Consider the following 72,089-nt stretch of genomic DNA (forward strand, 5'->3'; position numbering starts at 1 on the left):
ATATCACCCTGATTCCCAAACCAGATAAAGACACCTCAAAGAAAGAAAACTACAGACCAATATCCCTAATGAATTTAGATGCAAAAATACTCAATAAAATTCTGGCAAATCGGATACAAAAAACATACCAAAAAGATTGTGCAGCATGATCAAGTAGGATTCATCCCTGGGATGCAAGGCTGGTTCAATATATGGAAATCAATAAATGTTATTCACCACATCAATAGACTTAAAGATAAGAAGCCTATGATCATCTCGATAGATGCAGAAAAAGCATTCAACAAAGTACAGTATCCCTTTATGTACAAAACACTAGAAAAACTAGGGATAACAGGAACTTACCTCAACATTGTAAAAGCTATATACGCTAAGCCTCAGGCTAGCATCATTCTAAATGGAGAAAAACTGAAGGCATTCCCTCTAAAATCTGGAACAAGACAGGGATTCCCTCTCTCACCACTTCTATTCAATATAGTACTCGAAATACTGGCCAGAGCAATTAGACAGACAAAACAAATTAAAGGCATTAAGATAGGAAAAGAAGAACTTAAATTATCACTATTTGCAGATGATATGATCCTATACCTAGAAGACACAAAAGGGTCTACAAAGAAACTACTAGAGCTAATAAATGAATTCAGCAAAGTGGCAGGATATAAAATCAACACACATAAATGAAAGGCATTCCTGTATATCAGCGACAAATCTTCTGAACTGGAAATGAGGAAAACCACCCCATTCACAATATCCTCAAAAAAAAAATAATAAAATACTTGGGAATCAACCTAACAAAAGAGGTGAAAGATTTATACAATGAAAACTACAGAACCCTAAAGAGAGAAATAGAAGAAGATCCTAGAAGATGGAAAAATATACCCTGTTCATGGATAGGCAGAACTAACATCATCAAAATGGCGATGTTACCAAAAGTTCTCTATAGGTTCAATGCAATGCCTATCAAAGCCCCAATGGCATTTCTTGTAGAAATAGATAAAGCAATCATGAAATTCATATGGAAAAATAAAAGACCCAGAATAGCAAAAGCAATTCCAAGCAGGAAGTGTGAATCAGGAGGTATAGCGGTACCAGATTTCAAACTGTACTACAGAGCAATAGTAACAAAAACAGCATGGTACTGCTACCAAATCAGTCGGGTGGACCAATGGTACAGAACAGAGGACACAGAAACCAATCCACAAAATTACAACTATCTTATATTCGATAAAGGGGCTAAAAGCATGCAATGGAGGAAAGATAGCATCTTCAACAAATGGTGCTGGGAAAACTGGAAATCCATATGCAACAAAATGAAACTGAATCCCTTTCTCTCACCCTGCACAAAAGTTAACTCAAAATGCATCAAGGAGCTTTATATCAAATCAGAGAGTTTGCATCTGATAGAAGAAAAAGTTGGCTCTGATCTACATGTTGTGGGGTCGGGCTCCAAATTCCTTAATAGGACACCCATAGCACAAGAGTTAAAAACAAGAATCAACAAATGGGACTTACTTAAACTAAAAAGTTTTTTCTCAGCAAGAGAAACAATAAGAGAGGTAAATAGGGAGCCTACATCCAGGGAACAAATCTTTACTCCTCACACTTCAGATAGAGCCCTAATATCCAGAGTATACAAAGAACTGAAAAAAATTAGACAATAAGATAACAAATAACCCAATCAACAAATGGGCCAAGGACCTGAACAGACACTTCTCAGAGGAGGATATAAAATCAATCAACCAGTACATGAAAAAATGCTCACCATCTCTAGCAGTCAGAGAAATGCAAATCAATACCACCCTAAGATACCATCTCACTCCAGTAAGATTGCAGCCTTTATGAAGTCAAACAACAACAAGTGCTGGCGATGATGTGGGGAAAAGGGTTCACTTGTACATTGCTGGTGGGATTGCAAATTGGTGCAGCCAATTTGGAAAGCAGTATGGATATTCCTGGGAAAGCTGGGAATGGAACCACCATTTGACCCAGCTCTTGCCCTTCTGGACTATTCCCTGAAGAACTTAAAAGAGCGTACTATCGGGATACTGCTGCATCGATGTTCATAGCAGCACAATTCCAAATGGCTAGACTGTGGAACCAACTTAGATGCCCTTCAATAGATGAATGGATTAAGAAAATGTAGCATTTATACACAATGGAGTATTACTCTGCACTAAAAAATGACAAATTCATGGAATTTGCAGGAAAATGGATGGCATTACAGCAGATTATGCTAAGTGAAGCTAGCCAATCCCTAAAAAAAAAATTGCCAAATGTCTTCTTTGATATAAGGAGAGCAACTAAAAACAGAGCAGGGAGGAAGAGCATGAGAAAAAGATTAACACTAAACAGGGATGAGAGGTGGGAGGGAAAGGGAGAGAGAAGGGAAATTGCATGGAAATGGAAGGATACCCTCATTGTTATACAAAATTACATATAAGAGGAAATGAGGGGAAATGGAAAAAAATCAAGGGAGAGAAATGAATTACAGTAGATGGGGTAGAGAGAGAAGATGGGAGGGGAGTGGTGGGGAGGGGGGATAGTGGAGGATAGGAAATATAGTAGAATACAACAGTCAGTCCTGGGTGGAGCCTGAACTCTGGCAGGAGTACTCTGCCAGTGGGTGGAGTCAATCCTGGGTCAAGCCAGAGCTTCAGCGCCAGTCTGCTGGTGTCTGAATGGACCTGGGCCACTCTGGGCCTAGGCTCCCGCACAGTGGTCTGCTGGTGAGCAGAGGCAGTCCTGGCCCCAGTCTCAGCCTCAACAGTGGTCGGCTGCTGGTAGGATGGACCCATACCTCAACTCAGCCCCTGGACTTCCTGCGCCCAAGCACAAATTCCACTGGAGGCTTTGCTCTACTCAGGACTTCCTGTGTCCACCAGTGGACACATGCAGAAATTCATCCCCAGCCCAGATGAGCCCTGACAGCAAGCTGGTGAGCACGGTTCAAGGTACACCTGTTTCTATTCCACCGCCAGCTGACCCCAACCAGAACTCAATCCAGACTCAGGACTGCCTCTGTCCACAGGGAGACACCCTCCAGTGTTCAAGCACAGCCCAGATCTGACTTGCAGACCTGCACCTGAGCCTGGGCCAGGGTAGACCTGATTTATTCCTGCCTCTGGCAGACCTCTGCCTGAGCTTACACTCTGCCCAATACCACCTCTACCTATGAGAAAACCCTCCCCACCCCCTCTCCACCACCCCCTGTCAGAAGCTCAGGAAGGGCTCAGGTTATCTACACCCACCCCCAGATCCCTGCCAAAGCTCTTGCCCAGGCCAGGACCACCTCTGCTCACCAGTAGACACCTGCTGGAGCAAGGGATCAGCCCAGTTCATACTAGTACACCTGTGAGAGTCCAGATCCAGCATAGATCCTTGTCCATCCTGCCACCGGCTGACCCCTGCCAGCGCTCAGGCTCCGCCCTGTCTCACCATGCAGAAGTACAAGGGTGCCTGGGCACTTGTTAACCTGAAGTTCATCCCACCTCCATCAGATCCCTGCTGGAGCTTAAGTTCGTCTCAGGACAGCCTGGATGACCCTTGTGGGAGCCCTGGCAAGGGTAGACCCGGATCCATCCTGTGACTCACAGACCCCCTTGGGCCTCAAACTCTGCCCAGGAGCTTTCTTTGTAGAAAATGTTCCAAGGCCTCTTTAGAATTTACTGCACTTCAATTTATTTATGTCTTGTTAGAATTTAGTCAGAATATTCAAGAAGGGAGAGGCCCCCTTAACTAAGTCAAGGCTATGGCAGTGTGGCCTGGAAACCCACTGCATAGCTCTCTAGAACCACTTCTTCTGCATCCCTCCAATGTTAGACCTGGTGATTGACAGGTCCCCATCCCCCACCCCTGGCAACCCTCCTAATACTCTCTGTGTCTATGAGTTGGACCATCTTTGGGACCTGATGTGGGTGGAGTCCCGCAGTGTTCTTTGTGGAACTGCCTATTTACAATAGCATCAGAAATCACAAAATAATCAGGAAGAAACTTAACTAAGCAAATAAAAGTCTGCACATTCAAAACTACAAAATATTCATTGGATGATTTTAAAAAGATACAAATGCCAAAGCATCTTATGGTCATAAGTTAGGAGATTTAATGCTGTTGAAATATTCCCACTAACACAGCCATCTATGAATTGTATGCAATTCCTATTAAAGTCCCAATTGCACTATGGTTTATAGAAAGAGAACTTAATGATTCTAAAATTCATAAAAAAAAAAACCTCAAAAGAACTCAAACAGCCAAAAAGAGAAAACAAATAAACTCAAACCTTGGACAGGAACAGGAGTAGAGGGATCACATTTTCTGATCACAAAGCTACAGCAATTGAAATGCCATGGTACTGGCATAAAACAGACCTAGAGATGCACAGAAAAGCACAGAGAGCCCAGTAGTAAATCCATGTCCATATAGATAGATGATCTTCAACATGGGGGCTAAGAATACACAAGGTATTGGAAAACTGGGCACCCACATGCCAAAGATTGAAAGAAGATGCTTATCTTATGACATATGAAAATCACTTCAAAATGGGTGAAAGACTCAACTGTGAGACCTATGGCTTTAAACTTCTTAGAAAAAAAAAAACAGGAGGAAAAAAAAAACCTTCATTGGGCAGTCATGATAATTAAATCTTTTCATTTTGATACAACATCAATAGCACGGACAACAAAAACAAGAATAGATAGTGGACACCATCAACCAATAATGCACAAGGGGACAAACAAAGAAATGTAGGGCAGAAAACAACCTGAAGATGGGAGGAACCCCTTGCAAACTCTTAATTTCCAAAATATAAAAGAATGTCCTAGAGTCTAATAGCAATAAAAGTTAATAATCCAATGAAACCATGGGCTAAGGAATGGAAAGGACAACTCTACAAAGAGATCTTTCTTTTTATGAGCCTAAGAAGCCCCCAGGAAAGGCATGGGTGTGAGCAGAGAAATGGTGCTCAGTTCCTTTCCCAGGGACCTGGGGTCTGATCCCCAGTTGGTGGACACCTTGACTACAATGATCGATTTCATGGTAAAATTTAACAACTTACCACAATGACTACAAACATATTATTTAAATTGAAATTCTTGTGCTAAGGTAAGCATGCACTTTAAATTTTGGTATATGTTCTGAAACTTCTCTGTAGAAGGCTTATGGCAATTTTGCATTACAATTATGAGAGCATGGGCTGGGGATGTGGCTCAAGTGGTAGCACTCTTGCCTGGCATGCGTGCGGCCCGGGTTCGATCCTCAGCACCACATACAAATAAAGATGTTGTGTCCGCCAAAAACTAAATAATAAATATTAAAAATTCTCTCTCTCTCTCTCCCTCCTCTCTCTCTCTCTCTCTCTCTAAAAAAAAAAAACAATTATGAGAGCATATCAATTCCACTTTCCAACACTGTCAATATTAGGTTTTCTAATTCTCTTTTTTTCTGTGTATTTGATAAGCACACACACACAGAAACTTTATATTTTCTTTGGATTCCTATCCTGACATGGAATGTCATCTCAACTGTTTGGTATGTCATCTTTTATAAATGCCCTGTATTTGGCATTTCCCATTTTTATTGGGCTGTTTCATTTTATTGACTTGTATGAGCTCGGTATATGATTAACCTCTGGTGAGCTGTGTAGGCACCCACAGGAACATCACCAAAATTCTGTTTTCAAGCAACTTTGAACAGTTTTGCTTCATGCAGAGAGCCCTTTGCCAACTTGGGAATTCTGGTTCTACTTCTAAATTTCCACTGTGAAGTCAAATTTTTTTCAGATATGATATTCTGGTGAATTTGGTTAATATTGGTGAGAAGTCAGAGAAGATATTTTCAATATTTTCCAATCATGTTTTATTTTTACATGGATAACATTTGGCCACCCAAATCATGCTTAAGTATTATAAGTCTCTTGAATTGTTGAATTGAGAATAAAGTAAAAAAAATAGAGAATGAAGCTCTTCTGAAAGTAAATGCAAATTATATCAGGTATATGAATAAACTATTTTTAATTATTCATTTTTTGGTTTTGGCTATTTGTTTCTTGTTGAGCCCCTTGGGAGTTTCCCATGGGTGTGATGGACACTCACCTAATCTGGGCCACAAAAGCCATGCTGGTCAGCAAGGATGATCTATCTGGGCCAAGCCTGTGCTCTGGTGAGTGTCTGCAGGTGGTGGGATGGATCCAGAGATACCCTGTGCACAGGCTCCTGTGCATGTCAGTAAAGCAGATCTCGGAGGAGCAAGAGCTCCAGTGGGGGTCTCCATGTGGCAGGATGGCCCTGGGCTTACCCTGGGCTCTGGCTCCTCCTGCACAGGTGAGCAAGGCAGATCTGCACTGTGTATGAACTCTGGAAGACGTCTGCCTGAGGGCAGAGGGGATCCTGGGCAGTTGCTAAGCTCCAGTCAGGATATCCTGGTGGCCGGATAAATCAGGCCTAACATATTCCGGGGCTCACCTTCAAGTCTGCAAGGCAGATCTGGGCAGAGCCTGAGCTCAGGCTGTGGTCCGCGGGTGGAGGGAAGAAACAGGGCTTACCCTGTGCTCTGACTCCCACTCATGTCATGGAAGCTGATCTTGGCCAGGACTGAGACCCGGTTGGCATCAGGCTGCAGCCAAAGGAGTCCTGGATCATACCTGAGTTCCAGCAGAAGCTCCAATGGGCAGAGGCAATCCTGGGTCAAGCCTGAGTTCTACCTTGGTGGGCGGGTGGGCGCTGAGCCTTGTGCTCTGGTGGGGGTCTCACAGAGGCTTTATGGACTCCAGAATACCCTGTGTCCTGGCTCCCTTGTGTGTCGGCACTGCAGACCTAGGTGGAACCTGAGATCTATTGGGGGTCAGCCTTTGGAGGGATGGACTCTGGCTTACCCTGGACACCATCTCCTGTGCAGGTCGGTAATGGGGATCTGGGCAGGGCTGGCAGAATTCTGCTGGGCCTACCTTTGCCAAAGCTTATGCGCAGCTCATCGAGGCAGATCTGGGCCGTGGATGAGCTCCAGAGGGTGTCTGTATGTGGGCAGAGGTGGTCCTGGGCTGAACTCGAGCTCTGGAACGGATTGGCCAGTGTTGGAATGGAATGGGCCTCTGCCGAGCTCTTGAGCAGGTCATCCAGGGGACCTGGGCAGAGCTGGAACTCTGGCGGGGTTCCAGTGGCAGGATGGAACCGGGCCTACTCTTGCCTGGGCTTCTGCGTTGGTCATGTAGGAGGATCTGGGCCATGTATGAGCTCCAGAGGGTGTCTGCCTATGAGTGGAAATGGTCCTGGGACTGGCCAGAGCTCTGGTGGGGTTCTGGTGGTGGCATAATTGTCCCAGGCTTTCCTTGGTCCAGACTCCTAAGCATGTCAGCGAGGCTGTGCTGGGCTGGGGCTGAACTCTGACAGGTGTCTATCGGTGGGTGGAGCCACCAGTCCTGGGTGGAGCCTGAACTCTGGTGCCAGTCTGCTGGTGACTAGATGGATTCAGGCTACCCTGAGCTCATTCTCTGGCTCCTGCCTAGGTTGGCAAGTCGGATTTGGGCAGAGCTAGAGCTCCAGTGGGGTTCTGTTGGTGGCGAGATGGAACCAGGCTTACCCTTGTGCAGTCTCCTGCCACAAATAACTCAAACACAGATCAGCATGAACAAGGAAGAAGAAGCAGAAGAAGCCCCTTTATTGAATACAGCAGTCTTTTTATAGTATTGTGAACAAAGAATGCAACATTGCAACAGCAATGACTCAGGTCTTTAAGCTAGCTAAACATTATATACAGAAGTAATTTACTAATCAGAATTGACCTGCTTCTCATGACTTAATCTATTCTTGGGCTGGAGCATTCTGAGCTCTGTTATTTGTTAAGAACAGATAAAAATTTTCTCAGAGCCCTTCTAGCCCACTTGGCAGAACATCCCGTTTGCAAGCAAGCTCCACCAAGGACAGCAGTGCCTCTTGTTTGCAAGCATGCATGCAGTCACGTCTAATTCTCTACAGTCTCCCACGCAGGTTGGTGAGGTGGATCTGGGCAGAACCTGAAGTTCTGATCATTTCCTTTGCTGAGAACATGCTTTTTAGTTTGAATCCATACCATTTATTTATTCTTGATTTTACTTCTTGGAATGTAGGAGTCTTGTTAAGGAAGTCAGATATTAGGGTGACATGGTGAAGATTTGGGCCTACTTTTTCTTCTATTAGGCACAGGGTCTCTGTTCTAGTGCTTATGCTTTGATCTATTTTTAGCTGAGTTTCATGCTATGTCTTTGGGAAACTACCTCTCCCTGGATTTTGATGTTGTTCTGAGGACACCTAGCTTCTCCTCCAGGTGAGAGTCCTGTAGATAAGCACCCATGATCCTCGCAGCTCTTGCTCGAGACCCCTCGAGAAGAAATCAAACCTCAGACTCCTTCCTCGGGCCAACCCAGTGTGCGCCCTCCTGCTTGATTCTGAGCTTCTCTTCCCAGCTTGATCACCCCAGCCTTCCTGCTTTTCCTCAATGCACCAGGCTAAGGGCTTTCTTCTTCTTAAAACCCCTTTATTTTGAACCAATTTTGGATGTGGAAAGAAATTACATGAAGAGTACAGAGAGCCTGCACACCTTCCCCTGCCTCCATGAGGCTGCTTCCTAAAGGGAGGTGAACAAAGGCCACCTGGAGGAGGTGGCCCTTCAGCTGGGAGCCGAGTAATGAGAAGGAGCCAACTACTATATGTAGAGACCCACGGAGGGAGCAGGAAGTGCAAAGGACTTGTGGCTTCTTCCTTGTCTTGGTGTGACTGGCAGAGGACTGGTGACATGGAGACTGTTCAGCAGGAGCAGCACAGCAGGCTCCTCATCAAAGATCAGAGCCAGCATCCAAACCCAGGAAAATATTTGAGAAAATCAAATTATTGGCAAAATATTTCACATGAAAAGCTAGATTTATGACTTTGAAAATCTGTTGGAAGGAAAAAGCAGTGTTGACCAGTCTCGCTGGCCCAGGTGGGTGCCTGTGTCTTGTACAGAGGGGCACAGCTCCCAGGCCACCTGACACTATTAGCCCTGCATCCAGCCTGCTGATTACCTCAGCTATGCCTGAGAAACCTGCTGCCCAGTGACTCTGAGTTCCTACTTCCAGGATGAGCTCCTTGGGGTGGTTGGAAATCACACCACAGAGGCCAGTGGAGTGTAAGGGAAAGGCCAGACTCCTGCCAGACTGCCTGGGCTCAAGTCCAGGCCCCATTTCACCCAGCTGTGTAACTCTGCAGGTTGCTAACCCTCTCTGAGCCTCAGTTTCTGCATCAAATGGAGTGAGTAATAGTACCTGTGGTTGTTGGGAGAATTCCTTGGGTTGGTACCTGCACAGGGCTGTGGCAGAGTGTGCCGTGTGAATGGGGTGGATAGGGCTGGAGTGGAAGCCAATTTGGAGCATTTCAGTCCCTGGGCATCCACAGCAGGAGGCTCACTGCTGGGCATGGGTGTGTAAAAATGACAAAAGACACCTGTATTCACAACTTGAGTACCCCACAAACAGACAGCCCCCTCCCACATTCTCACCAGTGGAGCTTCGTGAGGCAAGGAGTGGGTAGTTCTGGTGATGGCTCCATGGATGTGATTTGACAGACACAATTTTGAGCACGAAGTGCCATCACAGACAGCCACAGGGTAATGCTGTTTATATGAAGCACAAAAGTCTAGAAACGAACATTTGGCAACATAAGGAGACATTACTATGTAACAAAAATTAACAGAAGTCCCATGGAGTCAGCAGGGAGCACATTTATGAGGAAGGTTTCCCAGGTCAGTGGTTGGAACCTGTGTTACCAGTGTGTCCTGCACAACTCCTGTAAATCTTAGGTATTGTGTAATAGATTTTAAAATGTTTTGTTTGAATAAAAATTTGCATAGCTAAAAACTAGGCCTGTAGGTCACTGGGCTGGATGCTCTAGAATTTCCTTGCTGGACCTGAGCCTCTAGGATGTCCTGGTTGTCCTCAGTGGCCATCAGGGTAACCCTAGGTTCAGGTTAGCCAGGTGATACTGTAATAAGGGGATCAGTCAGAAGAGGCTCAAGTCCTTCCTGGGTCCTGGTGGTTTCAGACAAGAGCTGTGTCCCCTTGAGTGTTAGTTTCCTCCACTGTGAAATGGGGAGAACTTAGTCACTGATTCCCCAGGGCTGGCATGAGGGCTGGCATGGTGCATGGAGTGAGTTCAGCTTTGATTCAGGGTATGTGTCATACATCAAAGGCTGCTGAGAACAGCACAGTGAGGGCCCGAGTAGAGGACAAGAAGAGGTGGAGTTACAAGGACATGGTCCTCCAGGAGAGGCCCTGGAACCAGGCAGGGTGGACTTAGCATGATGTCTGAGGAAGCCAGCACCTCAAACCCAGGGCCTTGGGGCTTGGGAAGCTGAGGCAGAGCTGCTCTTCAGCTGGGGTGTGTGTCTTAGTTCCCTGTTTGCTGGCTCTTGTAACATCATCAGAAAGCTGGTGTCTTTAGACAACAGAAACTGATTTTCACATATTCTGGAGGATGGAAGTCCAGAATCATGGTGTTGGTGGATTGGCTCCCCCTGAGTCCCAGGGAGAGGCCTGGAATAGGCTCTGGTACTGCCAGCAGCACTTGCAGTCCCTCTGGGTCTCTCCATCTTCACTTGGGGCTCTCTTGTATCTCTGTGTGTCTCTGGCATCCTGAACCTTCTCTTATGAGGACATATTCATTGGCATTAGGATGACTCATCTCAAGACCCTTAACATCATCACATTGGGAAACATATTTCCAAATCAGGAACTATGGTTGGGACTTGGAAACAGCTCCTTTAGGGACAACAGGGGCTTGAATGTATTCCCAGCGTTCATGGGTCAGAAACTTGGTTCCCAGTGTGACTATGTAAAGGGAAGGGATCTTTGGGGTTAGGTGGCCACAGGCATTCTTCCCTGAGGAATGAATTCATGTGGTCTCACTGGGGTGGGCTCCTGATGAAAGGAAGAGTTTGGCCTGGTGCCCCTGCCCCCATGCATGGGAGTACACTCTTGTCCTTCCACCTTCCCCATGAGGGACAGAGCATGTATGTCCTTGCCATTTGCCAGCATCTTCATTGTGGACTTCCAGCTTCCAGAACCATAGGAAATAAATCTCTCTCTTTTTTATAAGTCACCCACCCTCAGGTATTATGCTACAGCAGCACACACCAGATAGGACAGGGACATGCTCCCCCCCCCACTGCATGAGGCAAATCAAATTAATGCCCCTTGTGAATCACAGATGTCTGAGTCCAGGCCACAACTCATGCAGGTCCTGGGATTCTGCCTCTATCTCCCAGTCTGCTGTCCTCAGTGCTGTCCTCATCCTTAGGCACTGGGAAGGACAGACAGGCACTAGTGAGAGAGAGGTGGGGTAGGCAGCAGGGAGTGATGGGGCCTGTGGCAAGCTTCATGGTGCAGATGCTAGCTAAAGAGCAGTGACCAGGGCTATCAAGCTGTGGCTGCTGGTCAGGGCACTAATCCAGCTGGCTCAAAGATTATTTTATTTTTATAGAAAAGCCAGAAATATGAATATTTTGCGACCAATTTCAGTTTTAGAAAAACCACTGAGTAGGTAAAAACAAAAACAAAAAACAAACAACAACAACAACAACAAAACAACTATGTGACTCAGATGGAGTCCCCAGAGACTGCTTTTTAAACTTCTGGAGAAAAGTGGGGATGGTGGCCGACTGTGTTCCTGGTGTAATTCCAATGCACTCAGAGCCCAAGGAAAATGCAGTCTTCTGTTTAACAATGACAAAAAAGGTGCCTTTAAAAGGAGAGAATATAAATCCTTTCCCTTCCTTCTGGGTCTCTCTCATCTGCCATAGAATTTCTATTTGCTCTTTAATGGTATTTTGAAAAAGAAAAAAATAAAACCTGAAATCATAGCATACATTTTACCTTTCATTTTAAGTGTGAAATATCAGCTTTCAATGCAAATATCAGAGCAGTTAACTCTCATGCAGACACCTCAGATTTACACCATTCCTGCTCTGAAGCTCATGCCTTTGCAGGTATTTTATTACCACTGGAGCAACAGAAGTGCTGCCCTGAACCCATTCACCAATTTTATTTGACTTCTTGAAAGGTTCACATCATACCAGCACCTTCTCTACAGCTGTCCAATGAGTTGGGAAGGAGTGGGAGCAAAGGGCTCTGGGTTTCCCTGCCTCTGTTCTCCTCATATGTGACCATGTTCAGCAAAAGTGGTTGGCTGATGCAGGAAGAAACACGGGTGGTAAAGGATGTGATGAGGTCCTTGGTTGTTGCAGCTTTGTAGAACATCTTTGCCTTTCCTCTGCATGTGGAGCAAGCTTTGGTTTGAATGGACAGCAGAGCTTCTCAGAGCAGTGGGTTTCCCACATGCTCATTGTAGATGCAGCACATTTCCTTATACTCACTTTGAGACCACCCATCAAGCATGTGGCACACTGCTCTTCTGCTGGTGGGCATGCTCCATTGTCCTACCAGATGTCTCTCCCAAGGGAGCATGTTCAAAGGTCAAAGTCTTCAGAATTCAAAGTGACAAGCCTAGGAGCAGAGTTTAGGCCCAGCACTGTCCCTTCAGGGCAGGAAGACCTGTGGGAATGCTCAGTTTGCAGGCATGGAGCTGGTGCTGTTACTGCCCCTGAGATCACTCATAGCATCACAGGAGTCTTTCAGTGGGGGTTGGCTTGCTTTGGATCCTGTATTCTGAATATCCAACTTGTCTTTCAAATATGGTGTGTCAAACTGCAAAGGCACCACTTTCCCACAGGGTAGCTGCTAAAATGTTTTTTGGCCCCAGAAATTCTCATTTCTCTTTGCAGCCCTGGTGGTGTTGAGAACAGCACTGGCTGGAAAAACAGGCCTGGACTTAGTATGAACAGGAGCAGCTGGAGACTGTGGACTTTGTGTTGTTCCATACCTTGAACCACCTTGTTCTTCTTGTCAAAATAGCACTTGGTGATGCTTTGGGAGCCCCTTCCAAAGTTTCAGCTAAGGGTGATGTTAGAGTCTGTAAACAAGTCAGGATGGCGCCTGGCATTTTGCCAGAGGGAGTGGTTTGTGAAGTAACGACAGCGAGCCATTAAGTGTGGAGATTCCTTATTGGTTGACTGATGTATCTAGTTTATACTAATTAAGATAAGCTGTGTGGAATGTATAAATACCTCTGTTGTCCTACAACAATCAGCTCCCACTCCTGCTGTATCAATCTACACAAGTTGTTCGTCACCCCCCGGTTATTTTGCTGCAGCCGGACTGCGGCAGGTGAACTCCATCTCCAGGGTAATGGGGATGGACCATGACTGCAGTTGAGCCAAATTGAAGAGACAATTCCCTGATCATAATGATTGACTCAGGGATGGGTACATGACCAAGGCTGAGCCAATCAGAAGAGGCCATTCATTGGCCATAGTGATAGGTTCAAAGATGGGCAGATGACCATGGCTGAGCCAATCAGAAGAAGTCATAGGGATTGGCCTAGGGATTGGGCACATGACCCTCAGATCCAATGAGAAGCCCTGAGAGTAGTTTTCCCTGAGATTTGGGGGAACAGAAAGTCTTCCCTTGACTTCCAGTTAGATTTCAAGGAAGCAAAATGTGAGGCCTGGAGTTTCTGGTTCCACCCTGACATGGAAGTTGAGAATAAAGTCAGCTTCATGGATGATACTGATGAGTGATAGGTGATGATGCATCTTAAAAATCACTTTATTCTTCACTAAAATCCACTTTCTGGTGTATATCTCTATCAGGACACAGAGCAGCTCCATTCCCACACCCCTGTTCTGTGCTATGACTTTTTATTGCCAGAGCCTCCCCAGGCCTGCTCTCCTGCAACAGCTGATCCATTCTCCACCCATGCAGCTTTGATTTTTCAAGAGCAATACATAAGGGGAATATACATTAGGCAGATTTTTGAGATCACAACTCTTCTGCTCAGCACAATGTATTTGAGATGTATCTTTGTCATCATAGGTGTCCATCATTCGCTCCACTTTATTGCCAGATAACCCACTCCATGGATGTACACAGTTTCTTTTGCATGCATCCAGAGAAGGACATTTATGAACATGCACCTTGTTTAAATGCTGAATTCAGCCAGACCTGCAGCTTGGCCAACTTGTAAACTCACCAACAATATAACTGCCCTTCAATTCCAGCTTTGTGTAGATTTGCGTAGTTTGAGTGTTCTGCCTGTTGAAGGAATCATTTTTTATTTCAGTAATGAAGTGATGAAGGAAGTCTCCTCTAAATTAGTGAGAGATCCAAAGCCAAGGGGCTGCCCGAGTGTCATTCCTGTACTTGCAGTTGCACAGTAATGTGCCACATGGCTGGGTTGTCTCACAGAGTGGCCTTGGCAGATGGTAGGATTTGACAACCCACTTGACACACAGGGAAATTGATTCTCAGGGGGGATGAAGTGACTAATCTTGAGGCATAAACTGGCAGCCTGGCTGCAGCCCAGGTGTCTCCCTGCCTCCCCTGAGCTCAGCTGCCTCCCCATCAGATGGCAGCAGAGCTGGCAGTATTACTTATGGAATTTCCCTCTCTTATTTAAACAATCTCCCAGGTGTCCAATTTATAATAAATATAAATGGAAGTTAGTAAGGGCAATCAAAATTTCCTGCTGTTTAACAGCTGACAGTGCCTATAGGAGCTCAAAATTACTGTCACTAAGAGGTCCATATAATCCATTTAATAATGCACATTCTACACCTGGGGCACCCCATAAATCCTTCACGTTGGCTCAACAGTTCTTCACTGTTGTTTTCTGTCTTTATTTTCTCCTTGCTAACAATGCAGTTTATATTGATAAGAAAGTGTGCAGGGAGTTTAGTCTTTTTAGTTGGGACCTGATGATGAGTGCCAACATGTGACCAGACCCTGAGATGCCATGCAGTGGGTTCTCACTGGTGGCTGTTACTACTCCACCTATGGCCTAGCATCACCTAAGAGGACTTCTTGCTCATATCCCATGTGAGTATGCATGTCTGGAAGGCAAGGTCCTCTTTGTGGGTTCAGAGACCCAGACTGATTCCAGCTGGTGGCTCTGCCATACTCTAGGGCCTCTGTGTCTGCCATTTGTCCCTAGTGGAATGTCACAGCTATTGATTCTGGCTTTCAGGTGATGTGTGACACTTGGGCTCATAGTTCGTTGGCCAGAAGTAATCCCATGGCCACACCTGGTAATAGGAGAGGCTGGAAAGGTCCCTGGCTGAGGAGCTGTGGGCAGAGCTCTTTGGTGTGGGGGGTTCTGAATTTATAAATTCTTATAGGTGGCCATCTCCCCCACCAACATGGCACCTCACTCTCCTTGTTCTACACTCAGCTTCCAGTATTCTGTACAAGACTGTCTGTGCCTTGGGGTTTGTGCAGACCCCACCTACTCACCTTCAGCCAAACCTGGAGATGGTGTTGCAGGAAGGTGTTCAAAGACAGATGAGAGCCTTCCATTGCATCATGGCCTCAAACTCCCTCCTCAAAACATTCAGTTTTCTGTGATTACTTTTACAACAACATGTACTACTCTCCTACCTAATCATTTGAGTTAAAAATGTAGCTATAAGTTAAAAGTATACATGAGGATTAGCTGATTTACCTGCCTTTTAAAATTTATTTTTATTTTTTGGATAATATTTATCTATAATTAATATAATCCTTGACCACAATAGCTCAGCCAAGCAGGATTTTTTTTCTCATGCTGCGACTAGCTCTTCTGACTTCCTGCATTGTGTTCTTAGGAAGTAAGAGGAGCTATGGCTGCTTTACCTCCATCTCTCTCAGGATGGAGAACTGGCATTCACACTTGGACACCTCAAGTGTCCTTAGGGAATAATTTATCTATTTTTTTTGAAAGGCTACCTGGGATAAATATTAACTATCTTGCCTTTTGCTTAGGATGTGGGCATTGGGAGGGGTTCCTCCTAGAGAGGGGGTCTCATCTACAGGATGTAGCCTGTGCTCTTGCTGTCAGCACCAAGTCCCACTCCTCACCTCATTATTTTCCCATAGTGAATCAGGAGCCTCTCTGGAGCCCAGTGGCAGAGCAGACTCTGGACTCTGCAGCACACCCCATGTTCCAGCTCAAGGTGGCCTCTGCTGCCTGCCCCTCAACATGAACCTTGCTTCCTCTCTTGCACATATTTGTTGAAATACTGAAGGGGATTATCCCTCCGAGCTTTTGTTCCTGGTCACTCCCTTGTTGTGTCTCTGTGGTTTCAGGGGACTCCTGTGGTCAAGTCTTTCTTTATAGAGGAGACAAGGAGCTATGTCTTTGGGTGGAAAGAGTAACATCTGCTCCTTCTAGGAAACTCAAAGATACTTGATGGGGAGCCTATGGCAGGAAGTTAAGGGGCACCACAACTCCCTGCCATAGGGAGTGAAGGCCTTACCTCCAGAGGGGTGCTTGTGGGTTTTGGCTTGGGTAATAGGACACGTGATTCTAAAGTTGAATTGGAAGACAGAAGACAGGCTAGCCCAGCTGACGGGAGTGTGGTAAAGAACAACAATCCCTCTGTTGGCCTGGAAGGGCTGCTAGGGCTGCTGTCCTGTAGGTCACTGACTTGAGGACTTCCACAACAGTGATTTGTTTCTCAGAGTTTGGATGCTGGAAGTCCAAGATTGAGGTATTGGCAGGCTGGTCCTTTTGTAGTACCCACTTGGTTTGGGTGCTGCACCTCCTGGGTCCTCACAGGGCTGTGGGTAGTAACTTCTGGATTTGGGGGAGGGAATCCCTCTTGGTCCCCAGCACTTATGTGGTCACTGTGTCTTCAATGCTTCCCTCATCCCTGGTGTGTCCATATGCACGTTTACCTGCAGAGCAAGGGAGCTTGATGGTCAGCCAGCAGGTGGGCCCATGGGCATTAGGAATCAAGACATGATCAGAGCCCCAGGAATCAGCTCAGGGGTAAGGTACAGCCACAGACATAGTTGGGGGACATTGGCTAGCCATGTGGGAAAACAACCTCATGATCAAGGTGAGGCATGCCCCAGAAATGACTGAGGAGAGCCGTGGACATGCATGTTGGTGATCTGGAGAGGGTCGTAACTGGGCACCTGATGCAAAGTGTTCAAGTTCCCTGAGCCACGGCCCAGCTGTGGAATCCAGCCATAGGATACTCAGCGACTGCCAGGCCCCACCTCATCTCACCTACCAGGAGAAACCCCTGTGGGCTGCAGACTAAATATAAAGCTGTGGGAGACCTCCAACCACACAGGCAGAGGCCATGTGTCCTGTGGGTGTGGGGTGGATGGTCCTGGCCCAGAGCAGTGGTGGCCATCACACTAGGACACAGACCTGTTCATGGTTCTGTTTTAAACTGTGCCTTTTCCTGTGGTTTCCGATGGAGCACCTGGGCTGTGGCCTGGCTCCTCTGCCTCTTGGTACCACCAGGAGCCAGTGTGTGGGGTGGTCTGTTGTCAGGCAGGATGTCACTTGTCCATCAGGCCAGGCCACACCCAGAAGCCCTCACCTGCCTGACTGTGTGGTCTGGCTACTGCCCTCTGCCTTCTGGTCCTTCTTGCTACAACCTGGCCAGGCATCAGCCCAACTGGATCACTGTACTCTGTGATGAGGCTGTCCTGGCCCCCAGGGACTGTTGAGAACACTTCCTAGAAGAGTTTCTCCTGGAGCCAGGAAAAGCTCTGTTTTCTGCTTCATCTCAGGACTGTGTCCAGCCAATGACCCACATGTGGCCCTTCATAGCCACACTCGTACCTCCTTGCTGTCCTTGCTGGACTCATCCAATGCAGGATCTGCAGGCCAAGGGGCCTCTGGCAGCAGAGCACAGTGGCTACCTGTAGCCAGGCCATTTGGGTAGAATCCCACCTCTGGTAGCTGTGTGAATGTGGGCAAATCACTTAACCTTTCTGTGCCTCTGTCTCCTAATTTATGAATGGGAATGATAATCAAATCCTCACAACTGAAAGACTGTTGAGATTGAAAGCATTAATCCCTGTAAAGTACTCGTAACAGTGCTTGGCCTGTAATAAGGATTATGCATATAATGACTATAATCATGATAATGATTTCAGTGCCTATCAAATGCTCAGACCAATACTGGGTTGATGATGATGATGGTTCTATTCTTGCTTTCCCTTCACCCTAACTTTTCTATATGTTGCTTAGTTTTGGTTGAGGTAGCTCACAGTCATCTCTAGCCCTCAGTGGACCTCCTGCTCCATGGTCCAAGACCTGTGGACAGGACAGGCTACCCCTGCCCTGATGTTCATTTCTGTGAGTATACACAAAGTGTTTACTATGTGCCCAGTAGGGTCCTTGAACTTTTAGAGAGGCGGTCTTCCTGCTTTTGTTCATTTGTATCATCTGAGGACCATAGGGACACTCAGGACCCACAGAGAACACTTGGGTAGACACTGGCCTTGAGTCTAAAGCATAGCTCATCCTGCAGTGGGGGGTGTGTTGAATAGGGAGGCAGCTGTGAAGTGTCCTCTGGGGCTTTCCTCTGTGGGAAAGCCTGTGGGAGTCCATCCTGTTGTGCAGTCACTGATTCAAGTTGTCCTCCTGTCCATGTCTGCTGAACTCAAATACAAGCAAACAAAGCCACTCCTCTCCCTTATGTAGCCCCCAATGGAGCTTCTGCAGCCTCTGCTGTGTCTGCAGCTCCATTGATGCACACCCAGGGGTCTTCCAGGATGCCAGATGCCATGTGCAGCCTCTGATGGGCCTGGAACTCTGGGTTCCTGCTTCTGGTCTCAGAAGTCTGGTCCTGCAGGTTGCACCTCAGATGCCTCTTAGCACCCTTATGTCTTCTCTAGAGTCTGCAGGATTCCTGCCCTGAAATCACAGTTCATTAGTCATCTGACTTAAGCCTTCCATGCCCCAGTTTCCTCTTCTGTTGGCTACCATGAGTGTATTGTTAAGTTTTGGCTCTTAGCTCTAAACTTACCTCTGATGTGTGATGCTGGGACCAGGACTCTGAACCACCTTTCCTGTGGCAGCTGTTCCTGTGTAAGCTTTGCCAGTAGAGGATAAAGGGTACTGTGAGCTGAGATCAGGGATGTGTTCATCCCATTTTCTTCCTGATTACTTCCTGTCTAGTCCTGTCTGCTTCAATACTAGCTATTTCCTCTCTCCTCCTCTTCCTGTTTCTGTTGAGCCCCAGCTGACTTCACAGGCCACCCAGCCTGGGATCCAAGAAGGCTGATCTTGGGACGAAGGTAGTCATCACCCTTCCTGCCAGTAGCAGGCACTGGTGCCCCATGCTGATCTGTCATGTGGCCCTGAATTTTCTCTGTTCAGTTTGTGTTCCATCTGGATGGAAAAGGCAGAAACTTATTTGACTTTTTCTATCTTATTTTTTTAAACTGGCAGCATTTAAATTCAGTGGTTGAGTATTTGACGTTTTTCTCTTCTTTCTTCTGTAATGATTGTTTCCAATGCTGAGATGTGAAAGGACCTGGCCTTGGGTGATATGAGGGTTACCACATTGGGCAGGGACACAAATGCAGGGTGGCCTGCAGCTGGCCTCCTTAATCCAAGGTCCATTTTGCTGCACCACTGCTCCTCCTGATACTCTGGTATTTTAATGGTGTTTCCAGGTCGCAGTGTTTTCCCACACACGCTTCTGCCTTGAAGGTCTGGTCACTGGCTCTTTTGCCATCAGCTGTGCTGAGATCCTCTGAGTCAGATGTACCTATATTCCTGAACTTCCTGGAGAACCAGGCTGACAGTTGGCACCTTGGACAGGGGACACAGTCACCTGTGATTGTAGAACAATTAAAACTTCTGGCTATTGCAGGGTTCCTAAACTTGGCCTTGGATACTGAGCTCCAGCTCCTTTACTGTAGATCCATCAGGTGAGGAAGAACTTGGGTAGTAGACAGAACTGGAAAAGCTTTGGAGGTGGAAAGAACTAGTGTGAATCCTGACATTGACCATATTCAGATTGGTGAACTTCTCTGTGACTCAGTTTTATCATTTTTGAAAATAGTTTTGAGACTTCTCATCTCAGAATTATTATGCTGCTCCCCATCATGGCAGGTATGTGGACTCATGTGTGCTGGCACCTCAATGGCCTGTTTCTCCTTTAATTAATATTTTCTATTTACATATGAAAATTGCAGCACCTTGCTTAGCAAAAATGGCTGCCAGTCTAGCAACCCAGTGACATGACATTGCAGAAGAAACTGAATGGCATGAGAATATGAGGGGCAAAGGCTATGTTAGTGGAAATGGTGTCAGTTAACAACTCTGAGAGGAAGGCAGAGAGACTCGGAGGGAACACAGGAGATTTATTCTCTTGAGCTTGGAACTAATGTAATCGTAATTGGTGGACATTTATTCTATGAGCATTTGTTTAATTTCCTCTACTAGGAGGGACCAGAGATTCAGCAGTAAGCTGGACACCAGCATCACTGCTATGGAAATCTGGGACCAAGGTGGAGCACTGTGGGGGCAGACATCATAGAGCAAACAGGGAGGGGAAAGGGAGACATGTGGTGGCTCTTCTGGCCTCCTCCCTCCAGTCCTTCTACCAGAGCCTCCCTTTTGCTGGACATGTCCTACTGAGTGGGGAGTTGGGTAGTCAGTTCCCTGCGAAGTACAGAAGCTCAGAGGAGGGCTAGAGACCCCGCCTCCTGGATGAGGAAGGAGCCTGCTCTGCTCTGTGTGGGGAGGAGCTTCCCAGCAAGGACCGATGATGGGAGAAGGGTGAGATGACAGCGCTGAGTGGGCTGTGGAGAAGGGGAACCTGGGGTTGGAGATTGTGTGGGTGTTCTAATCCAGGTCTTCACCCCAGCATTTCCTGTACCACCTGCTAAGGCTTTCTTTCAGACCTGGGACTCCTGACCCTGAGCCACTGAGGGTTGCAGCTGTACCTGGACTCCATACGTGGCAATGGATTGCCAACAGCTAGTCAGGGCCACCCTTGGACAGATCAGTGGTCTTTAAAGACCTGCCCTCTGATCCCTGAAGGGTGCCTCTAGGCTTGGTTCTCTGGGTCCAAGTTGTGTGAATTGGAGAAAGAATATTAGCTATAGCTACTATTCCTCCAGGCAGGTTCCAGTGGCCTCAGGACTGTGAGTTCATTTCCACGTGGGGTTGGTGATACCAGTGAAAGGGACTGAGTTCGAAATCCAAGGGTTATAGCAGGTCCATGCTGTGCTATCTTGGGTTGAGGCCAGTGGTTCCCCCTGTCCTGACTCAGGGGAATGTCCTGTTTGCTCACAGTGTCAAAAGTCCACTCACTGGGGGTCACCCTGTCCCTTCCCACCCAGTGTGTTTTCTGAGGCTCCCTGGTGCCATCTGTCACTGCTGTTCTGAGTCATCCCTGTCTACCTGCAGAGCCTCTGCCTGGGAACTCACATGCTCTCTGGACCTGATCCCCACTCTGCATCCAGCTACCCTAGGGCAGCAATGAGAGTCCTTTCTGGTTGGGCTTCATTTCCTTCCTTCCTCCTGTCTTCTGCCCCCCCCCTCCTTCCATCAGTGTGGACAGCTCCTGGGGGGTCAGCTGGTGGTCTCACTTCACTCTGTGAATGGGCCATTGGGTGTACCTCCAATAGGAAGGAGGATGTGCTTCGAGATGACTCTTGGGGATTAGGGGTTCATCAGGGTCTCAGGCTGGGGGTTGAGCCTGTCACAGAACAGGTTCAGGACTTATCAATGGCCACAAATTAAAGTATCATGTTCTGCTGCAGCCTGGCTTGAGGACAAAACAAAGCCCCTACAGCCATCATTGATGGCTTTCCATAGAAGCTTTCAGATGCAATTTGTGTTGCCTTTAGCTTGAGTTATAGGGGAATAGGAGCGTAAACCCCAGCCTGTTATTGCAGGTGAAATGTAGGTTTTGACAACAGTAAAGGGAGAAGGTAAAGTCTTAAAATTCTTGTGAGCCAATTTTCAAAATGTGTCAAACTCCTATGTAGAAGATAAAGAAAGAAGCCAGTCCCTGAGGAAAACAGAGCATGGTGAGGTTTGCAATTATTTTAATTTCTTTCTCATATATGTGAGTAAATCAGAGTTTAAGTATGGCCTTGGATTTTCCTTAAGTTTTTTTAATGTTTTATTTTTGTAGATGGACACAATATCTTTATTTTTATGTGGTGATGAGGATTGAACCCAGTGCCTCACACATGCGAGGCAAGTGCTCTACCACAGAGCCACAACCCCAGCCCCCACTTTAGTTTTTGAGAAGGTAAAATTGGAACCTCAAATTCAGCTCTGGTGGGCTGAAGATGATGTTGTTACACATTGAAAGGAGAAACACATATGATTAATAGCAAAAATCTTTCCCTTTTTAGTTTCATAGATACCCTAATATAAATACATATGCATTTAAATACATACACGTATACATTACTTAAAAATTTCCCCAAGATCATATGTGATTGTCTTAGTCTCTTTTCTGTTACTATAGTAGAGTACCTGAGACTCAGTGATTCATAAAGGATGGATGTTATTTTGGTCTATGGTTTTGAGAGCATAGCATGGTGCTGACACCTGGTCATCTTCTGGTGTGGGCCTCCTGCTGCTGTAATTCATGGCAGACTATGGAAGGGCAAGCAGGTGCACCCAGAGGAGGAAATGACACTCAGCTCCCCCTTCCCTTAGAGAAGGTAGGAATCATTTGTGAGGCTTCCCCCAAACCTAAGAACTCCCACAAGGCTCCACTGCCCAACACTGCCTTGTGGGCAAGGTAAGGTTCCCCATAGGAACTTCTGGGGGACACACTCAAGCTGCCATGATGACCAGTTATAACTTGCTTTTTATATTTCATGACACCTTGTGGACATCCCTCACGAGTATTTAGTGTTTTTATATTTAAGCACTTCCTGTGCCCTTGCTATCTGCACACTCCTGTTACAGTATCAGGCCTCTTCTTTGTCAGGCTTTAATCTGGGTACAGTGATGTATGGTGATAATAGTGGGTACATATTTATGGGTCATTTATGTAGGACAGTACTCTTCTCAGCACTTCATATGTATTAACTCATAGATCCTTACTGCAGCCAGGAAGGTAAGAACTGCATTTATATTCTACTTTATGTGAGGACATCTGATTCACAGAGAGATAAATTCCCTTCGACAGGTTACTCAGTCAAGACATGGCTGAGCTGCAGTTCATGTCCCAGCATGGGCTCCGGCACACACTGTAGTTTGCTCACAGCAGCAAATGACCTTGTAGAGAAAACTTTACACACTCCATCCCACCCCAATATTCAGAAGGAGAGATTTCTAGTAGTGACAATGTCAAGCCAAAGCTTTGCACTCCTTTCAATGATTCTGGATGTATTTCAGCATCTGAGTTGTGTCACCCATGGAAGGGAAAGAAGCATGAGCCACCAAGTCCTTAAGCTGGGTGGGCCCCGTGTGGGTGGTGGGTGCTGTCTGTGCTATGCAGGTAATGGGCCAGGAAGATGACCCCATGCTTGAGTGTGGGGCTCTCTCTGTGAGATTGAGATCCGGAGGAGTAAAGTTTGCCTTTTGGGGAGGCAGCTGTGTGCCTCAGGGCCATGAGTTCAGTATTCATCTGGGCTCCTTCCCACTCCACCCAGTTTGGGGGATAGTCCCAGTGAACACATTTTGTAGAATTATAGGACTGTCCCTGTGGCCGGCGGTTGGTTCACTGGGTGGCGGTCAGAGACTCCATTGGGTTATCACCTCACACATCAGAACAGGGTCTCATTCTGTCTGCTGTCCTCCTCACAGTGGTTGAGGGTCGAGTCACCATGAATGGCCTGCAGAGGTTCTCCACACTGCCCGCCTTCCTCCCCTCCAGCTTGCACATCGCCAATGCTGAGGTATCCTTCTTCCTTGAGGAGGCCAAGCAGGACTTCACAAGCAACTTCAGCCTGCAGGCTGGTGGAGTCTTTCTTCATCCACAGAGCCTGGAGCAACCTTCAGTCAGCACCAGCTACAGCCTGTTCTCCATGGAGCTCCTGCTGAAGCCCACGCCCTTCAGTAACTTGGAGAAGTTTCCCTTCAACTGGAAGCTGAAGTCCCACATCCTCCACAGCTCCATCCACTCCAACAGACCCAAAGTGCAGTTCTAGCTATCTGTATGCCCCTGTAACAGATAGTCATCAGCCTGTGCTGGGATGACAGTGACCCTGTTGAGAATCTGCATCAAGATGTTTACCTTTCCTGAGGCCAGGGAGGTGGTGGCCAGCTGCCAGATGCAGGGGTTCCCCAGGGATGTGCATGTCTGAGCTGAAGCTGCTGCCTGAGTGGTTCAGCTCCAACCTGGACCTGGAGACCAAGGAGTTCCTGGCCCTGCTGAGAGGCACAGCCATGGAGCTATTCTTCAGCTTCTACTTGGCCAATGAGGTGGTCCAGCAGACCTCACAGAGGAGGAGGGCATTTGGGAGGACAAGATCCACTTGGACCAAGACAGCCCTACGCAGGCACCCTCCACGCGAGATCACATCAGCAACATGGTGGTCTACCTGACCCAAGACAACCTGTGGTGGTCCCTGTTGAGCCTGGATGGGAACATTGTCCTCTCTGTCCTACTGAACCTCATTCATGAAGGGGATACAACCACCTTTATGGTCTCTCTGACCAGCGGCAACATGGAAGACCAGTTCACTCTCTGGTAAGAGGCTTTGCCAGGTGGGATGGAAAGGCAGTCAGTTATTAGAAAATCCAAGTTACGGCTGATAGATGGTGTTGTTCGTTGACTGAAGCTTGTCAAAGATAAACACAGACAGGATTAAAGTGGCCAGGACATCTTTTATCCACAGGGAGGGAGCTGAGGCCCTCACACATTTCAAAGGTGGGCTGGGAATTGGAAAGGGAGCATGATGGAGGAGAGCACGGTACTTGAGAGACAGAGAGGTGACCCAGCACCAAGGGTTGGTGGCATGGACCCATTGCCATGTCATGCACTAGCTGTGACCTAAGTTAATGATCTGTCCTCCCTTGGAGTCTAAAAGACAGAGATTGTCCTTTCTGGTGGTTCTATTTTGAGAGATCCTTATGCCTTGCCCTGAGTTGTCAGTGGCAGCTACGTACTGTTGCAGGCCCTCGTTAGAAAATGCTCCAAGAAGGAGGGTTCATGGGCCAGTCACCATGTGTGCTTGACTAAACAAGCAGCAGACCCTCCCAGCCAGGCCAAGCCTGCCAGCAACACTCCAGGGGCCTGTGGTGTTCGCTACTAATGTGTGTGTGTGCTGACCTATCCCAGGGTGAGAACTCTGCAGTTCTCTGTATGTGGTAACTGAGACCCTCAGGAACAGGAGGAGAGAGCCAGGAGACAGGCCAGGCAGAGAGCTTCTGGAAGGGGCTGGCTGGGTGGTTGCACTGTGGCCACACCAATCCTGGGGACCTTCTCGATCTATCAGTGCAGAGTGAAAGCAGCCACGGTGAGTGAGTGTGACTGGTCTCAATACACCTTAATTTACAAATGCATTAGGAGGGCTGAACCCAGCTGAGCTCTCCTCAGTCCCCACAGTGTCCCTGGAGAGCTCTAATTGAGTTTCCAACTCCACCAGCATGGAGAGGGTGATGCTCTTTCTTTTACAGGTGTGAAGATCTGGAATCTGGGCACCATTGGCTCTGGTTGGATGTGGTGCACCATCTAGCTCACACAGTTCTTTCCCCTCCCTTGTGTCCCACATTGCACTGCCTGCCTGGGTTTTGTGGTTGTTTGGATCTGGAAGCCCTGACACAGGTTAGAATAAAGGCATGCTGCACTAGAAGAAGGGCTAGGTGCTGGCCCACAAGGACAGCACCTCCAGTCACTTACTGTGTTTGGGAGGGGAGTCAGAGGGAATGGCACATATAGGCCCAGACCTCAGCCCCATCCCCTCCTGGCTTAGGCCTGGGTTGGCTGATTCAAACAAAGCCCCCAACAAGCCTGGCCCTCACTGTGTTTAGTGCGCATCCTCAGGTGGCCAGGCCTTAGTGCTGTAACTGTGTTCTTTAAGCTGCTGTGTGTCCTGTGCCCAGTCCTGGGTTGGGCCTCTGCTGCATCTCTCTGCATGATCACAGCCACCAGCAAGGTGTCACTCCTACTCATTCAGTAGATGTGGAAATGGAGGCTGGGAGGTTGAGTTCCTGACCAAGGTCACATGCCAGGAGGGGTCTGGGCCTATGTGTGCCATTTGAGAGGCCTTATTTTACACTCTTTGTGTGCTCATCTGGAAGGGGTCTGTGATGCACCAGGAAAGCACCTTGATGGTTTATTTTGTTTTATGTAACAGCCAGGGAAAAGCCTCACTGAGATGCTTGAAATAAATGAAGCATCAGGGCTCTCTTCAGAGCTGGCCATGGTGGGAAGTTGCCACCATCTCTGTGTTTGGCAGAGAATCCAAGGCAGCAGAGGAGTGGGGACAGAAGAGGAAAGCAGCCTTGTGTTCCCAAATGGAGGCTCAGGGCTGGGAGGTGGAGGCATTTCAGGGGAAGTGGCAGCTTCTGTGATGGGTTTGGGGAGCACCTATGGCTTCCCCTGTCTGGGGGAGTTGGGAGGAGATGCACAAATCCAGGAGGGGCTGGGGGCTATGTCCATGTTCTGGCCACCTTGTCTGATTTCCAGAGGGGCCAAGGTTGAGTCTTGGATGGAGCACTGCACGGTGATCAGTCATTCCATTGCCATGTGGCACATGGCTGTTGTCCCTGCTGTATGCCTCCTCTCAGAATGTTTCCAGGCCCAGGAAGGTGTTGATCTTCCAACCTAGGTGACTGTCTGAACCATGTCCTTTGTAATGGGATATGACACACTGCATTGGGCTCCAGCAAGGCCAAGATCCAAGCTTGGCTGTGCACAAGATTTACTGAGGTCTCCTCTAAATGCTGTGGATATCAGGCAGGGGACAGCGGGGGCCATGCTCATGCCTCCTGTTACGTTTTCAAAAAAGTGCTGCACAGGGCCAGGGTGAAGATTAGTGACCTTGGTTGTTCTCCAGCAATGAGGTAGTGTTGGGAAACAGTGGTATCTAGGTCTCACCAGGCCTTGAAAAGCCAAAAGCCTATTGGCAGAGTCCTGTGGATAGAGCATGGAAGAAAATAGAGCTGGGAGAAGCATGAAGCTGGAGATGGGGGTCTGTCTTTGTGACACACCAAGAAAGTTTGAAATGTTATGACCCTCTCTCCCCAAATGCAGTATATGCTCGACCAAGAGAGATCCTGGGAAACTTTATCCCTGGTTTGTGAAACAACATTTCCTGTTTCATACAGAGAACCTGCTGGGCTGGCTAATTTTTCAAGTTATAGGTAGTCGATCCAGTGGTTAATACATGGATTCTGAAGCACAGGGTCAAATCCTGGTGCTGTCACAAATAGGCTATGTGACTTGCAAAAGCCAATTTTTCTCTGTGGCATGGTTTCCCCACCTGTAAATGAGAACAATTTATTTCAACATAAGCATGCAATATGCAATCAAGTGAAGGCAACTGGCTAATCCACCACCTGAAACATTTATTTTTATTTTATTTTTTTGTGTGTGTGTTGAGAACATTCAAAATCCTTCCTATCAGCTATTTTGAAATGTAGAGTTGTCAATCACCCATTGTGCTCTGTAGAACATTAAAAGTTCCTCATGGGGCTGGGATTGTGGTTAAGTGGAGGAGCACTCACCTGGCATGTGGGTGGCCCTGGGTTCGATCCTCAGCATCACATAAAAATAAATGAATGGAATAAAGGTATTGTGTCCAACTACAATTAGAAAATAAATATTTTTTAAAAGTTTCTCAGGGGATAGTAGAGGATAGGAAAGGCAGCAGAATACAACAGACACTAGTTTGGCAGTATATAAAAACGTGGATGTGTAACCGATGTGATTCTGCAATCTGTATATGGGGGAAAAATGGGAGTTCATAACCCACGTGAATCAATTGTATGAAATATGATATGTCAAGAGCTATGTAATGTTTTGAACAACTGATAATAAAAAAATTTAAAAAATGTAGTGGAAAAATACAAAAAAAAATTCCAAATATTTTATTGAGGTTCAAAAATAATTTTGGTAGAAAACAAAATACCATTATTTTTAATACCTCTAAATATTCATATAGGTCATAATATTTTAATTAAGCCTTAAGATGAATAAGCTCTATTATTGGGTTTATTTTTTAAACATAATTTACTTTCAAGCTGTTTCTCACAATGTAAAATAGTAAAATAAATATATACTCAAAAATAAATAAAAATAAAAAATGTTTCTCATACTCTACAGTGGCACCTGTCACCCATTAGTGTTCTCTCTCCACCTGCCTCCTTCACTCCCAGCTCTGTTTCTATGAAGATCTCCTGTTTAGATGCCATGCATATATGAGAATGTGCTATATTTGCCTGGTTCATAACATTTAAACTATGGTCCTTGAGGTCATCTACGTTGCTACAAATGATAGAGTTTTTTAATATGATTTATGGCTGAGTAATATTACATCATGTATAGCCACCACATTTTCTTTTTCCACCTATGCACATTCCATATCTTGGCTATTGTGAAAAATGAAAAAAAAAAATAGCAATCTATGATTGTCCCTCAAGTGGCACCAGAATTCCAGGTTTATTCATCTTTTTCCTAGACAAAATACAGATTTTTCTTAAGAAAACTGTGCCTAGACACAGGTGCTCTGGAACCTATACTGCTGGAATATAAATCAAGCCTAGAGTTCAGATCTCAGGTTTCAAGAGAGCATAAAGAGGAAGGCAGGTGACTGTTCCCCATATGGAACTGTGCAGCACACCTGCTCACTGCCTTTGGCCAAGTGTTTCTGAGCAGTGCTCATGATGCCCATCTTGTTTGCCCTGCCAGATGCATTGGGTCGGTGTGCTGCCTGAAAGTTGCTAGGGGTGTGTTGGCTTTGGAAGCTCGAGGGTGCTGTGTGTGAAAGGGACTTCCATCTGTGCTAATGGTGTTATCTGAGGTCATGGCTTTGGAAACTGAGTGTACCTCGATCATGGCGGTTGTTGATAACTTGGGGACACTCAGGCTGTGTCAAGCCGCACTTGGTTTGTTATTGCTGTAACCCTCACCTCCCTGGAGGAGGCTGGGGACATTGTGTTCATGTTTATTCTGCAGATGAGGAGACCCCCTATTGCTCTCTACTCCCAGTAGTTCCATGCCCCTGGCAGTGGAGGGTGGAGGTGCTGCATATGGGTGCCTGGCCCTCATCTGCTGCACTGCCACAGCTGACCTGGCAGAAGTTGCAGGACCACCTTGTTCCTTGCTAAGAGCAGCACATCTGGGCTAGAAGGGGCTCAGGTCCCTGCTGCCTCCCGCTCCACTGCCCTCCACCTCTCCCCACAGCACCCACACAGTGCTCCCTGGAGTCTGGTCCAGTGGTTTCATTTCACATATTTGGAATGCTGATCTGAAAAAAGAAGCTCTGAGGAGAATAATTTATGTCCCAGGTAATGCTCCTCACTGTGGCAACACCACACTGGGCCAGCCACTTCCCAACACATGTGCAGGGCACAGAATGGCAGTGTTTACCATGTGACACACTGTCCAGTGGCATCCAAAGGCCGTCCTTCCCCATGCTGTCCAGTGGCCTCAAGGGGCCATCTTTTGCCACACTCTCCAGAGGCCTCCAGGGGTCATCCTTCCCCACTCTGTCCAGTGGTCTCCAGGGGCCATCTTCTCATGTATAGGAAAGTCACCTTAACCAGTGGGAAACTTTCCACCTCCGCTTTCCCCCCAACCACCACCTGTGACTCTTGCCCTCTGTGGTTACCACTGTCTCTCGTAACTCACGTGGGGAATCACATCACATATGTCCTCTGTTTGTCATCAGCTTATTTGCCAATGACTTTTAAAGTTAACATTGAACAGTGAATGTTTTCTTCATAAAAGAAAAAGTAGAGTGCAGCACAGAGAGAGCCTGTGCTCTTGCTGGCACCCTCCTGAAGCCCCCACCTGCTGAGCCACAGCCAACCCACTCAAGGTTGGTGTTCACCTCATGCTTGGTACTGCCATGTGTAGATTCATCATCCTGCCTCTGTCTGAGCCTTGGAAACTTTCCTGAGGATTTTCCCCACCTGGGGCCTGGCTTCCATGGCTCTGCCATGGCTTGGATGAGGTCCTTCAGCTCTTCATGCCTTAGGTTCCTCTGTGTAAGGTGAGCTGGTGGCCCACTCCTCTCAAGTTGTGCCAGAATGGACTGAACATATGCAGGCATTGCGAGGGGCCTCCCCTGGATCAGTTTTCATTTGTGACAGCTGTGATGGCTGCTTCTTGCTAGTTTTGTTATTGCTGTGCCCCTGCCACCGAGCTTGGGGGCTGACTTTCAGAATCTTCACCTTCTGAATGTGGTTGCTCTCATCCAGTGAGGAAGTCCACAGAACAGGGTAGAGTGGGGTTTCGGAATCACTACTCAAGACCTCTGGAGACCAAGCAGGATGCAAGTCTGATTTTATTTTGCAGTTACTATATATATATATATATATATATATATATATATATATATATATATATATATATATATATATATATAGTGAGGCAATAGCTTAGCAGATTATAGGCAGCCACCAATACAATTTCTGCTAACTGCCCTCGCAGTGACCAATCAGAGTGGGCCATAGAGAAAGCTCAGGGACTGCAACACATGGCCTCATGCCCAGGGCTGTACCTACAGGGTAAGTGGCCTGCCACTCAGATGCCCTTAATGTATGCCATGTATGCAGTATTCGGTGTACCTGTCTGCACATTCTTTCATTTCTTGCCTAGAGATATAGACTTCTAGGTGCATCTGGAAGTTTGATAATAATAACTGAAGCCACATAAAAAATGAGATTTTCTCAGTAAAATCATGAGAAGAAAAGAGAGCTTATGAACCAGTCCTGAAAGACTCCTGCATTGAACAGGTTGACAATGATCAGTCCTGAAAACCATGGCAGAGAAGTGGCAGGAGAACCAGGAGAGCATTACCTCACGTGGCCAGGAGAAGGAGACTGAGGCCAGGAGACAGCAGGCTGCATGCTTCAGAGGGAGCAGGCAAAGGCACATGCTGTCCTGGGCGTGTTGCCCAGGGACACCATCAGTGACTTGGATAAGGTGTTTTGATGGAATCTGGAGAAAAAGCTGGATTGGAGGAGCTTGAGCATAAGTGATCTGAGGGTAAATTTTTGTAGGGATCAAGGTCAGCCACATATAGTAGGAAACCCAGAAAATATAGACATCACCAAGACAGGGGTATGTTTAAAGCCAGAGTAACCACAGGTAAGGTATTAGTCTGGTGGATCAAGGATGTCTGAGCATAAAGGATTTTACAAATTCTGGCCTTTTCCTCATTGTGACTGCTACAGTCATGGGATCAGATTTATACTTCACTCAGAAGGAAGGATGGAGAGATGGGGCAAATGCCTTTGTGCATTGGAGTATGCTTCCCTTAAGGCACACTTCCAGAAATGTCAGTCAACATCTCTGACTGTTGCCCAATGACAAGGCTGCTCCTGTTCCCAAGCCTGCCCCTGGGGAAGTGGAGAATGTGGCATCAGCCATCTGTAGGTGTCTGTGGGGAGCTGAACCCAAAGATGTTCCTAGGATACTAAAATACCACAATGCTCAAGGCCCTTCTGAAGGATGGAAGGGTTTTCATGGGGCCCATACACCTCCTTCTGTGGACCTCAGTCCTCTCTGTTCACTCATAATACCTGGTGCAGCCCACAGACTCTGGGAAGAGTTGTCATACTGTATCATTCAGGTATAGTGAGGAGAACTGCAGGTGCAGGACAGGTGCAGATGTTTTCTGCAGTTTTGATCCTCAGAGGGTTGAATCCCTGGCATGGGAACCCTGGCTACTGAGGACTGCCTGTGTGTGGCTGGGCATACTGCTGGGCCCCTCCTGCCACATCAGGGTTTTCCTGCAAGGACATAAATGGAGACTAGCTGTCAAATGAGCAGCTACCAATGTCTGCCACACATGACAGTTGCTTTCCCTGTGACCCAAAATTTGGCCTGGGAGGAAGGAAGCAAAGGAGAGTGTATTTGGGGGTCTCAAGGGAGGGTGCAGTGTGTGTGTGGGGGGGGCGTCTTGAGGGATTCTTTTCCCTAAACTGGTGGCTGCTGTGTGTGCTTAATTCTGGGTAGAAGCTCAGAGTCCAGAAGGTAATGTGGGCTGTTTTCTGGGGTCCTGAAATGCTCCTCCATGGATTTTCCAGATACAGTATGGCTGTCATCTCGCTATTACTCCTCCATTTAGAGAATTCTATTAAAAAGAAAAAACAAACAAACAAACATCAGTTTCATGCATAAGTAGATCTGTTGCATGTACTTATTTCACATGGCATGAGTCCAGCTTGCCTACCCAGCATTCTGCAGTTGCCCTCCAAGAACTGGCAAGGTGAGTACATTTAGGTAAATCAAAAGGAACCGTGCTAATCAGAGACCACACACACACCCATGGCGATTTTCTCATCCAAAGAAAGGAGCTGGTTTTCCTGATCACCTGAGGGGTGGGTGTCTATGGGCTCAAGGGCACTCCACCCCACCACTTTGCCATGTACCAAGGTCAGTTCCAGCCACTGCTGGAGAGAACACCAAAGGGCACCAGGCTCATCTATGCAGAGTGACTGGCCCCAGTCCTTCATGGGTTGCTGTCAGGCCATAAGCCCAGGCCCAAGAGTGCATTTGCCCTCTGTCCCTGTGGTGAACAAATTGTTCTCTGAATTCTTGCAGAGAAAAGGTGGAGGTCTCATCTTCTACACCTTCCTGCTGACATGGGTATATTGTCACATAAACATCTCACCACCTTATCCAAAGTGGATGAAGATGGCAATGCAAATGTCTTCCTGGGAAGGGCTTGTGCCCCTGAACTACCAGACAGAGCCCCTGAGTTATGTCACCAGGTTGCTTATCCTGCCGGTGGATTAACCTCCTTGGATGGGGCTGGAGGCCTCCACAGTGTGCATGAGTTTTTGTGAATCTGGAAGAACAGGAGAATAGAGCACCACCAGCCACTGCAAGAGTTAAGGGTAGGAGAGACTGTCATCAACCAGGAGGGAAGAGAGACCAGGTGAGGGAGTGCAAGGCTGGGCCACTCTGCAATCAGAGAAACCCAGTGTCTTGGGGTCACTCTGAAGAGAGCATCCTCTGGGAGCAGGATCCAGAGATGTCACATCAGCTCTCTCCTGAGGCCTCTCCTACGGCCTGCAGTGCCCCTGCCTCAGAGATTAGACTTCCTCTCTTTTCAACCTTTGTTCCAAGTATAGAAAAAACTCCTCCATTTGCTTCCCCTTAGCATGGGTCAAATAAACATCAATTTAAGAAATGCTTACTGAGTACAAAGGGACAACCTCAGGGAAGCCAGCAGTCAGCCACCTGGTTCCAGGATAGTCCTGGCTCCCTGGCACAGTAAACACTGCCTCATTCTAAATGAGGTCCCAGGGCAAGAGGACACTGCAGGGTCCATCCTGTTCTGCCTACTGAGCAGACATATTTAACCATGAACACTCCAGGTTCCTTGTGAACATCAAAATCTAGGCTAATCTCACCTAGCCTCCTTAATCCACAGGGCTCTGGCTTGACACTTTAAGGAGCATCACTGTCCCACAGTCACAGGGTGAAGCCCACACATACACATGGTGGGTGCTTTCTTCCCTGAGGTGTCTTCTGGGAGGAATCCTATAGAGGCCTTGATAGCAAGAACTGTTGAAGGTTCAGAACAGGATGGTGGCAGGATAGGGCTTGGCTCAGTGTTGGAGACTTTGGTTTTGAGGTCAAGGCACTTGTGGAGTGTTCTGTGAGTTCTGCTTTGAGGCTGCTCTTGATGCCCATGAACCTTCCTTTCCTGAATGCTCCATCTCTAGCTGCCCATTCCACACCGTGGCTCTTCTTCCAAAGGAGCTCCAGGTTGGGGTGGGACACCTTCAGCTACCTTTGCCTTCCTCAAGGCCAGGTCTATAGAGCCTCCTCCTTTCTGAGCTCATTGTCTTTAAGAGGCAAGAAAGCAACTTGGAAAAGACAGAAAATCCAGAAATTTGCCCAAGACTCAGTCCTTAAGGGCCATGATGACAGCATCTTTTTCCCAGTAGCACTATACCACCTTCTTCAGGATGTTCTAACAAAGGGAGCAGACAGCAATGTCACAGAAGTCATGGAAATCCAAGGCAAGAAGGGGATGGTTGAATGTATCCATCCTGTCAAGTAAACTGTGGAGCAAAGCCCCTCCTGGGTTTCCAGTGGGAAGGTCTGTGGGCACTTTGCCATGACTGTGCTATGGAGGGATGTGGCTGATGAAGGTGTTATTAAGGAGTGGCTGGCTGAGTAATGACATCTGAGCAGGGAGATACTGCACAGTGTTACTTGGGAGCCTGGCTAAGGAGGAGGCAGGGAGACTCCAGGGGATTCAGGGTTTTGGGAAATCACCTACATTTTTGTTCCTGTGTAGTTGTTCATCCTTGTTTTTCCCTGAGAGAGTCTGCTGCTGGGAAGGGGCTCCTGCAGAAGGAGAGCACACCACCATGATGTGGGTTTAGAGACAGCTTGAGCTGAGGACACCACCTACCTCTGCTACTGGAGGTGTAGGCTAGTGCTGGATAAGTGCAGGGCCAGCACTGTGGTGCAGGCAGTTTAGGGAATTCACAGTGCAGAGCTTGATGCTGGCAGAGCTGTGGGAAGGTGTTGGGGCCTGGGAGGTCATTTTGATGTCTTCTGTAGAGATGTACTTTCATCTGTCAGGAGACACAGCTGTTAGGCTTGGCTCACTGAAGTGAGTTTGCTCAGCAGTCTCTTGACATTGATGTTCTTTTGGGGCTATGGTTGGGAGTAGAGTAACCATATTTAAAGTCTGACACACCCACAGCATGTGCCAGGAGCAGCTATAAGAAGGCCTTATATATCTGTCCATCTTCCCTGTGATCTGGGGATGTGACCTTGACTCCTAAGGCCATCTGGACTTGGGGTGTCTGAGCCTCGGTTGTCTGAAGGTTAATTTGGGGGCCTCATTAACCCGCAAAGCAGTTGTATCCCTGCTCTTAAACAAGCCAGCCACCCCTGGGCCACTGGGATCTAATTGTTTGAAGAAGTAGGCTACTGGCTGTGAGACAGATCCCAATTTGGGGGTTAGAACCCCTAAAGCCTACCCAGCCTTTTGTGTATCTACTTGTGAAAGGATTTTGTAAGTCACAGAAGGCCCAAAGTGGGGCATAGCCCAGCTCCAACTTTAACTGGTCAAAGACCCTTCAGCATCTGATAGTCAGTGGCAGGCTCTTTCTCTCTCCATTTATATTCAGGTTTCCTGTGAAGGTTTTGCTATTCCATAATTAGGAATCTGTAGCAAAATGAATGCCTTTTCTGAGGGCAGTCCTACCTGAAGTTGGCTTCTGGCAATGAGGTGTTTGCTCCTGATTTTATCACTAGGTTCCTTCCTAACAGAGGTGAATCAGGAAGAATTTTATCCTCTTGTATTATTTGAAAGGGTTTGTCAAAGATTGCTGTCAGTTCTTTAAATATTTGGTGGATTCCCTGTGATGCCACCTGGGCATGGACTTTTCTTTGTGTGATTACCAATGTCACCTGAGCTTGTTACAGGTCTGTTCAGGTTTCATATTCCTCTCTGAGTCAGCTGGAGTCATTTTTTCTCTTTGTAGGAACTTGTTCATTTTCTCTAGGTCTTGTGATTTGTTAGCACACAGCCATTCATAGTGTTCATTTGTAACCATTTTTCTTTCTTTAAATGTAGTAAGGATGTCCCCTCTTTCATTCTGGGTTATAGTTATTTGGGTCTTCTTTTTGCTTTGTCAGACTTACTAAATGGCTACTTTTTCTTTTCTTTTCTTCTTCTTTTTTTTTTTTTAGTTGTCAATAGACCTTTATTTTTTATTTATTTATATGTGGTGCTGAGAAGTGAACTCAGGGCCTCACACCTGCTAGGCATGCACTGTACCACTGAGCTATAACCCTAGCCCACCTACATGTCTGTTTTGTTATTTTTAATGTACCATTTCTTTTCGGTGTATATTTTCTCTATATTTTTTTCTATGATCAATTTCATTAATTCAGATCGAATGTTTATAATTGCTATTTATTCCTAATACCTTGATACTTTTACTAATAAAAATGTCCATTCTTGGGGCTGGGGATGTGGCTCAAGTGGTAAAGTGTTCACCTGTCATGCACAGGGTGCTGGGTTTGATCCTCAGCACCACATAAAAATAAAATAAAGATGTTATGTCCACCAAAAACTAAAAGATAAATATTTTAAAAATTCTCTCTCTCTCTCTCTCTCTCTCTTTCTCTCTCTCTCTTAAAAAATGTGTTCACTCTTATCAGAATCGATCTTGCATCCTGTTGATAGCTGCTGTAGCTTTCATAGAGTGGTGTGGACAGAGCTTCTTCTTTTTCCTCTCAACCTAGTGCATTTCTGAACATAAAGTGCCTCTCTTGCAGGCATCACATAGTGGGACCTATTTCTGTCAGGTCTGATGATCTCTCTCTCTCTCTGTTATACTATCAAGCCAACTCACAGGAATGTTCTATTGATATATTGATTCCATACACTTTTCACATCCTATTTTCCTGTTTTTTTGTTTCTCTTTCACTTTTACCAATTTTTTTGCACTAGCTGATTATTTTCTAATGTAATATTTTGATTCTTTTAATGATTTTTTTTACTATTTTGGGGTAAATTTCTTAGTAGTTGCTACAGGGTTTTCATACACATCTTACCATATCAACTTAAATTTTTGTAAGAAATAATTCCTGTGAGATACAGAGGAAGGCCTGACACTGTGGCTCACTCCTGTAATCCAGCTATTCAAGAGATACAGAAGGATTACATCCATATAACTCTTATCCATCTTTGTGATATTATTATTGTGCATATTAAATATGTCATAGCATAACCATGCATTGTTATAACCATGTAATTTTATGAAGTTTATAGCAGGAGATTAGGTCTATAATTACATATTTTTAAAGTTAACTTCCTTACTTATCATCCTGGCTTGCTTGTTTGGTTTGTTTCTGTGGCTCCAGTATTTGGTGTCAGACTCCCACTCCATGCAGCTTTGCTCCCATCTACCTCCTTTTTCCTGCTATTGTTCAATGTATTGCAATTCTACATGGTTTGGACCCAACAGTAGAATTATATACATACTGCTTGAGATAATTGCTTTTAAAATCAGTTTAAGGAAGGAAAACAAATATGCATTTATACTTTTATAATTAGGCAATCACTTTTAATAGGATTTTCAATGTGGGTTCAAAGTACTGTATAGATAACTTCAGGAATGTAATTGTTTTGCTTTCATTTTTGAAATATAATTTTGCTGCCTATACAACTCTTGATTAACAGTCCCTTTTGAACCTTTTGGATGGTATTCTCTAAACTTCAGGTTCCATTATGTCTGATAAGTCAGGTTTTAATTTTCGTTTCCCTTGTTTGTGTTGAATAACCTCTCTTTTGATGTTTGTATTATATTCTCTTTGTCTTTCAAAATTCTTACTGTGATGTGTCCGAATGTGAGATTCTCAGTGTTTATCCTACTTGTCATGGAGTTCATGGACCGTAATGTTTTCATCAAGTCTGGAATGGTTTTAATCATTATTTCTTTAGATACTTTTCTGCTCCTTCTTCTTCCCCTCCTTCTAAAATTCCTGGTACATGTCTATTGGTGAGCTCAGTGGCCCACATTTCTCTAATGCTCTGTTCACTTTTCTTCATTGTCTTTTCCTTTTTTTGTGTGTTGTATAATCTCTATCAATCCTCAGATTGGCTGCTTCTTTCTGTCCACCTTATCTATACTTTTGATCTTCTCTAATTTTTTTTTATTTCAATTTTTGTACTTTTTAAAAAATCTCTGGAATTTTGTTTTTTTTCCTAAAAAATAATTTTGCTTTTTAATATTTTCAGAAAATGTCCATTAGTTATTTTATGTCCATTTAACTATTAAGACTTCATCAAATTACTATACTTTTATTATTTAAAAATATATAATTTTATATGTATTAATATATCTTGTAATAAATAAGATATTTTTATATATTATATAATATATATTTTACATATTTTCAAATCTTTTCTAATATCAACATCTGAGTTCTCATAGGAAGTTTCTGCAACCTGCATTTCCCCCCTGTGGGTGGGTAACACTTTTCTGTTTACTGTGGACTCTATGTTTGTGTTCTTCCATCAAATTTATGTGTTGAAGCCATAACTTTCAATGTGATGCTATTTAGAGGTGGGCTTCTGAGGTGTAATTAGGTGTAGATGAGGTCATAAAGGTGGTACCCTTATGATGGGGCTCATGTCCTCCATCAGAGGAGGAGGACAGATCCTCTCCTTCCTCTGCATGCACCATGGCCCAGCCCTGCGAGGACTGTGTGCGAACAGTAGGAAGGCAGGACTGTGCAGGCAAGGGAAGCTCTTTTCAGATCTGTAGTCCCCAAGTCTGCTAGCACTGTGGCCTCCAGCTTCTCTCTCCCCAGAACTATTAGAAAAAATGTGGCTGAAATTACCCTGTCTGTCATAATTTCTTGTAGCAGGCTGAGCTAAAACATACTTCTTCATATCTTGTGGGGTTTTTTTTGGTTGTTGTTACTGAAAACTTGCTGTTTGGGGTGATACACTTGACTGAGCCATACTCCAGGCTTTTGTTGTTGTTTGCATGTTTGTTTATTTAGGGTCTGTAATTAGATCCTATCTCCCATCCTGTGTGGGGCTTGTGCTGCTCCTCAGAGGGCACAGCCTTGGTCATGCTCATAGCCTTCTGGTAGGACAATGGGGGTCAGCAGTGCTCTTCCACTGCCTAGTACTTGAAGTCCTTGCTAAGCTGTCTAAAATTCAAATCTGGAATTGCAGATCAATCTACAGATATTGCTTCAGAGTTTCTTCAAGCACGGCACATGTGCCACTCCTGGTACGTAACATGAGAGTTGGTGGGGCATAAAACAAATCACTGTCAGATTTTTAAAAATATACCTCAGGAAATGATGCATTTAATGCAAGGATCCCATTCCTCATGGATGCATTTCTGCTGGGGGCCAAGCTAGGTGGGTAGAACTGAGATATTACTGGTCATTCCCAAACTGAGTGACATATAGGAACAGGAACAGGTCATGTCTGTGAAAATTATGAAGCTGCAGCAAGTGAATTCCTTCTGGGATTGCTGGAAAGATGGAGAGATTGAGGATATGGGCCACCAGCAGAGTTCCTCCTGGTCTCCTTTCAAAGCATTCAAACCTCCACTGGGCTGTGAAATGAAAGTTGTTTATGTGAAGACATGACAGAGCCTGTGACCGTTCCACACAGACAACTGAACTTTGGGAGAGTTGCCCTGAAAAGCCAATGGCTCAAACCTAACAGGAAATTAAATTACCATTAACCTTATTATTTTACAAACACATTCTGTGCTGCCAGGTGCTAGAGCTGAACAGATGATTAACACCTGACCCTTAGCCTCAATGGACACAATTCAGAAATGCTACTTTAAAGCTGTACACAATGTAATATGGAGACAGGAGAGTGATGGCTGGCAGGCAGTAGTGACTTCCTAGAGCAGGTGGTGTTGGAGCTGTGTCTCAAGGGATTTGTAAAAGGTGTGCAAGTTATTTACAATAGGAATCCCTATTATTTCACCCCAGGGGCTACTTCTCAGGCCAGCCAGAACCAGAATTGTAGCCAGGATTCAACCAGCACTTCCCATGCTAGAAAGGAAAGTCAATCAAGGGGTGGATGCCGGTGACTGACCGGGACACCAAGGCCTGCCCAAGCACCAGGCTTTCCTCTCTGACCCTGGTTGGGTTCTGGTTTCCTGGACCTCCCTGAAATCTTCACCATATGAACATGGGTTTCCAGACTTCTCTTGGCAGCAGGAAATAAGCCTTGCCTCTTACAGGTGATCAGTGGGGGCCTTTCTATGACTTGGAGTAGGTGGTAGGAGGCTACTTTTCTCCTTTTTCTAAAATCTCAGAGATAAAAATTCTTAGTTTCCAATTTTTAAAAGTTAAGTTTGCAGTGTACACCATTTACACATTTACACCATTCTTTTTGCAAAAACTTTTTTTCTTAAAAAAATATTTCCATTGTAGTGGTACCCATATGTAAACCCAGTGGCTTGGGACATTGTGGCAGGAGGATCATAAGTTCAAAGGTAGCCTCAGCAACTTAGAAGACCTTGTCTCAGAATAAGAAAAATTTAAAAAAGAGCTTGGGATGTGGTTGAGCACTCCTGGGTTCAATCCCTAATACCTCCCCACTAAAAGTAGTTTGAAAACAAGTTTGAAAAACACTAATAATTCTATCCTTCAGTATTCCTTTCTTTCTGAGACTATGCTAATCCTCCAAAATATTTGTCTTTTACATTACTGATTTATATACCCACCCTGAAGACTTAAGTTACTGGTCCCAACACCTGTGCATGTGGCACAGGGCACCTATGCTCCAGAGATACTCCCCAGAATCCCTGGGCCCTGGTCACAACTGTGGATGATTCTGGAAACACCATGTGCTTCTGGGATCATCAGGTGGACACATTGTCCTTGTAGGCATGTGAAGCACAGGACTCTTGTATGAACCGGTGAGTATTGTCAGTGCATTTTAAATCTTTCCTGTGAATGGATAAAGTGCTTAAACAAAGACATCTCATAGTAAGCACATGATAAGGTATCCACCAAATCATAACCTTGGGCATTGGTTGCTGGCATAGTCTTGATAAGAGGCTCCATTTTGGTAGTGCTTGTCTAAAAAGGTAGAATTAAAATTTGCTGAAGGCAATTTGGGGAGGGATTTCTTTAGAAGCAAAGAACTTGCTTTTTTTCCTCTATAGAGGTGGTTCCAGCAGTGGGGATGAAGGACAGAGTCTCTTTCAGCAGGAGATGCCATGGGTATCTCAAATTAAGGTGAGCGGCAGCCTCTTGTTTTGATGGACTGAATGTAGCCAGCAAGGCCTGGGCATCTCCTAAGCACAGAGAGTGCACATATGATTCCATCTAGGTAAAATTCTAGAGAATGTACAGTAGTTGACAATGAAGAAAGCTCAACAGCAGTTACATGGAGCCAGGAACTCAGGGAGTGATGGATGGAAAAGAGGAATTCTGGGTGACAGGAAAGTTCTGAGTATAGGGTGGTTTCATAGATATACACAATATCAAATTCACAGACTTGTATCCTTTAAACATTTGCACCATATTAATTATAAATTAATTATAAATTATATCTAAGCAAGGTTGGTTAAAGGTCCCCATGTGTGCATTTAGGTCTTGCCTTTAACCATCATTCTAAGGTCCTCTAAAGAAAAGACCACATATTCTTTGTGTGGACTGCACCAGGGTGGTAAATCAATGTACCTAGGAGGCCTCTCACACAGAAATCAGTGTGAACCCACACTCTGGGTATCCCAGCTGAAGGGATATTCAACAGGGAAGAAAGCATAGAGAGTGCACTGAGAAATAATTGAGTGAGACAAGTTTCAAGAAGCTAGCACAAACCGAGTTTGATTTAGAGTTCCAAATGCATGTATCCCTACAGGGGAAAATGAAGTGAAACCTAAAAATTCAATGTGTTCCTGCAAACGAACACTACAACCTAGAAGAAACAAACTGGGGGGCCAAGTGTGAATGGAGTACCAATCATTCCCGCTAAGTATCAGCAAAATGAGTGAAAAAATATTTGCTGAGACTCAAGTAAACTCAAAGTTCTGTGGAAGCTTAGCAAACACTTTCAAATGAACGTGCATTTTCCTTTCTTCTGTTTAGGGCTATTTCAACAGGGAACAAAGCATAGAGAGCACACTGAGACCTAATTGAGTGAGTTAAGTTTCAAGCAGCTAGGACAAACCGTGTTTGATTTAGGGTTCCAAATGCATGTATCTCCATACGGGAAAACAAAATGAAACCTAAAAATTCAAAATGTTCCTGCAAACGAACGCTTTAACCTAGAAGAACAAAATTTGGGGGACTAAGTGCGAATGGAGTATCAATCATTGCCTCCAAGTATCAACAAGATCAGGTGAAAAAATATTTGCTGAGATTCCAATAAACATCAAGTTCTGTGGAAGCTTTGCAAGCGCTTTCAAATGAAAGTGTATTTGCCGTGCCTCTGCTTAGGGCTACTTCAACAGGGTAAAAATTAGAAAGCCCCTGAAAACTAATTGAGAGAGTCAAGATTCAAGCAGCTAGCACAAACTGTGTTTGATTTAGTTCCAAATGCATATATCCATATAGGAGAAAACAATGTGAAACCAAAAATTCAAAGTGTTCCTGCAAAAGAAGGCTTCAACCTAGAAGAACCAAATTAGGGGGACCAAGTGCAAATGGAGTACCAATAATTCCCGACAAGTATCAGCAAAATGGGTGAAAAATATTTGCTGAGATTCCACTAAACTCGGAGAATTCTGGAAGCTTTGCAAACACTTTCAAATAAAAGTGTATTTTCCTTGCCTCTGCTTAGGGCTACTTTAACAGGGAACAAAGTATAGTGAGCAACTGAAAACTAAATTAGTGAGTTATGTTTCAAGCAACTAGCACAAACTGTGTTTGATTTAGGTTTCGAAATGCATGTATCCCTATAGGGGAAAACGAAGTGAAACCTAAAATTTCAAAGTACTCATGCAAACAAACGCTTCTACCTAGAAGAAATTTTGGGGACGAAGTGTGAATGGAGTAATGATATTTCCCTCCAAGTATCAACATGATCTGGTGAAAAAATATTTGCTGAGATTCCAGTAAACTCGGAGTTCTGTGGAAGCTTTGCAAGCACTTTCAAGTGAAAGTGTATTTGCCTTGCCTCACCTTAGGGCTACTTCAACAAGGAAGAAAGCTTAGAGAGTGCACTGAGTACTAATTGAGTGAGTCAAGTTTCAAGCAGCTAGCATAAACAGTGTTTGATTTAGGGTTCCAAATGCATGTATCCCTATTTGGGAAAATGAAGTAAAACCTGAAAATGCAAAAGGTTCCTCAAAACAAACGCTTCAACCTAGAAAAACCAAATTTGAGGAACCAAGTGTGAATTGAGTACTGGTCATTCCCTTCAATTATCAACAATTTTGGGTGAAAAGATAATTGCTGAGATTCCAGAAAACTCGGAGTTCTGTGGAAGCTTTGAAAACGCTTTCAAATAAAAGTGTGTTTTTGTTGCCTATGCTTAGGGCTACTTCAACAAGGAACAATCCAAAGAGAGCAAACAGAGTATTAATTGAGTGAGTCAATTTGCAAGCAGGTAGCACAAACCGTGTTTGATTTAGTGTTCCAAATGCATGTATCCTATAAGGGAAAATGAAGTGAAACCTAAAAATTCAAAATGATCCTTCAAATGATCGTTTCAGCCTAGAAGAACCACATTTGGGGGACCAAGTGCGAATGGAGTGCTGATCATTTGCGCCAAGTATCAGCAAGTTCAGGTGAAAAAATATTTCCTGACATTCCAGTAAACTCTGAGTTCTGTGGAAGCTTTGCAAGCGCTTTCAAGTGAAAGTGTATTTGCCTTGCCTCACCTTAGGGCTACTTCAACAAGGAAGAAAGCTTAGAGAGTGTACTGAATACTAATTGAGTGAGTCAAGTTTCAAGCAGCTAGCACAAACAGTGTTTGATTTAGGGTTCCAAATGCATGTATCCCTATAGGGGAAAACGAAGTGAAACCTAAAAATTCAAAGTGTTCTTACAAATGAATGTTTCAACCTAGAAGTAAGAAAGTTGGGTGACAAAGTGCAAATCGTGTACCAATCATTGCTTCTAAGTATCAACAAGATTGGGTGAAAAAATATTTCCTGATATTCCAATAAATATGGATTTCTGTGGAAGATATGCAAGTGCTTCAAATGAAAGTGTATTTGCCTTGCCTCTGCTTAGGGCTACTTCAACAGGGAACAAAGCATAGAGAGCTGACTGAGAAATAATTGAGTAAGTCAAGATTCAAGCAGCTAGCACAAACCGTGTTTAATTTGTTTCCAAATTCATATATCCCTTTTGGAAAAATGAAGTTAAACCAAAAATTTCAAAGTGTTCTGGCAAATGGACGCTTCAACCTAGAAGAACCAAATATGTGGGACCAAGTGTGAATGGAGTACCAATCATTCCTGCCAAGTATCAGCAAAATGGGTAAAAAAAAAAAAAAAAATTGCAGAGATTCCAGTAAACTCGGAAATCTGTGGAAGCTTTGCAAACACTTTCAAATGAAAGTGTATTTTTGTTGCCTCTACTTAGGGCTACTTTAAAAGGGAACAAAGCATAGAGAGTGCACTGAGAACTAATTGAGTGATCAAGTTTCAAGCAGATATCCCAAACAGTGTTTGATTTAGTGTTCCAAATGTTTGTATTCCTATTTGGGAAAATGAGAGAAACCTAAAAATTCAAAGTGTTCCTGCAAACAAACGCTTCAACCCAGAAGAACCAACTTTGGCAGACCAAGTGTTAACAGAGTACAGATCATTGCCTCCACATACTAACAAGATCAGGTGAAAAAATATTGGCTGAGATTCCATTAAACTCGGAGTTCTGTGGAAGCTTTGCAAATGCTTTCAAATCAAAGTGTATTTTTCTTGCCTCTGCTTAGTGCTACTTGAACAGGGAACAAAACATAGAGATACCACTGAGAACTAATTGAGTGAGTAAATTTTCAAGCAGCTAGCCCAAACCGTGTTTGATTTAGAGTTCCAATTGCATGTATCCCTATTTTTGAAAATAAAGTGAAACCTAAAAATTCAAAGTGTACATGCAAATTAATGCTTCAACCTCAAAGAACAAAATTTGGAGGACCAAGTGTGAATGGAGTACAGATCATTTTTGCCATATATCAACAAGACAGGTTGAAAAAAATTGCTGAGATTTCAGTAAACTTGGAGCTCTGTGGAAGCATTGTAAACTTTTTCAAATAAAAGTGCACTTACCTTGCCTCTGCTTATACATACTTGAACAGGGAACAATGCATAGAGAGCACACTGAGAACTAATTGAGTGAGTCAAGTTTCAACCAGGTAGCGCAAACAGTGTTTGATTTAGGGTTCAAAATCCATGTATTTCTATAGCAGAAAACAAAGTGAAAAAAAAAAATTCAACATGTTTCAGAAAATAAACGCTTCAACCTAGAAGAAGAAAATTTGGGGAACCAAGTGTGAATGGAGTATTGATCATCTCATCCAAGTACCAATAAGTTCAGGTGAAAAATATTTGCTGAGATTCCAGTAAAACAGGAGTTCTGTGGAAGCTTTGCAAACGCTCTCAAATGAAAATGTATTTCTCTTGCCTCTAATTAGGGCTACTTCAACAGGGAACAAACCATAGAGAGTACACTTAAAACTAATTAAGTGAGTCAAATTTCAAGCAGCTAGCCCAAATCTTGTTTGCTTTAGAGTTCCAAATGCATGTATCCCTATAGAGGCAAATGAAGTGAAACCCCAAAATTCAAAGTGTTCCTGCAAATGAACGCTTCAACCTAGAAGAACGAAATTTGAGGGATCAAGTGTCAATGTAGTACAGATCATTTCTGCCAAGAATCAACAAGATTGGGTGAAAAAAATATTTGCTGAGACTCCAGTTAACTCAGAATACTGTGGAAGATTTGCAAATGCTTTCAAATGAAAGTGTATTTTTCTTGCCTCTGTTTAGGGCTAATTTATCAGGGAACAAAGCATAGAGAGCTGATTGAGAGCTAATTGAGTGAGCCAAGGTTCAAGCAGCTAGCACAAACTTGGTTTGACTTAGAGTTCCAAATGCATGTATCTCCAGAGGGGAAAATGAAATGACCTAAAAATTCAAAGTGTACCTGCAAAGACATCTTCAATCTAGAAGAACAGAATTTGGGGGAGAAAGTGGGAATGGAGTACCAATCATTCCCTCCAAGTATCAACAAGATCAGGTGCAAAAATATTTGCTGAGATTCCAGTGAACTCTGAGTTCTGTGGAAGCTTTGCAAACACTTTCAAATGAAAGTGTATTTTCCTTGCCTCTCCTTAGGGCTACTTCAACAGGGAAAAAAGCATAGAGAGCACACTGAGAACTAATTGAGTGAGTCAAGTTTCATGCAGCTAGCACACACTGTGTTTCATTTCGGGTTCAAAATGCATGTATCCCTATAGGGGAAAATAAAGAGAAACCTAAAAATTCAAAGTGTTCCTGCAAAAGAATGCACCAACCTAGATGAATGAAATTTGGGGGAACAAGTACAAATGGAATACACATCATTCCCTCTAAGTATCAACAAGTTCGGGTGAAAAAATATTTGCTGAGATTCCATTAAACTTGGAGTTCTGTGGAAGTTTTGCAAATGATTTTAAATGAAAGTGCATTTTTTGTCACTGCTTAGAGCTACATCAATGGGAACAAAGCATGGAGAGTGCACTGAGAACTAATTGAGTGAGTCAAGTTTCAAGCAGCTAGCACAAACCGTGTTTCATTTAGAATTCTAAATGCATGTATCCCTATAGGGGAAAAACAAGTGAAACCTAAAAATTCAAAGTTTTCCTGTAAATGACTGCTTCAACCTAAATGAATAAAATTTGGGAGACCACGTGTGAATGGAGTCTTATCATTCCCTCCAAGTATCAACAAAATCAGGTGAAAAAATATTTGCTGATTTTTCCAGTAAACTCGGAATCTGTAAAAGCTTGCAATTGCTTCAAATGAAAGTGTATTTTCCTTTCCTATGCTTACGGCTACTTCCACAGAAAAAGCATAGAGAGCACACTGAGAATTAATTGAGTGAGTCAAGTTGCAAGCACCTGGCACAATCCATGTTTGATTTAGAGTTTCAATTGCATGTATCCCTATTTGAGAAAATAAAGTGAAACCTAAAAATTCAATGTGTTCCTGCAAATGAAGCTTCAACCTAGAAGAACGAAGTTTGGGGGACAAATTTTGAATGTATTACAGATCATTCCTGACAAGTATCTACAAGTTCTGGTGAGAAAATATTTGCTGAGAATCCTGTAAACTTGGAGTTCTGTGGAAGCTTTGCAAACCCTTTCAAATGAAAGTGTATTTTCCTTACCTTGACTTATGAATACTTCAACAGGGAACAAAGAATAGAGAACACAGTGAGAAATTTGGGGGATGAAGTGCAAATGGAGAACTGATAATTCCCTCCAAGTATCAATGATATGGGGTGAAAAAATATTTGCTGAGATTCCAGTAAACTCAGAGATCTGTGGATGCTTGCAAATGCTTTGAAATAAAAGTGTATTATCCTTGTCTCTTCTTAGGCTTACTTCATGAGGAAACAAACCAAAGAGAGCACACTGAGATGTAATTGAGTGAGTCAAGTTTCAAGCAGCTAGCACAAGCCCTGTTGGCTTTAGAGTTCGAAATGCATGTATCCCTATATGTGAATATGAAGTGAAACCTAAAAATTCAAAATGTTTCTGCAAATGAATGCTTCAACGTAGAAGAACAAAATTTGGGTGAGCAAGTGTGAATGGAGTACAGATCATTCCTGCCAAGTATCAACAAGATCAGATTTAAAAATATTTGCTGTGATTCCAGTTAACTTGGAGTTCTGTGGAAGCTTTGCAAATGCTTCCAAATTAAAGTGTATTGTTCTTGCCTCTGTTTAGGGCTACTTTAACAGGGAACAAAGCATAGAGAGTCACTGAAAACTAATTGAGTGAGTCAAGATTCAAGTAGGTAGCACAACCGGGTTTAATTTTGAGTTCCAAATGTATGTGTCCCTATAGGGGAAAACGAAGGGAAACCTAAAAATTCAAAGTGTTCCTGTAAACGAACATTTCAAGAATGAAATTTGGAGGATCACGTGCAAATTGAGTATCAAGAGATAATTCCTGCCAAGTATCAACAACATCGGGTGAAAAAATATTTGCTGAGATTCCAGTAAACTTGGAGTTCTGGGAAGCTTTGCAAATGCTTTCAAATTAAAGTGTATTTTCCTTGCTTCTTCTTAGAGCTACATCAACAGGAAACAAAGCAAAGAGAGTACACTGAGAAGTAATTGAGTGAGTCAAGTTTCAAGGAAGTAGCACAAACAGTGTTTGCTTTAGAGTTTCAAATGCATGGATTCCTGTAGGAAAAAAAAAATGAATTGAAACCTAAAAATTCAAAGTGGTCCTGCAAATGAACCATTCAACCTAGAAGAACGAACTTTGGGTGTCCAAGTACGAATGGATTAGTGATCATTCCTGCCAAGTATCCAAATGATCGGGTGCAAAATATTTGCTGAGATTTCAGTAAACTCAGAGTTCTGTGGAAGCTTTGCAACGCTTTCAAATGAAAATTCATTTTTCTAGCCTCTGCTTAGGGCTACTTCAACATGGAACAAAGCATAGAATACATACTGAGAACTCATTGAGTTAGTGAAGTTTCAATCAGCTAGCACAACCCATGTTTGATTTAGAGTTCCAAAAGCATGTATCCCTATATGGGGAAAATGCGGTGAAACCTAAAAATTCAAAGTGTTCCTGAAACTGAACGTTTCAGCCTAAAGAACAAAATTTTGGTGACCAAGTGCCAATGGAGTGCAGATCATTCCTGCCATGTATCAACAAGATCGGTTGAAAAAAATTTTGCTGATATTCCAGTAAATTAGGATTTCTGTTGAAACTTTGCAAATGCTTTCTAATGAAAATGTATTTTATTTTTCTAGGCTTTGGTCTACTTCAACAGAGAACAAAGCATAGAGAGCCACTGATAACCATTGAGTGAGCCAAGTTTCTATCAAGTAGCACATATTTTGTTTGATTTAGAGTTCCAAATCTGTGTATCTCTGTAGTGGAAAACAAAGTGAAATCTAAATATTCAAGTATTCCTGCAAATGAACGTTTCAACCTAGAAGAAAGAAATTTGGGGGACCAAGTGCAAATGGAATACAGAACATTGTTGCCAAATATTAACATTATTGAGTGAATAAATGTTTGCTGAGATTCCAGTAAACTTGGAATTCTGTGGACACTTTGCAAATGTGTTAAAATAAAAGTGTATTTTCCTTGCCTGTGCTTAGGGCTTCTTCAACACTGAACAAAACATAGAGAGTGCACTGAGAACTAATTTAGTGAGTCAAATTTTAAGCAGCTAGTGCAAACGTGTTTGATTTAGTGTTCCCAATGCATGTATCCTACAGGGGATAAAGATAAAAACACAGTGTTAGAATGTTATGCCACGCTTACAAATTTATTAAAAAAAAATATAATCTAGAGATAGCAATAGATAAAGTACAATTAAATCTTCCAATTAATTATTTAGGAGTTCTATTATCCTTAACCATGGTCCATCCACCAAAAATTCAAATATGAGTAGATCAACTCAAATCACTTAATGACTTTTAAAAGTTATTAGGAGACATAAATTGGATAAGGCCTTATCTATGCATACCAACAGGAGAGTTGAGACCTTTATTTGATATCCTAAAAGGTCCATCAGATCCAAATTCACCCCACATGTTAACGCCTGAAGCAAGAAAGGCATTAAAAATTATTGAAACATATATGGAAATTATGCATTTGGATAGAATTGATATAAGTTTGCCTTTATTATTTATTGTACTACCAACAAAAAATATTCCTACAGGAGTATTTTGGCAAGAAGGTCCATTATTGTGGATACATTTATCTTATTCTTCTAACACTATTCTTACTAGGTATCCTGAGGCTGTAGGACAATTGATACTCAAAGGAATAAAATCAGCAAAGGGAGTGTTTTGAATTTCTCCCAGTATAATTATTACTCCATATACTATGGATCAAATTGATGAGTTAGGTAATGAGTTAAATACTTGGGCAATATTGATCTGTAAATCTAATGTTTCATTTGATAACCACTTACCATCTAACCCCTTGTTGTCTTTTTGGCCTGTGCATCCTGTAGTTTTTCCATAAATGACAAGAAAAACACCTATCATGAATGCTCCAAATATTTTCACTGATGGGTCAAATAATGGCACAGCAGCAGTAGTTACCCCTAATCAAACTTTTACATTGTTAGTACCCAAACAATCAGCTCAAAAGGTAAGGTTAATGCAGTATTACAAGCTTTTGTGATGTTTAAAGGTTCTGTATTCAATTTATTTTCTGATAGTCAGTATATAGTAAATGCTATAGTATCCCTTGAAGATGCTGGTAGGATTTCCCTTTCCTCTACTGTTTTCTCTTTGTTTTCCACTATAAAAAGTCTAATCTGGGACAGAAAAGATCCATTCTTTATAGGACATATCAGGGCACATACAGGATTGCCTGGAGCCCTTAGTTTGGGCAACGATTTAGCAGATAAAACTACAAATGACATACATATTTTTTCTACGCTAGAAGAAGCTACAAATTTTTATAATTCCTTCTATGTCAATGCAAATACATTAAAAAAGCATTTTAAAATAACTAAGGAACAAGCTAGACAAATAATAAAACAATGTCAAAATTGTGTGGCCTTTTTACCACAAGTTAATCTTGGAGTCAATCCTACAGGACTGATATCTAACCATATTTGGCAGATGGACATCGCACAATTGCCAGAATTTGGAAAATTAAAATATTTGCATGTTATAGTTGATACTTCTTCCAGATTTTTGATGGGCTCCCTTCATGCCGGAGACAAAGACTAAAGATATTATAGCTCATTGCTTACAAAATTTTGCCACTGTGGGCGTTCTAAAACAATTAAAAACAGATAATGGTCCTGGTTATATTTCTACCTCTTTTAAACAATTTTGCTCATCATTTGGCATTACTCACATAACAAGAATTCCATACAGTCCACAGGGACAAGGCATAGTTGAAAGAGCTCATCAAACTATTAAAATGTACTTATTAAAGCAAAATGAGGGAATTGGAAAGGGGTATATATCCTCCAAGGTAAACTTGAAATAACCCATTTTACTCTAAACTTTTAAAATTTGGATTCATCAGGGCTTAGTGCTGTGGAAAGGCATATATATCCAAAAAATGTACATAAGCTTAAGGTACTTTGGAAGGATATTCTAACAGGACAATGGAAAGATCCTGATGCAGTGATTGTCTGGAGTCAGGGTTCTGTTTGTGTGTTTCCACAGGGAGAACAGTAGCCGATTTGGATTCCATAGAGACTAACCAAAGCGATTTCTACAGACCAAAAAGAAGATGATTTGACTCAAATCCATAACAGCTGATATACAAATCTCCAGTCTGGCTATTCTTACATCTGCAACAGTGATTAACCAGGATGCTTTTTTCAATATCTATTTTATTATTGCCCTTTTCCACATCATAAATTTCTATATTATTTTTTTAGCTCATACAGACCTAGGTTAATGTTTTTCTGATCAGTTTTATTTTTTGACTGTGGAGTTTTTAAACATTGCAATGGAGATTTCACCTGTCTAAAGCTACAAGGCCTTTACTATTGTCTTATGTGTTGTATGTTATGTGTGCACACTGTGTTTGTGTTGTATGTCTGTGTGTGCATATGTCCATATATCATATATGAGGAGTGCTCATGAAAAAATGGATCTTTTTTTTTATTCACGTGATTTTAATGGTTTAATTTAAATTGGGTAAACAGCTGTTGAGGATTGTTTTAATATGTGAACAAATAAGGAGGTTAACAGATCTGTTTGTTTACTTTCACCTTTCCTTTTCATTATATTTAATAATTCTGTTCAGGATAATGTAAATTGTTCAGAAAATTGTTTTCTTAGTGCCTGTTGGAATGTTACATAATTTTTTTAGCCATCATTGCCAGAATTCCTATCTTCATCCTAGTGCCGAAGAAGACCAAGATAAAACCAAACTACAGCTTCTTCGATAGCTATCACAGTAAACTGTATAAACTGATGCATTAATGAATAATAACTCAACAATTAATGCTCAATCAAGGAGTTCAATTTACTTTGGGAGGAAATAGACATATTGATAGATTCCTCTGCTTTGAACTGCTTTGCAGAACTTGCCTGGACTATGTATCACTTGTATGCATTGTGAACTGTCTGTTGGTGCAGCAAATTGTGATAGTGCTGGTGTATCTTTGCTGATGGTGTCACCGGTGGTACAATTTTTCTAAAGGAGCCATCAATTGGCTTGGTGTCGTGACATTTCTGTAACCTCCTCCCTTCTACTAGTGATGGTCTAATATTTGGGGGCCAACAGAGGTGAGGCAAAGAACCTCATCCCCCCACTGGCACCAATGCCAAATTTGAGTGCCAACAGAATTGAGGCAAAGAACCCCCCCCCCCCCCCCCGTGCAAAGGCCTATCCACAAGTATGGCTGTATGCTGGACCAGTTATCAGTGACGGGTAAGATCCAATTGCAGTGGTACCAACCTAAGACAGGAGGCTCACACTTTGAGGTCAGCTCATTTGATGACGGGTAAGGTAGTTTGGACAGCCTAACAGGCACAGTCCCTAAGCCACATTGCTTGTTGTTTAATTAAACAGAAGGGGCGAGACGTTGAGGGCCACAGCTGAGTCAGGATGACGCATGGTATTTTTGCCAGAAGTAGTGGTTGAGAGGTGACGCCAGCAAGCCATTAAGATGATGACCTTTGAGTTCTCGCAGAGTTCCCATTGAGTTCTGGTTGAGCTATTGCGGGGAATCCTGAAGAGTTCACATTGGTTGGTGAAATGCCAGAGGAGGGATTTTTTGGTTGGTGGTTCCTGGAGGAGCCGCGTGGCATTCGGGAGAGTTCCTGGTGTTGAGAGCCACAGCCTGAGGGGCCCCAGCAAACTTCCAGCTGCCAGCAAACTTCCAGCTGCCGGCTGATGATTGGCTCACAGCAGCCCCAGCAACATCTAGCTGATTGGCTCCTCGGCCCCAGCAACATCTAGCTGATTGGCTCCTCTGCGGTGATGCTCATTGGACTGTTTCCCTGCCCTTTCAGACCACGGAGCTGCTCATTGGGGGACTTTTTTGGCTCCGCCCACGTGACCCAGCCAATCGGCCTCAAGAGCAGGAGGATTGTGGGAGGTGGAGAGAAGCTTGTGTGGGAGAGAGAGGCTTGTGGAAAGCCGGTGGTGGCAGTTGAGGCTCTGAGGGTTTTTCCTGAGAGACTATTTTGTTTGTCGTGTGTGGTTCTAAAAATAAAGTTAGTTTCTTTTGACAAGTGGCTCCTGATTGTGCCCAGCCAGACTGCGGCATTTGGTGGCTCGCACGGGGAGCGACTGAGGGTAAGTGAACTGCTCGCCCCTGAGGGCAGGGCGAGAGGATGGGTAGCCATTTTAAGATTCTTCTTTTGTTATTTTGTTTCACTTTTGTTTTAAGTTGCCTGTCCCTGGAGATGAGTGAGACGGAAGAAAAACCGCTCACATCTGAGGAAAAACTATTTACGTCTGAGGAACAGATAGGGAGAAAGGACGGATGCCCATGTCAGGAGGATAGAAAGGCTATAATGACTTTTTGTTGTTCCCTTTTTATTTCATTCTGTCTCGGTTTTGTTTGGCGTCATCTTGTTGGGTTGTATTATAGTAGAAATATGGGATCAGAAATTAGTAAAAAACAAACTGAAAGAGTGTTAAGTAAATTGTTAGAGGAAGGAGGCATCTCAGTAAAATCAAGAACAATCAGGGCATACGTTGATACAATACAAAAATGTAGCCCATGGCTTTTTAAGGAGGAGTTGTTAAATATATCACAATGGAACCATCATGGTGAAGATTTAAAAAGAATAGAAAAGAAAAGCCCAGGGACTCTGCCAGTTGGCACATTGCCATTGTGGACGTTCATATCTTGTTTGCTTAGTCCAAAGCCTTCAGTTCAGACAATGGTAGAGGAAGGAGAAGACATAATGATTCAAGTAAAAGAGAAGGTCTCTCAAGTTAGTCAGACAGAGGAAAAGATTCAAGTAAAAGAGAATGTCTCTCAAGTTAGTCAGACAGAGAAAGAAAGTGTAAAACAGAAAAAGCCATCAGGGGGAAAGGTACAACAGGAGACTGCTACTAACACCTTTCTATCACCAGAGGGTGTAAGTGTCCAACCAACAGCACCACCTCTACAGGAGACTGCTACTAACACCTTTCTATCACCAGAGGGCGAAAGTGTCCAACCAACAGCGCCACCTCCATATGCTGGGAGGCCCCCAACCCCCACAGTTGATAGTTGGGATCCTGAGACAAGGTCTCAAATATTAACATGCCCTGTATTTGAGGCAGGAGGGCAGCGATTTTACCAAGTTTTAAATTTCAAAACAGTGAAGCAGCTAAAAGAGGCTGTAACAACCTATGGTCCTCAAGCACCCTTCACTGTAAGCTTGGTCGAATCCATTAACAACTTGAACATGACGCCAGCAGATTGGGCTAATATGTGTAAAGCTGTGCTAAATGGAGGACAATACCTGTTATGGAAGGTTGCCAATGAGGAATTTTGCAAGGAGACGGCTAGGCGAAATGCAGCAGCTGGTTATCCTCAGAGAAATCTAGATATGTTGTTAGGAAAGGGACCTTATGAGGATCAGCAGCAACAAATTGCATATGATCCTGGCGTATACGCACAAATTGCTGCAGATGCAATTAAGGCATGGAAGACTTTACAAGGACATGGAGGTTTACAAGGTCAATTATCTAAGGTAATACAAGGAGCTAATGAACCTTATGCTGAATTTGTAGATAGGCTTATTCAAACAGCTACCAGAGTTTTTGGGAATACAGAACAAGCAATGCCATTACTAAAACACCTGGCTTATGAGCAAGCAAATCGTTGGTGCAGAGATATCATTAGACCATGGAAACATGAAGATTTAAACACATATATTAAATTATGTAGAGACATTAATGAACAAGAGCAAGTCGTGGCAGCTGCAGTAAAACAGGCTTTAGATGCCAGAGACATTAATGAACAAGGGCAAATTGTGGCAGCTGCAGTAAAACAGGCTTTAGATGCCAGGCCAAGAACATGCTACAATTGTGAACAAACAGGACATTTTAAAAGGAATTGCCCCATTGGAGGAGGGTTTAACAAAACTAGGTATCAAAGGAGTAGAATACCAGGTATTTGCCCACGATGCCGTAGAGGGAGACATTGGGCTAATGAATGCCGTTCTCAAACCACCATAGAGGGTACTCCATTATCAAAAAACGAACAAGGACCAGGTGTTTATCCACAATATCGTGGAGAAAGGCATCGGGCTCCATTGCCAAAAAACGGACAGGGGGGCCCAATGCTCCGGGGCCCAAAACCACAAATATACGGAGCACTGGAGGAACCCAGCAACCCCATCAGGGTAGTGCCCAGGACACATTGTCCATCAGATCCCTCATCAGACAAACCAGAGGGAGCGCAGGGTTGGACATCTGCGCCTCCGCCAGAGCAGTACTAACTCCAGAGATGGGAGTTCAAATCATTCCCACAGGGGTGAAAGGACCTCTTCCCAAAGGAACAGTAGGCTTATTATTGGGACGCAGCTCTTCTACTCTAAAAGGACTTATGATAAGTCCTGGGGTAATTGATCCCGATTATGAAGGTGAAATAAAAATTATAGCCAGTTCTCCAAAGGGTATATCAGTAATTTCACCAGGAGATAGAATAGCACAGTTACTAATAATACCCAGCCTACATGATAAATTTTCCAGTCGTACTGTAGAAAGAGGTTCCAAGGGATTAGGCTCCACAGGTGTAGATTGGGCTATGCTTTCTTTAAATTTAGATTCTCGCCCCATGCTAAAACTAAATATTCAAGGACATGAATTTAATGGGCTACTGGATACAGGTGCAGACCTTAGCATCATCTCTCGTCAAGAATGGCCAAAACATTGGCCATTACAACAAGCCACTCAAACGCTTCGAGGCCTAGGAGTGGCGACTAATCCCCATAGAAGTGCAATGGTATTAGATTGGAAGGATCCTGAAGGATGTGAAGGAACTATACAGCCATATGTATTGGATCATCTTCCCGTAAATTTATGGGGACGAGATGTCCTAGATCAATTAGGTTTGACATTAACAAATAACATCAACCAAAATGCACCCACTATTATGACTAGACAAGGTTTTAGGAAAGGAAAAAGATTAGAAAAACAAGAACAAGGTATAGCAGCACCAATACAAATAGATCAAGGAACAGACAGACATGGGTTGGATTTTCAGAAAGGGCCACTGAGACAATAAAAATTACTTGGAAATCAGAAAGACCAGTATGGGTTCCTCAGTGGCCCCTGACTAAAGAAAAGATACAAGCAGCCCATGACCTGGTCAAACAACAATTAGCAGAAGGACATATACAACCTTCTGTATCTCCCCATAATACTCCCATTTTTGTCATCAAAAAGAAATCTGGTAAATGGAGATTATTGCAAGATTTAAGAGCCATTAATAATGAGATGGTTATTATGGGACCTGCTCAATCAGGGATTCCTCAGTTGTCTGCTTTGCCAAAAACCTGGTATGTTTTAGTTATAGATATTAAAGATTGTTTTTTTTCAATTCCAATTCATCCTGAGGATAGTCCACGTTTTGCATTTACTATCCCTGCACTGAATCATGAAGGTCCTGATCAGAGATATGAATGGAAAGTACTCCCTCAAGGGATGGCTAACAGCCCAACTATGTGTCAAATTTATGTTAACAAAGTAATCCAGCCACTTAGAAATCAAAATCCTGAACTACAAATATTTCACTATATGGATGATGTATTATTAGCACACAAAGATAAAAACACATTGCTAGAATGTTATGCCACGCTTACAAATTTATTAAAAAAATATATAATCTAGAGATAGCAATAGATAAAGTACAATTAAATCTTCCAATTAATTATTTAGGAGTTCTATTATCCTTAACCATGGTCCATCCACCAAAAATTCAAATATGAGTAGATCAACTCAAATCACTTAATGACTTTTAAAAGTTATTAGGAGACATAAATTGGATAAGGCCTTATCTATGCATACCAACAGGAGAGTTGAGACCTTTATTTGATATCCTAAAAGGTCCATCAGATCCAAATTCACCCCACATGTTAACGCCTGAAGCAAGAAAGGCATTAAAAATTATTGAAACATATATGGAAATTATGCATTTGGATAGAATTGATATAAGTTTGCCTTTATTATTTATTGTACTACCAACAAAAAATATTCCTACAGGAGTATTTTGGCAAGAAGGTCCATTATTGTGGATACATTTACCTTATTCTCCTAACACTATTCTTACTAGGTATCCTGAGGCTGTAGGACAATTAATACTCAAAGGAATAAAAGCAGCGAAGGGAGTGTTTGGAATTTCTCCCAATAAAATTATTACTCCATATACTATGGATCAAATTGATGAGTTAGCTAATGAGTTAAATACTTGGGCAATAATCATGTGTAAATCTAATGTTTCATTTGATAATCATTTACCATCTAATCCTTTGTTGTCTTTTTGGCCTTTGCATCCTGTAGTTTTTCCATAAATGACAAGAAAAACACCTATCATGAATGCTCCAAATATTTTCACTGATGGGTCAAATAATGGCACAGCAGCAGTAGTTACCCCTAATCAAACTTTTACATTGTTAGTACCCAAACAATCAGCTCAAAAGGTAAGGTTAATGCAGTATTACAAGCTTTTGTGATGTTTAAAGGTTCTGTATTCAATTTATTTTCTGATAGTCAGTATATAGTAAATGCTATAGTATCCCTTGAAGATGCTGGTAGGATTTCCCCTTCCTCTACTGTTTTCTCTTTGTTTTCCACTATAAAAAGTCTAATCTGGGACAGAAAAGATCCATTCTTTATAGGACATATCAGGACACATACAGGATTGCCTGGAGCCCTTAGTTTGGGCAATGATTTAGCAGATAAAACTACAAATGACATACATATTTTTTCTACGCTAGAAGAAGCTACAAATTTTTATAATTCCTTCTATGTCAATGCAAATACATTAAAAAAGCATTTTAAAATAACTAAGGAACAAGCTAGACAAATAATAAAACAATGTCAAAATTGTGTGGCCTTTTTACCACAAGTTAATCTTGGAGTCAATCCTACAGGACTGATATCTAACCATATTTGGCAGATGGACATCGCACAATTGCCAGAATTTGGAAAATTAAAATATTTGCATGTTATAGTTGATACTTCTTCCAGATTTTTGATGGGCTCCCTTCATGCCGGAGACAAAGACTAAAGATATTATAGCTCATTGCTTACAAAATTTTGCCACCGTGGGCGTTCTAAAACAATTAAAAACAGATAATGGTCCTGGTTATATTTCTACCTCTTTTAAACAATTTTGGTCATCATTTGGCATTACTCACATAACAAGAATTCCATACAGTCCACAGGGACAAGGCATAGTTGAAAGAGCTCATCAAACTATTAAAATGTACTTATTAAAGCAAAATGAGGGAATTGGAAAGGGGTATATATCCTCCAAGGTAAACTTGAAATAACCCATTTTACTCTAAACTTTTAAAATTTGGATTCATCAGGGCTTAGTGCTGTGGAAAGGCATATATATCCAAAAAATGTACATAAGCTTAAGGTACTTTGGAAGGATATTCTAACAGGACAATGGAAAGGTCCTGATGCAGTGATTGTCTGGAGTCAGGGTTCTGTTTGTGTGTTTCCACAGGGAGAACAGTAGCCGATTTGGATTCCATAGAGACTAACCAAAGCAATTTCTACAGACCAAAAAGAAGATGATTTGACTCAAATCCATAACAGCTGATATACAAATCTCCAGTCTGGCTATTCTTACATCTGCAACAGTGATTAACCAGGATGCTTTTTTCAATATCTATTTTATTATTGCCCTTTTCCACATCATAAATTTCTATATTATTTTTTTAGCTCATACAGACCTAGGTTAATGTTTTTCTGATCAGTTTTATTTTTTGACTGTGGAGTTTTTAAACATTGCAATGGAGATTTCACCTGTCTAAAGCTACAAGGCCTTTACTATTGTCTTATGTGTTGTATGTTATGTGTGCACACTGTGTTTGTGTTGTATGTCTGTGTGTGCATATGTCCATATATCATATATGAGGAGTGCTCATGAAAAAATGGATCTTTTTTTTTATTCACGTGATTTTAATGGTTTAATTTAAATTGGGTAAACAGCTGTTGAGGATTGTTTTAATATGTGAACAAATAAGGAGGTTAACAGATCTGTTTGTTTACTTTCACCTTTCCTTTTCATTATATTTAATAATTCTGTTCAGGATAATGTAAATTGTTCAGAAAATTGTTTTCTTAGTGCCTGTTGGAATGTTACATAATTTTTTAGCCATCATTGCCAGAATTCCTATCTTCATCCTAGTGCTGAAGAAGACCAAGATAAAACCAAACTACAGCTTTTTCGATAGCTATCACAGTAAACTGTATAAACTGATGCATTAATGAATAATAACTCAACAATTAATGCTCAATCAAGGAGTTCGATTTACTTTGGGAGGAAATAGACATATTGATAGATTCCTCTGCTTTGAACTGCTTTGCAGAACTTGCCTGGACTATGTATCACTTGTATGCATTGTGAACTGTCTGTTGGTGCAGCAAATTGTGATAGTGCTGGTGTATCTTTGCTGATGGTGTCACCGGTGGTACAATTTTTCTAAAGGAGCCATCAATTGGCTTGGTGTCGTGGCATTTCTGTAACCTCCTCCCTTCTACTAGTGATGGTCTAATATTTGGGGGCCAACAGAGGTGAGGCAAAGAACCTCATCCCCCCACTGGCACCAAGGCCAAATTTGAGTGCCAACAGAATTGAGGCAAAGAACCTCACACCCCCCCCCCGTGCAAAGGCCTATCCACAAGTATGGCTGTATGCTGGACCAGTAGTCAGTGACGGGTAAGATCCAATTGCAGTGGTACCAACCTAAGACAGGAGGCTCACACTTTGAGGTCAGCTCATTCGATGACGGGTAAGGTAGTTTGGACAGCCTAACAGGCACAGTCCCTAAGCCACATTGCTTGTTGTTTAATTAAACAGAAGGGGCGAGATGTTGAGGGCCACAGCTGAGTCAGGATGACGCATGGTATTTTTGCCAGAAGTAGTGGTTGAGAGGTGACGCCAGCAAGCCATTAAGATGATGACCTTTGAGTTCTCGCAGAGTTCCCATTGATTTCTGGTTGAGCTATTGCGGGGAATCCTGAAGAGTTCACATTGGTTGGTGAAATGCCAGAGGAGGGATTTTTTGGTTGGTGGTTCCTGGAGGAGCCGCGTGGCATTCGGGAGAGTTCCTGGGGAGCGTGTGTGGAGTGTGCTGGTGGAGTTCAGAAATAAAGTTTGTTCCTCTTGAGTGGCTCATGATTTGTGCCCAGCCAGACTGTGGCAAGAAGGAATTGAGTGAGTCAAGTTTAATGCAGCTAGCACAAACCTTGTTTGATTTAGAGTTCAAAATGCATGTATCCTTATAGAGAAAAATGAAGTGAAACCTAAAATTTCAAAGTGTTCCTGCCAATGAATACTTCAACGTAGAAGAGTGAAATTTGGTTGTCCAAATGCAAATGGAGGACTGATCATTCCTGACAAGTATGAACAAGATTGGGTGAAAAAAAAATATTTGCTGAGATTCTAGTAAACTCGGATATATATGGAAGCTTTGCAAATGCTTTCAAATTAATGTGTATTTTCCTTGCCTTTGCTTAGGGCTACTTCAACAAGGAACAAAGCATAGAGAACACACTGAGAAGTAATTGAGTGAGTCAAGTTTCAAGCAGCTACCACACTCCATTTTTGCTTTTGTGTTCCAAATGCATGTATCCCCATATGGTAAAATGAAGTGAAACCTAAAAAATTCAAAGTGTTCTTGCAAAAGAACGCTTCATCATAGAAGACAAAATTGGGGGTATCAAATTCTAATGAAGTGCAGATCATTCCTGCCAAGTATCAACAAGATTTGGAGAAAAAATATTTGATGTGATTTCAGTGAACTCGGAGTTCTGTGGAATCTTTCCAGATGCTTTCAAATGAAGGTGTATTTTCCTTGCCTCTGCTTAAGGTACTTCAACAGGGAACAAAGCATAGAGAGTGCACTGAGACCTAATTGAGTGAGTCAAGTTTCAAGCAGCTAGCACAAACTGTGTTTGATTTAGCATTCAAATTGCATGTATCCCTGTATGGATAAACAAAGTGAAACCTAAAAATGCAAAGAGTTCCTGCAAAGGAACATTTCAAACTAGAAGAATAAAGTTGGTGGGCCAAATGTGAATGGAGTACTGATCATTCCCTCCAAGTATCAACAAGTTCAGGTGAAAATTATTAGCTGAGATTCCAGTAAACTCGGAGTTCTGTGGAAGATTTGCAAAAACTTTCAAATACAGTGGATTTTTTCTTGCCTCTGCTTAGGAATACTTCAATAGGGAACAAAGCATAGAGAGTGCACTGAGAACTAATTGAGTGAGTGAAGTTTTAAGCAGCAAGCACAAAACATGTATGATTTAGAGTTTGAAATGTATGTATCCCTTTATTGGAAAACGAGTTGAAAGCTAAAAATTCAAAGTGTTCCTACACATGAATGCATCAACCTAGAAGAAAAAAAAAATATTTGGGGTGCCAAGTGTGAATGGAGTACTGATTATTCCTGATAAGAATCAACAAGATCTGGTGAAAAAATATTTGCTGATATACGAGTAAACTCAGAGTTCTGTGGAATCTTTGCAAATTCTTTCAAATGAAAGTGTATTTTCCTTGCTTCTTAGGTCTAATTCAACATGGAACAAAGCATAGAGAGCACACTGAGCCCTAATTGAGTGAGTCAAGTTTCAAGCAGCTAGCAGAAACCATGTTTGATTTAGAGTTCCACCTGCATCTATCCCTATAGGGGAAAATGAAGACAAAACTAAAATTTCAAAATGTTCCTGCAAATTAATGCTTCAAACTAGAAGAATAAAATTTGGGGGTCAAGTGTAACTGGAGTACTGATCATTCCTGCCAGGTATCAACAAGATAGGGTGACAAAATACTTGCTGAGCTTCCAGTTAACTCAGAGTTCTATGGAAGCTTGGCAAATGCTTTCAAATGAAAGTGGTTTTTCCTTGCCTCTGCTTAGGGCTTCATCAACAGGGAAAAAAGCATAGAAATCACACTGAGACCTAATTGAATGTGTCAAGTTTCAAGCAGGTAGCACAAACCGTGTTTGATTGAGTGTTCCAAATGTATCTATCCCATTAGGGGAAAAAGAAGTGAAAACAAAAATTCAAAGTGTCCCTGTAAATGAATGCTTCAACCTAGAAGAATGAAATTTGGCTGACCAAGTGTGACTGTAGTTCCCATTATTCCTTCCAAATACTAACAATATTGGGTGAAAATATATTTGGTGAGATTCCAGTAAACTCAGAGTTCTGTGGAAGCTTGGCAAACACTTTTGAATGAAAGTGTTTTATTATTATTTTTTGCCTCTACTTAGGGCTACTTCAACAGTGAACAAAGCATAGACAGCTCACTGAGAACTAATTGAATGTGTCAAGTTTCAAGCATCTAGCACAAACTGTTTGAATGAGAATTCCAACTACATCTATCCTTATAGGGGAAAATGAAGTGAAACCTAAAATTTCAAAGTGTTCCTGCTTCATCCTAAAAGAACAAAATTTGGGGGACCAAATTTGAAGAGAGGACTGGTGTTTCCAGCCAAGTTCAACATATCAAGAGTGCCGCAGTTTCGCTGGGCAAAGTAACCTGGAGGTGACAAGCAACTTGAAGGTTGAAATGGGAACTGCTTTATTAGGGAACTGCAGAGGTATATATACCTAATAAGGAATCTCCACCATCTTAATGGCTCGGTGGGGTTGCCTCACAAACCACTCCTCCTTGACTTGATTCCCAGCCCTCAACAAAGAGAAAAAAATATTAACTGAGGTTCCAATAAACTCAGAGTTCGGTGGAAGTTTAGCAAACACTTTCAAGTAGAACTGTTTTTCTCTTACCTCTGATTAGGGCTAGTTCAAAAGGGATCAAAGCATAGAAAGCTCACTGGGAACTAATTGAGTGTGTCAAATTTCAAGCAGCTAGCACAAACCGTGTTTGAGTTCCAACTGCATCTATCCCTATAGGGGAAAATTAAGTGAAACGTAAAAATTCAAAGTGTTCCTGCTAATGAATACTTCAACCTAGAAGAACGACATTTGGGGGGTCAAGTTCGAGTAAAGTATTGGTCATTCCTGCCAAGTTTCAACAAGATTGGGTGAAAAAATATTTGCTGAGATTCCAATAAACTCAGAATTCTGTGGAAGCTTGTGTTGCAGTAACTCACTCGAAGGTCAGCATGAGAAAGAAAGAAGAAGCAGAGGAAGCCAAGCAGCAGAAGAAATAAAGGCCTTTATTGTATACAGCAATCATTATATAGTATTGTGAACAAAGAAGGCAGCCTTCCAACAGCAATAAATCAGGTTTTTCAGCTAGTTAAACATAGCATACAGAAGTTTTACTTTCTAATCCGAAGTGACCCACTTCTCATGGCTAGTCTTCTCTTGGCCCGGAGCATGCTGAGCTCTGTCTGCTCTTTGTTAAGAACAGATAATAAAATTTTTCTCAGCGCCCACCTAGCCCACTTGGCAGAACATCCTGTTTGTGAGCAAGACCTCCCAAGGACAGCAGACACCTCGTTTTCAAGCACATCCACTGTTACCCATCTAAATCTTGAAAGAATGTCCCATTTATAGTCAGACTCCATCAAGGACAGTAATAGTTGCACAGTCACATCTGATTCTCTACATCCCTCTGTTTCTGTTTTTGTAAATGAGCCATAGCAGTAGCGATAAGAGAGGTTTCATATTTCAATTGCCTTTGCTTTTTCTAGAGTTGGAAGATTATATATTTAAAAAAACCTATTACAGTGTTACCTAAAGAAGTTGACAACAAGATAGAGAAATGACTTAAAGGATTTCAATTAGCAATACTTGAAGACAATTTTTGTAAAATGTTAGATCCTGTTAGTTTTGTAATGTTTTACTAAAGGTGTCCATAATAGTTTTTTTTTTTAATTTATAATTTTCAAAGTTAAATTTTGATGTCCCTTTAACCGTCTTTTAACAGTTTCCCAGAATTTCTGGTATTATATGGCATAGGAGTCACACAAATATGAAAAGAATTCCATTCACACTTCAGAATATTTCTGGTAGCCAAGATAGTCACTAGATTGCCAAGCCAGGAAACAGTATGTTGTAAATTTATCACATCTGTAGCCAATTGAGAGTCTAAGTCCTTTTGTTGTTGCCGTAATAAATGAGCATCTTGATGCCATGTTCTCACAAAATCTGCAGTTTGATATAAAGCAATGCCAGCTACTGCAGCAGTGGCAGTTACAGAAGCAACTGCAAGGATTGAAGCTATAACTATCCCTATTAATGTAATAAAACTTGAACATCATTGTACAAATGAGAAACAGACAACGAATCTGACCAAGGACGAGTCAAATTAACAGGCACCCACAATTTTGTGCGAGCTTTAACAATAACTAAAGAACAATTATTAATTCCCAATTAGTTTTATTTACACATTGAGTAAGATAACAGTCTATACATGATATTGTTTCCCAAGTTTCATTCCATTTCCAGTTTTCAATCATAAGAGAATAAGGGAAGTTAATACATGTGCAAGCAAAATAAATCAGATTATTATGTAGATGTATTTCAAAAGGAGAGAAATGGGATACATCTAACATGAAATTTCCAGTCCAAACAGTGAGTTTCCCAGATACTGCCCATAATCTCCATATATCCCCTTGAATATTGGAAAACCATATATGCTGTAACATTGTTTACCATAGTATGAAAATATAGTGTCTAAATATCAGGAATGACAAAGCAAACTTTTATTTATTTATTTATTTATTCTATTATTTACCAACTTAAAAAAATCATCAATAATGTTATCTAATGTAATTTAAGGAGTTAAGAGTACTTAATGGTATATTTAACATTTAGCATATTAACCTTGTAAATCAATCAGATATTTCACAAAAGTACTTATAAACGAGTAATCTTATGTCTAATTAATTTACTTATTTTATCAAAACATTAGACAAGTATATTGAACAGTGTTAGCCATTTTTTTGTTGTTGAAAAAACGTCCTAGAACCAAAGCACATCAGACATTAACATGTTAAAGACATCTTATATTTCATTTGTTACCCAATTTAAATTGAACCATTTAAATCAGTGAATTAAAAATATTTGGATCCATTTTTTTTTTAAATTATGAGCTCTCTTTACATATATATCAATCTTTATATCATGTACATGATATATGGACATACGCACAAACAGACATACAACACATAATACAAGTGTGCACACATAACCCATAAAGGCCTTGTAGCTATTTTAGGTGAAATTTCCATTGCAATATTTAAACACTCCACAGTTGATCAAAAATAGAACTGATCAGAAAAACATCAACTTAGGTCTGTAGGATCAAAATTATGAACTCAAAAATTGCAGAATCTAAGAAAAAGCAAGAGTCCTAGAAAAAAGTGACTGGCTGGTAATTAGAAAGTTCCATAAAATTTACCTTTTTTGTTTAGTTTAGTTTGACTTCAGGTAAAAGATACCTTTACATTTTTTTGCGACAATCCTTTATAAATTCCTATTTTACTCAAGTATAATGAACATCAATCATTTGGTGATTATGAAGGTTTTGTTGTCTAGTTATAGGAAATAAGTGTGGTGGGTTAAAAAAAAAAAACACCAGAGGGAGCTGTAAGATCATCATCATCATCATATCATAGTAAGAGAAAATGAAAAGTGCTGCTGTTCTTTACCCATATCAACTCTATACTTTGTCATTGGAAAGAGAGAAGCATTAGAAGGAATAGTAGGTTTAAGAGAGGACCTTTGCTTTTTTAATTTCATTTTTTTTTCCACAAAGGACTCCATAATTTCTTTCATACTGGAGTCACTATCTGAACTTTCTGAATCTTCCTCATCATCCAGATCTGATTAAGGAGAATCATCTATAGTATCACAGATATCTTCCTTGGACTCCATTTTGTTAACATTAGTAACAGTTTTTGATGAATCAACTTGGCTTTCACAAGGAGAACCATATTAATTATTGGTTTCTAATAATTGTAGTGCTTGAGTAATAGCTCTATACAAAGTCTAAATCTTCAAAGAAATAACATTTCCAGCCTGATGCTGCTTATGGAGCTCTTTCTGAACCAATTTCCATTCCCCTAAATTTAACTGGACCTTGGTTTGATACTGGAACCAGTGACAATGACATTTTATAATTTTAAATAACTCCTTGAGACTCTTATGAGATGTTTTCACAACTATGGATAAGAATAATCCTTGTAGTAACTCCACATATTGTTCCTTTAAGGTCTGGGAGTTTCCCATGTTAATTGTGAAAGTTCCCATAAATTTTTTTTTTCAACCTGGGGAGAATACCCTTCTGATATTTTGTTAATCCCAAAAGTCCCACTTTCGTTTTCTTAACCCGGGGTGCTTACACTTTCGGTCCTGGATCCTGCTGACTACGCCAAATGTTGCTGTAACTCACTCACAGGTGAGCATGAGAAAGAAAGAAGAAGCAGAGGAAGCCAAGCAGCAGAAGAAATAAAGTCCTTTATTATATACAGCAATCTTTATATAGTATTGTGAACAAAGAATGCAGCCTTCCAACAGCAATAAATCAGGTTTTTCAGCTAGTTAAACATAGCATACAGAAGTTTTACTTTCTAATCAGAAGTGGCCCCCTTCTCATGGCTAATCTACTGTTGGCCTGGAGCATTCTGAGCTCTGCTCTTTGTTAAGAACAGATAATAAAATTTTTCTCAGCCCCCTCCTAGCCCACTTGGCAGAACATCCCGTTTGTGAGCAAGACCTCCCAAGGACAGCAGACACCTAGTTTTCAAGCACATCCACTGTTACCTTATCTAAACTATGAAGGAACCTCTCCTTTGTGAGCAAGCCCTCCCAAGGAGAGCAGACACCTCATTTTCAATCATGTCTGCTGTTACCTATCTACACCTTGACAGAATATCTCCTTTGCAGGCAGACTCCATCAAGGACAGTAATAGTTCTGCATCACATCTGATCCTCTACAAGCTTGGCAAACGCTTTCATATGAAAGTGATTTCTCTTTGCCTCTGTTTAAGGCTACTTCAACATGGAACAAAGCATAGAGAGCACCCTGATAGGTAATTGAGTGTGTCAAGTTTCAAGCAGCTAGCACGAACCATGTTTGACTGAGAGATTCAAATGCATGTCTCCCAATAGACGAAAACGAAGTGAAACCTCAAAATTCAAAGTGTTCTTGCAAACAAATGCTTAAACCCAGAAGAACAGAATTTGGGTTACCAAGTTTTACTAGAGTACCAATCATTCCTGACAAGTATCAATAAGATTGGGTGAAAAAAAAAAAATATTTGCTGAGTTTCCAGTAAACTCGGAGTTCTGTGGAAGCTTGGCAAACATTTTCAAATGAAAGTGTTTTTTTATTTGCCTCTGCTGAGGGCTACATTAATAGGGAACAAAAAATGGAGAGCTCACAGAGAACTAATTGAGTGGGTCAAGTATCAAGCAGCTAGAACAACCCGTGTTTGATTGAGAGATCCAAAAGCATCTCTCCATATTGGGTAAAATGAAGTGAAACAAACAAAAAAAAAAAATTGAAAGTGTTCCTGGAAACAAATACTTAAACCTAGAAGAATGAAATTTCGGGGGCCATGTGCGAATAGAGTACTGACCATTCCTGACATGTATCTTCAAGATAGTGTGAAAAAATATTTTCTGATTCCAGTAAAGTCAGAGTTCTGTGGAAGCTTGGCAAACGCTTTCAAATGAAAGTGATTTTTCCATGCCACTGCTTAGGGCTACTCCAACAGGGAACATAGCATAGAGAGTGCCCTGAGACCTAATGGAGTGTGCCAATTTTTAAGCAGCTAGCACAAAGCGTGTTTGATTAGAGTTCCAAATGCCTCTATCCCTACAGGGGAAAATGAAGTGAAACCTAAATATTCAAAGTGTTCCTGCAAATAAATGCTTCAACCTAGAAGAATGAAATTTGGGGGGCCAAGTTTGATTGGAGTACCAATCATTTCTCCCCAAGTATCAAAAATATCGGATGAAAAAATATTTGCTGAGAATCCAGTAAACTTGTAGTTTATGCAAGGGTTGCAAGCACTTTCAAATGAAAGTATATTTCCCTTGCCTCTGCTTAGGGCTACTTCAACAGGGAACAAAGCATAGGGAGCACACTGAGATCTCATTGAATGTTTCAAGTTTCAAGAATCTAGCACAAACCGTGTTTGATTGAGAGTTCCAAATGTGTGTATCCCTATAGCAGAAAACAAAGTGAAACCTAAGAATTCAAAGTTTTTCTCCTAACAAACTCTTCAACATAAAAGAACAGAATTTGTGAGATCAAGTGTGAGTAGAGTACTGATCATTCCTGCCAAGTATCAATAAGATCAGGTGAAAAAATATTTACTGAGATTCCAATAAACTCAGAGTTCTGTGGAAGCTTGGAAAATGCTTTCATATGAAATTGTTTTTTCCTTGCCTCTTCTTAGGGCTACTTCAACATGGAACAAATCATAGAGAGTGCACTGATAAGTAATTGAGAGTGTCAATCTTCAAGCAGCTAGCACAAACCATGATTGATTGAGTGTTACAAATGCATCTCTCCCTATAGAAGAAAACAAAGTGAAAATAAAAATTCAAAGTGCTCCTGCAGACGAACGCTTCAACACGGAAGAACAGATTTAGGGGGCCAAGTTTGACTGGAGTATCTATCATTCCTGACAAGTATCAACAGGATTGGGTGAAAAAATATTTGCTGAGATTCCAGTATACTCACAGTTCTGTGGAAGCTTGGCAAACTCTTTCAAATGAAAGTGTTTTTCCTTGCCTCTGCTTAGGGCTACATCAATAGGGAACAAATCATAGACAGCTCACAGAGAACTAATTGAGTGGGTTCAAGCAGCTAGTACAACCCGTGTTTGATTGAGAGTTCCAAATGCATCTATCTGTATAGCGGAAAACGAAGTGAAAATAAAAATTTAAATTGTTCCTGCTGATGAACTCTCCAACCTAGAATAACAAAATTTGGGTGCCAAGTTCGACTGGCATACCAATGATTCATGACAAGTATCAACAAATTGGGTTGAAAAAATATTTGCTGAGAATCCAGTAAACTTGAAATTCTGTGGAAGCTTGGCAAACACTTTCAAATGAAAGTGTTTTTTTTTTTTTTCTTGACTCTGCTTATGGCTACTACAACAGGGATCAAAGCATAGACAGCTCACTGAGAACTAATTGAATGTTTCAAGTTTCACGCAGCTATCACAAACTGTGTTTGATTAGAATTTCAAAATTTCTCTCTCAATAGGGGAATACAAGTGAAACCCAAAAATTCAAAGTGTTCCATCTAACGAATGGTTCAACCTAGAAGAATGAAATTTTGGAGGCCAAGTGCAACTGGAGGACTGATCATTTCTCCCAAGTATGAACATGATCAAGTGAAGAATTATTGGCTGAGATGCCAGTAAACTTGGAGTTTTATGAAAGCCTGGCTCATGCTTTCAAATGAAAGTGTTTTTTCCTTGCCTCTGCATAGGACTATTTCAAAAGGCATCAAAGCATAGACAGCTCACTGAGAATGAATTGAGTGTGTCACGTTTCAGGCAGGTAGCACAAACCATGTTTGATTTTGAATTCCAACATCATCTCCTCTTATAAGGGACAACAAAGTGAAACATAAAATTGAAAGTGATCCTGGAAACTTACACTTAAGCCTAGAAGAACAAAAGTTTCCTGGGCCATGTGTGAATAGAGTACTGACCATTCCTTAAAAGCATTGAGAGGATCTGGTGAAAAAAAAAATATTTGCTGATGCCAGCAGAGTCAGAGTTCTGTGAAAGTTTGCAAACACTTTCATATGAAAGTGTTTTTCATTGCCACTGCTTAGGGCTACATCAACAGGGAACAAAGCATAGAGAGCATACTGATGTAATTGAGTGGGTCAAGTTTCAAGCAGCTAGCATAAAACGTGTTTGATGGAGAGAACCAACTGCATCTATCCCTATAGGGGAATAAGGAGTGAAACCTAAAAATTCAAAATATTCCTGCAAACAAATGCTTCAACCTAGGGAAAAAAAATTGGATGGTCAAGTGCAACTGGAGTATGGATCATTCCTGCCCAATATCAGCAAGATTGGGTGAAAAAATATTTGGTAAGATTCAGGTAAACTCGGAGTTCTAAGGAATCTTGGCAAACACTTTCCAATGAAAGTGTGTTTTACTTATCTCTGCTTAGGACTATGTCAACAGGGAAAAATCAGAGAGAGTGCACTGAGAACTAATTGGTTTTTCAAGTTTCAAGCAGCTAGCACAATCCATACTGGATTTAGAGTTGAAACTGCATCTATCCCTATAGGGGAAAAAGAAGTGAAACCTAAAAATTCAAAGTGTTCATGCAAACAAATGATTTAAATTAGAAGAACAGAATTGGGGGCCAAGTACACCTAGAGTACTGATCACTCCTGCCAAGTATCCACAAGTTGGGGTGAAAAAATATTTGGTGAGATTCCATTAAATTCGGAGTTCTGTGGAAGTATGACAAACACTTTCAAAAGAAAGTGTTTTTTCATGCTTCTGCTTATTGCGATGTGAACAGGGATCAAAGCAGAGACAGATCACTGAGAAGTAATTGAGTGTGTCATGTTTCAAGAAGTTAGCACACTCCGTGTTTGATTGAGAGTTCCAACTACATTTATCATTATAGAGGAAAACAAAGTGAAACCTAAAAATTCAATTTGTTCCTGCTAATGAATGCTTCACACTAGAATAACAAAATTTGGGGAGCCAAGTGTGAGTAAAGTACTGATCATTCCTGTCTAGTACCAACAATTTCAGGTGAGAAAATATTTAGATTCCAGTAAACTCAGAGTTCTTTGGAAGTTTGGCAATCACTTTTATATGAAAGTGTTTTTTCCTTGCCAATGCTTAGGGCTACTTCAACATGGAAGAAAGCATAAAGAGTTAACTGAGAAGTAATTGAGTGTGACAAGTTTCAAGCAGCTAGCACAAACAGTGTTTGATTGAGAGATCCAAATGCATCTCTCTATATTGGAGAAAATGAAGTGAAACCTAAGAAGTCAAAGTGTCCTGCAAATGAAAGCATGAACCTAAAAGAACGGAATTTGGTGGGCCAAGTGAAACTGGAGTTCTGATCATTCCTGCTGAGTATCAACAAGATTGAGTGAAAAAACATTTGCTGAGACACCAGTAAACTCGGAGTTCTCTGGAAGCTTGGCAAATGCTCAAAAATGTTTTTTCCTTGCCTCTGCCTGTAGCTACTTCAAGAGGAAAAAAAGCAAAGAGAGTGCACTAAGAAGTAATTGAGTGTGTCAATTTTCAAACAGCTAGCACAAACCAGGTTTGATTGAGAGATCCAACAGCATCTATATCGATAGGGGAAAATGAAGTGAAACCTAAAAAAAAATCAATGTGTTCTTGCAAATGAACACTTCAGCATAGAAGAATGAAATTTGGGGGATAAGTGAGACTGGAGTACCTATCATTCCTGTCAAGTATCAACAAGATAGGGTGAGAACATATTTGCTGAGAATCCAATAAAATCGGAGTTCTGTGAAGTTTAGGAAATGCTTTCAGATGAAAGAGTTTTTTCCTTGCTTCTCTTCAGGGCTACTTCAACAGGGAACAAAGCATTGAGAGCACACTGAGATACAATTGAGTGTGTCAAGTTTCAAGCAGCTAGCACAAACTGTGTTTGATTGAGAGTTAAAACTGCATCTATCCCTATAGGAGAAAATGAAGTGAAACCTAAATATTCAATGTGTTCCTGCAAATGAATGCTTCAAACTAGAAGAAAAAAAAATGGGTGTCAAGTGCAACTGGAGTACCAATCATTCCTGCCATGTATCAACAAGATAGGGTGAAGAAATAATTGCTGAGATTCCAGGAAACTCAGAATTCTATGGAAGCTTGGCAAACGCTTTCAAATGAAAGTGGTTTTTACTTGCCTCTGCTTAGAGCTACTTCAAAAGGGAACAAACCGTGTTTGATTGAGAGTTCCAACTGCATCTATCCACTATGGGGAAAACGAAGTGAAACCTAAAAATTGAAAGTGTTCCTGCAAACGATTGCTTCAACCTAAAAGAATGGAATATGGGGGGCCAAGTGTGACTGGAGTACCCATCATTCCTGCAAAGTATCAACAAGACCCAGTGAAATAATATTTGCTGAGAATCCAAAAAACTTAGGGTTCTGTATAATCTTGTCAAATGCTTTCAAATGAAAATGTTTTTTATTTGCTCTGCTTAGGGCTACATCAACAGAAAACAAAGCATAGAGAGCACACTGAGAAATAATTGAGTGTGTAACGTTTCAAGAAGATAGCACAAACCACATGTTTGATTGAGAGTTCCTATTGCATCTATCCCATTAGGGGAATACAAAGTGAAAACTGAAAATTCAAACTGGTCCTGAAAACGAATGC

Source organism: Marmota monax, unplaced genomic scaffold (assembly GCF_021218885.2).
Source record: "Marmota monax isolate L192 unplaced genomic scaffold, Marmota_monax_Labrador192_F-V1.1 WCK01_AAM20220418_F8-fsc01158, whole genome shotgun sequence".
NCBI classification, from domain to species: Eukaryota; Metazoa; Chordata; class Mammalia; order Rodentia; family Sciuridae; genus Marmota; species Marmota monax.